General features: G+C 36.8%; 2 pseudogenes; both read left to right on the plus strand.

The window, feature by feature from the left end:
• Nucleotides 1-25,311: 25,311 nt before the first annotated feature.
• On the plus strand, nucleotides 25,312-29,159 carry LOC112310461 (tetratricopeptide repeat protein 17-like; annotated as a pseudogene).
• Nucleotides 29,160-42,734: 13,575 nt separating this feature from the next.
• Nucleotides 42,735-43,190, plus strand: LOC112310957 (small ribosomal subunit protein uS11-like; annotated as a pseudogene).
• Nucleotides 43,191-72,089: the final 28,899 nt, after the last annotated feature.

Consider the following 72,089-nt stretch of genomic DNA (forward strand, 5'->3'; position numbering starts at 1 on the left):
GGACTATTCAAAGTATGTTTCCTACTTGTGTCAGTTTAAAAATAAATGTGTGTCTCTCAATGAAAGTCTGTTCACCAAATGGTGCTTGAACAATTTTATATCCACAATGAAGAAAATTAATGTTGACTCCTACCTCATAACCTACATAAAAATTAATTCAATTATATTCATAAACATAAAAGCTAGAAAATCAAGTTTCTAGGAAAAAACAGAACACATTTTTTTTTTACCTTGGAGTAGGCAAAAAATTTTAGGCAGGACAGAGAAAGTATAAAAGGAAAAAATGATAAATTAAACATCAGGAAAGTTAAAAACTTCCCCTCATCAAAATACACTGTTAAGAAAATGAATATGCAAGCCACTGACTGAAAGGAAATGTGAGAAATACACATATAGGACAAAGGACTGAGACCCAGAAGATAAAGAAATCTTATAAATGACCAATTGAGGAATACTCAAAAAGACTGGTCACCAATGAAGTTATAAAAATGGCCAATAAACATGTGAAAATGGGTCAATATTATATTAACAAGGAAAATAAAAATTAAAACTTCATAGCATTATATTTTCTCTGGAATGGCTAAAATTAACATGGCAGAGGAGACCAGACGTTGGTGAAGGGTATGGAAGAGCTAACACGTTCCAACAGTCCTGGTCCAACTGTAAAACGGTGCGAAAACTTGGAAAACAGTTTGAGAGTTTCTTCTAAGCTTGAATATGAGTCTCCTCTTTATACCAGAAATGGACGTAGGACCTTCCTTCTTAATAGTCACAACATGGAGGCAACCCAAGTGTTCACCAACGGGAGGAGGGATCTGCTAATTGCAGAATTCAGCAATTAAACTGAAAAATCTTCTGATGCATACAATCGTAAAAAAATGAATCTCAAACACATTATGCTAAGTGTAGATTGTGTAGAAGCCATACACGAATGTGTATTTACTGCATAGTTCTATTTATGAGAAGTGTTGGAAGAGGCAAAACTAATATACTGGAGTAAAAATAAAAGGGATTTCCTCCGTAGGGAGACGGTTTGCTCTGAAGGGGCACAAGGGAACTTACTGAGGTGTAGAAGTATTTTTATACATGAACAAATACCAGTTGTTGGCATTTGTCAAAACTTATCAAACCATTCAGCCAAGATTTATGCATTTCACTGTATGAAAATTACATTATAATTTTTTATTTAAAATTATTATTTAATTATACAAATTAATAGTCTTAATGTAAAAGATGATATATTTATTGTACTATGCAAGAAAAGCATTCAACTTTAACAGATTTGGGTGTATATTTAATGTCAAATTACAGAATAAAGAAAATAAATGCTTATAAAATAAATGGTTCATCTCTTGGGAAAAACTGAGTCAGTGAAAAATTGTTATAATTTCAGTGTGCTATCAACCAAAAGCTATTAAAATGCAAATAATAATCCAAAGAAATCACAGCCGCAGATGCATATATTTAAGTCTGTCTCAAGATAGTAAATGTTTCACTTATATTTTAAGTGATTCTTACAATTTTCTATTTAATTTTTTCAGAGAAAGTCTTAATATTGTTAAATAATTTCTGAAAAACCAGAAAATTATCTAAAATCACATTCCAGAGTTTTATTTGCTTTCATGTTGGGGCTTAAGCATTTTAAATATTATACTTATTTTAATTTACATATCATTTCAAATTTGAATATCACATTTAAATTCAAATATATTTTCATAACCAAAACTAATCTTATGTTTGAAATGTGTTGTTAATACAGTTTTTTAAAGCACTTTAGAGGAGATAAAAGTAAAGTTAAAAAAATGTGGCAGAAAGAAAAAAATAATGAAAAAGATCCACAAACACATTTATCTCAAGTTCTTAGTTTTTATGAGTGGAAAGAGAATTTTTTTTTTAGTTTTCCTACTGTACGAGCCAGTTGAGACATGAAGTAGTTCAAAAAATTTAGTCTTTGATTTGAAATTCTTCAAAAATACATGTTAACAGCAATAGCGTATCTACAAGTGACTTTGCATTATTACATAAGCATTGTTGACTTAATTCTTCCTCTCCATCTGTGAGATAGTTACTATTTACCATTTTCACATTATTTTGACATTACCAGTACTAAATTGACTACAAATGTACAGCTAATATAACTTATTTTTTCTGAATTATCATTCCCATCTTAATGGTTTTTTGAAATTATTTTATTTTTATCCTCACCCACGGACATTTTTCCTTCCTTTTTGGGAGGGACAGACAGAAAGAAACATCCATGTGTGAGATAAACATCAATTGGCCACCCTCTCATCCATGCCCTGAACTCACAACCTGGATATGTGCCCTGACCTGGAATTGAACCTGTGATATATTGGTCTATGGTAGGACACTCAACCACATGGTAAGTCTTCATAAATAAATGCACCACATACAGATAACATCTGATGATTGGTAGGACTTAATTGTTTCAATCTGGGCTTTAAGAAGAAAGGTGTTTATTGTAATATATTTCTATGCTTTACATTTCATTATGAAGTAATGTTTGAGTGGTTAAGAAAAATATGCAAATTTATTTTCTCTAATAAGGAATTATTGATGTCCCTTATCTAATTCTTCTCTGAAACAATATAAAGAACATTCAAGTTTATTTTAATTTGATAGTTTATAAACACTTTGTCCCAGGATATATTCAATTTTGCTTTATATCTTAACGTAGCAGCAATTTACTTCTTTGGAGTGAGGAAAGCAGGGATTTTTACTCTCACAAAATAAAGCAAACATCTTTGCTCACATTTTTAATGATAGATTTCTGAGATTTACTTGGTTATAGAAAACCAAATTCAATATCTTGATCTTTAAAGTTAATTAGAAAAATATTTCAAATAAGAAATATATTTGAAATATATATAAATATATTTATTTTTTCTCCAAATATTTTTTGAAATATTCAAAAAATATTTCAAAATATTTATATTTTAAATATAAAAATATTTAAAATATTTCAAATAATTATTTCAAATAATTAATGTTGGTTATGGCATGCATTTATAAATAGCACTCCTTTTTTAGTATCACAATCTTATATTTCAGTGGAATCTTCCATTGTGTAAACCTCTGGGGGAGGCACGGCACCAGTCCTAATTACAGAAGTCCCAGAAGTCTTAGTATTCCCTCTCTCCATTCCCTGGTAGCTAAGGCACAGATGGCAATCAGTGCTTCACTCTTTGGATTCCCACTCAGGGCTCTCCTATGGAATCGACTCATGTGAGTGTAGAGGCAGAGATTGGAATTCATTCATCAAGATTGGAACTCATTTAGAAACTCATTCAAAATTACAAAATAGAACCCCTTCCGTGGCCGCCAAACAGAACTGAGTCTGGTGTTAAGAAGGTCTAATGATGGTGGTGATCCCTACTGGCAACATTCCCTGAGTAGATGATTTCTCAGATGTGGCTTCGGGAAAGACTCCTTTTACCTAGCTTATTCTTGTTGGTTTTCATTCTAAAACCTGTTTCAACTACAGTGGTCTCTCCCTCTTACCCACATGGGTTATGTTTTAAGACCCCCACCCAGTGGAAGCCTGAAACTGCAGATAGTATCGAATGCTACGTGTACTATGTTTTTTTCCCTATACATGCTGGCCTATGATGAAGTTTAATTTATAAATTAGGCACAGTAAGGTATTAGCAACAATAACTAATACTAAAATAGAATAATTGTAATGGTAGATTGTAATAAAAGTTATGTGAATTTGGTCTCTCCAAATATCTTGTATTTTAATCACCCTTCTTCACAGTGCACACGTGAGCCAGTGAAGTGTAGCCTTAGGTCACTATGAAGGGCACTTGTGCACACGCCTGTGACACTGCCACAGTGGATCTGATAACCAGGAGGGCTGCTATGTGACGAAGGGCGAGGAGCATGTACCGTGTGGAGATGTTGGTTAAAGCGATGAGTTATGCCCTCAGGTCCTAGTCCTGGAGGAGTAGATCACATGAGATTTCATCATGCTACTCAGAATGGCATGTAACTTAAAACTTATTGTTTATTTCTGCAATTTTCCATTTAATATTTGGAGCTTGACTAACCATGGGGAATTGGAGCTGCACCAAGCAAAACTGAGGGTAAAGGGAGACTGCTACACTTTTATTTCAGTAAGGTGGGCTTTCTGACATCACTCAAGTCATTTTTTTGCTTAGTGTTTGTTCCTTTCAACAGAAAGAAACTGAGGAGGATAATTTCCTTTGTGACATCTTATACAAGCACCTGTCATATAAATAGACTTAAAAGCTCTTGTTATTACATTAACAAATGTATTTCCACAGTGATTAATTAGTATGAAATTAAGCCTACCATCCTTCCATCTACGAATAATGTAGAGTTTAAAACTGAGCAATAATAAATTTTTTAATTCTTTAAGATTTCTAAAACTAACTTCAATTAGAATTAGTCATGAACTTTAAACATTGTTTGAGATTCTGTAAATTATATTTTAATGTCACATAGCCAAATATCTGACCTAAATTATATTCTTATAAATGTAGGGTGCTCTGCCTACAAGCCTGCTTTTCTTCTATCACCGTTTGTTCAAACTTAAGGCCAGAGTTGTGGTTAGTGTTGTCACAGATGCATCACAACACTAAAGGTCCAAATGTTAAGTGATGTAAATTCACTTTCTACAAAACCAATGAAAATAGAAAGTAATGAGACCGTGGCGTGGAGTCTGCCAGCCTCAGAGACTTGACAGTTAGCTTAGAGGCTCAGTGTGCAGGGATGTGTTTAGGAAGGGTTGCAGTATATGAAAACAGACTTCTCTCCATACGCCTGTGAAAAAATAATATAGGATCTCTTAGGTGTTTTAGGAAAAACTATCGCCTCTACTTTCCAGGGAGAGTCAGGTTCTCTGTAACATAGTTCACATATGCAAGGGTTTAATTATATAAAGAATGATTTTTAAAACAAGCTTATATCTCAATTCTGTGATTAGGTTTTTATTGACATTTTCTGTAGAGAATATGGTCTTTGTGGAGCATCTTTCTTTTCTTTCTTTCTTTCTTTGGAGGAGATTAAGGGAGGAAGAAGGGAGGGAAGGAGAAAGAAAAACACTTTCTTTGTACGGCTATTTCAACTAGAAGAATCATAATTATTTGCCTCTAAAAGTGCAATTTTATAACAGGGTCTTCAAACGTGGCTATGCTCTTTGAAAGAATATTATGGGAACATAATAGGCTATCTTTATTACCTATTTCTTTTTTCCCCCTTCCCTAGTATCTCACACCTGATTAGGAGTTCTAGGGATAGCAGTAAATTGAACCTTTGCCCAGTTCTCAAGATTATTAGATGGTTTTGATTTCTCTCAAAAACTATGGAAATACTACTTAGATATTTTATTGTTGCCAAAAAAATAGTGTATATATTTCACTATTGACTGTTGAAGAAGTATTTTCAAACATATTAAAATATTTTATTGTTTGCATTTAAAATCCACATAAATATTATTTAGATTTTGTATATTTCCAATATGTTGCAATAATAAAAAAGAGGCTTAAATTTTAGTGCCTGAGGTCATATAAGATTAAAATTTTTCACTGTAAAGTAAAGGCATTTATGTTCTTCTGATAATCTCAAAAGGACTATATTGTACCAATGACAATTTTAAGTTCAGTTAAACTACTGAACAAAAACAATTTTAATAAATTATCTTTTACATTATCTTCTATTAATATTTGATAAGTGAAAAGGGATCTGGAGTGTATATCAAGAGAAATTGTTACCGCCCTAGCTGGGTAGCTCAGTTGTTTACTGTGCCGACCTGATACACCAAGGCTGACAGGGTTCTCTCTTGCCATGGCACTTAGAAGAAGCAGCCAATGAATGCATAAATAAATGGAACAACGAGTTGATGTCTCGCTCTCTCTCATCAATAAAAATAATTCTTAAAAAAAGAGAGAATTTGTTACTAATATCTTAATTAAATAATGAGAATGTTGATCATTGAAACCAACCTGAATATTTTCACTAGTGTCAAGAGACACAAAAGTTAGAGAAATGAAATGCAGTCATATCTTGGTACTTCAGAACTTGTCAAACCCTGTACTCATCACATATGACAAGAAAAAAAAATGTTTCAGCACATGGTGCTTGCGTGGGACTCCTCATACTTGCTAGAACTTGCATGAGGCCCCACAAGAGAAAATGTTTCATCATTTGATACTTTGTTTCGGCGCTCATCACAAGTTCTGGAGTGAATTAACCATGAGTATCGAGGTACTACTGTAGGTAGGGATGAACTCATCAGATTTTATTTTTAGTGATTCCCAATAATGCTTGCAATGTCTGGAACTTTTCTCCAGGCCTAGAATAAAAATTTACTCTAATTATCATAATTGGCATGGCATAATTAAGTAACTGGTTTATGTTCACCGAGGAAGCACAAATTAAAAGCCAGCTTTGTATGAGTATAAAAAAAGCCTTCCTGACCATGAGTGATAGAATAAAATGATAATGTACTATGTAGCCTACATTCATGAGAGAAGGTTTTCTTTATTTTTGTCATTGTGGCTGAGAAAGAGTCATTTACCTTTTACCGGTGAGATATACTGGGAGGTGTAGTGGTTATTATTTGGTAACAATGCAGCCTGATGTTTACAGAGAAAGAAAATCCAGTAGATATGCAGAGATATGCAAGTGAAGGAGTATGTGTGTTTGTGTGGGTGTGTGTGTGTGTGAGAGAGAGAGAGAGAGAGAATGCAAGAAATATAGAGAGAGACAGCTCCCTAGTGTTCTATATTCCTAACAGTTATTGCTTCTTTCCCTTCTGTGATTCTTTGGCCAGGCCACCTTCCTGCTCAGGATTCCCATAATACTTGAGCTCACTACACATGCATATTTTCTCATGCACTAGTTAAAAAGGAGTAGTTCAAGTCATAGCAGGAAAAAGAGAGTGATAAGATTCGCTAGTTTTTGTGTAATCCTTACATTGTTAGCATATTTCTTTTTAAAAATTCTACAAAATTAATTTTATTTTTCTAATGACCATATGAGACTGACAAATTAAAAATTATATTCTCTACTTGACAGAAGAGAAATAATACTCTTACAATACTCTTCCAAACCAAGTGGAGTTTAGTCACCAATATTTAAAATAATATTTTACTTTGAAAATAGAGCGAATGCTAATGTTAGTATCATCCCATAAATTGTTGCAGGGGCAATAGAAAAGTATGAATGCAACTAGAAATATTTAACCTTTCAGTGTTTGAGCAACAACTTTAAGTAGCATAAGTCAAAGTAAAAGCACTATCTATACAACGCTACAAATTGAGCCGATCATCAACAAATGGGCACTGATTTTTAAGAAGTACTTAGTATAAGCAGGATGAAAGAAAGACTTTCTGGAACTGAAAAACTAAGAAAAGCACAGGTCTTGACAAACTAAATTTTTCGTAACTGAATCGCTTTAGTTTGGAATATCAAATAAGTAGGCCCTATGATGTCTTTCAGATGCTCTAGTTACAACACTAACACACACTCAAAGGTTACGTACTTCATCCTGTTTACTCTCTCCTGATTGTTCACTACAAATAATGGTTTTACATAAGTGGTAGTACTTATAGTTCATACAAAATTGTAGTTGTCTACTATTAATTTCATTTTGTCTGGCTTACAGTTAAGACAGAAACACTGAAAATAATAAAGTGTAATATTTTGATAATAAATACTATTCAGATGTAATTATTACCAGTAATTTAAGGTTCTGTCTATTGCTTCTGGTGTTTTTTTAGTATATAAAAATATTGCTAGATTTGAAATCAATTTGTATGAATTTATTTTGAATTAGTTATCCCCAGACCTCCAAAGGCCCATGTTAAAAAGGACCAAGGCACATTTTAATGAGATTTTAGTAAATTTGAGAAACTCCTGAAAGCTGTAAACTAGAGAAGCAAACAAAGTAAAACAAGCAGGTTATCAACTGAGAAAATGGCAGCCAGTGACTTCTCAAAAACTACGTTAGATGCTGGAAGATGGAGGAGCAATGCTTTCATTTCTCTACAGAATATTGTTTCATTTTTTTAACTAACACAGAAATTTATCATTTACCAAGCTACCGATTGAGTAAGATGGTATATAGTTTGTTTGCTTATTTGTTTGTTTTTTGAAATACGAGGACTTCCCGCACATTTACTCCTAAGAAATGCTGGTAAATGTGCCCCCAGGAATGATGCAGCACAGAGTGCCCGCAACCCATGGCTGGAGTCAAAGGCGTCTCAGCACGGGCTATTCACAGCAAGAATAGGGAAAATAGTGTTGAATGAATCCAGAAAGTGGGGATTTTTTCAGGAAGAAAGTTTCAAGGATCAGAAATTTAAAAAGTGCTAAATGTGAAATTTAATCATTTCTAAATTATCAAATGAGAAAAGATGATAGATAAATGATGCAAAGAAAACCAAGATGACTATAAAAATGCAGTTAATTTTAGAAATGGAAGAACAAAATGTAATTATTATACATTAACATCCCCAGAGGCATAATCATATAAAGGTAATTTTAACTAAAATATGACCGGAATGATACTGAGAAAATTCAAAAGAGGCCTGATGGATGAGGGAGGGGATCAAAGGAAAACACATTCAATTCTCACAGTAGGAAGTCACTAATAGGGTCTAAAATGAATATTAAATAACACTATTTACATATAAAAAAGACATAACTGCAACAAATAAAAGTAAGAGTATTAAAAAGCAGGCTTGTGGTGAGAATGGCATTAGGAGTGTAGGCAAATAGGTAAGTAATATTTTTCATTGTAAGTTTTTTGGTATTTCTTTTTTTTAAAGAAAGATTTTATTTATTTATTTTTAGAGAGAGGAGAAGGGAAGGAGAAAGAGAGAGAAACATCAATGTGTGGTTGCCTCTCACACACCCCCTCCTGGAGACCCGTCCCACAACCCAGGCATGTGTCCTGACTGGGAATCGAACTGGTGACCTTTTGGTTCTCAGAAGCACATTCAAACCACTGAGCTATGCCAGCCAGGGCACCTTTTGATATTTCTTAAGTTTTTGCTAAATTCATCAATAATTATAATGAAAAATACTTGTTTTTTTAGTTCGTTCTTTGAAAAACATTGAACTATCTGATATGTTGTAGCTGTAGTAGTTTTCCATGGACCTGTGGAAGCCAGGATTTGCTTATTCAATTTATTACCTTTCTTTTGTTCTAGGCAACACAGAACTAGTACAAATTCAGCATTAAAGGGACTTCTTAGTCTAGTAAAATAGAACGATCTCTCTCCACTCATACAGACACACACATGCATGTGTATGAGAGTATATGTCTTTATTATTGTCCAGTGGTTCAAAGTGTCATTAGACATGAGATTCATATTTGTGTTCTTTAGTCTTTTGGCTTTGTAATTCAATTTATGTGGTTTGATTTTTCCTACTTCTGCCTATCATTCATTTTTCACAGTATTTCATTCCCATTCTTTTATTGTCTACATTTCTTTGTCATTTTGAATTTGATGTATCCTTGATAAACTGCCAAGTTTTATTTTGTAACCATTTTAAAACACTGCAATTTTGTGTTTTACAAAGGGGATTTAAATCATTTGCCCTTATGGTGATAAATAATTCATTTGATTTTATTTTATCTATCTTATTTTGTACTTACTATTAATTATTCATTGCTGTAATTTAATTTTACTCTTTCAGCATGTTTTTATGGTGATCTAGTTTCTTATCATTTCCTCTGCCCTATTGATTTCATTTTACCAGTTGCCTGAATCCCTTCCTGACCACTTTGGAATCTTTGCTCTTTGTCCACCGAGACTGGAACCTTGGCTTTCCCCCAGCAATCTTCGGGTCTTTGGCATCACCGTGAGACATACCAAGATTCCCTCCAACTGCACACTTGTTTCGTTTTGAGTCAGAAAACATAGAAGCAGAGAACATTACATTATTTTTTCTTAAGGAAATATTTTTTATTCTGTACGAACATGGATTGCATTCTTAATATTATTGACTTTTCGGGTAGAGTAGGGAGTTCATGTGTAGGGGTGTGTGTATGTGTGTGTATTTCTCTTTAAAACTATCTTCCTAAGGCAGATTGAGATCAGAGGATAGTGATGATAAGAACAACCAGGAGGCATATCTCATCCTGATGATGTACCAGACTGGAAAAGGAACCAGAATGAAAGTTCACAAGTTCAGCTTACTCTGCTTGGCTAATTCCCACATGCAATATTACTGAAGACTTTATCTTGTACTTTGATGAATGTGCTCCAGTGGGTTGAGGAGGTAAGAGGTTTTGAGTGGAGGCTAAGTAGGACAAGGCCAAGATCAGTGTATGTAAATGTATGTATCTAAGTGTGTATATATTTATGTATGTACATATTTGAAAACAAATAATTATAATCACTAGGTGAAATCATGGCAAAGTATATTGTTGAAATCATAAATTCTAAATTTAAATAAGTGTCAATGAGAAATACTTAGAAAATGAAAAATTACTGATACAAATGTTTTGAGAATTCCTACTGAGTTCACCATTACGCTTTGGGTGGTAAGACAATTATGAATGTTAGAAAAGACTTCCCTTACCAGAATCCATAAAATGTAAAGTAAAAACATACTTTACATACTTCTGGTGCAGTCATTAGATTTGGATTTCTAAATTTTATAGTAAAAGTCAACAAAGAACTCTTATAAATTTGAGAGGTTTGTTTGTATATTTATTTCCCAAATAATAACAGTAGAGAAACACGATTAGACACATTTTAGTAAGCAACAATATTTTTTAAAAGAATGTTTGTCATTGACATATTTTTCTTAACTTTGTAAATTGTGTTTTACGTGAGAGGAAGTATTTATCCACCTACACTGTGAGGCAATTTGATGCCCGTGACCATACTTGTGGCTTAATTTATTAGTCAATATATAAACAGTAACCATATAATTGCCATTATATTAGCAATTATGATAATTGCCTGGAAACGTTCTCCTCTCATAAAACTAATGCAACTTCTATACCAAATTTGTTGAGAGTTTTTACCATGAAATGGTGTTTTATTTTGTCAGATGTTTTATGTATATTGAGATGATCATATGATATTTATCCTTCATTCTGTTAATGTAGTATATCACATCAATCAATTCTTCCATATTGAGTCATTCTTTCATTTGAGGAATAAATGCTATTTAATCACAGTGCATGTTTATTTTAATATATTGTTGTATTTTATTGGTAATTTTTGCATCTATTTTATTAGGGGTATTGGCCTTTCTTTTCTTAGAGTGTATTTATCTGGTTCTGGTATAAGTGTAATACTAGGTTTGTAAAATAAGTTTGAAAGTGTTCTCTCTTCAATTTTTTGGAAGAGTTGGAAGAACACATACAATCCAGAAAAAAATAATTTGATTAAAAATGAGGAAAGGATCTGAATATTTTTCCAGAGAAGACATACAGATGTTCAACAAGGACAATAAAAGGAGTTCAATATCACTAATCAAATCAGAAAAATGCAAATCAAAACCACAATGAAATATCACTTCAAACTTGTTAGAATGGCTGTTATTAAAAAGGCAAGAGATAAATGGTGAGAATACAGGGAAAAGGCAACTCATATGCACAGTTGGTGAGAATCAGTACAGCCAGTATGGAAAACAGTATGGAGGTTTCTCAAGAAATTACAAATAGAACTATCATGTGATCCAGCTTCTGGATCCCACTTCTGGCTTTTACCTAAAAGAAGTGAAGTCACTACTTCATAGAGTAACTGCATGCCCATATTTACTGCAGCATTGTTCAAAGTAGCAAAGGCAAGGGATATTAGTACCATGAAAAGGGAATTCAGCCATTTACAACAGTATGGATGAACATGAAGGGCATTATGGTAAGTGAAATAAGTCAGACAGAGAAAGCAAAATATGGTATGGTCTCACTTATCGGTGGAATCTAAAAGAAGCCAAACTCATAGAAACGGCCAGTAGAGTGGTGGGTGTCAAATGTAGGGAGTAGAAGCAATAGGGTCATGTTCCCTAAAGATTACAGACTTCCAGTTAGAAGAGCGCCGAGTTCTGGCGACCTAACGTGCCGCATGGTGACTGTAGTTAATGATACTGTATCGTGTGCTCAAAAGTTGTGACAGTGTAGATTTTAAATGTCCTCACAAGGACAACAACAAAAGTGTTAATTATATGAGTTAAACATATACTAACTAACCTTATTTTAGTATCAATTTTGCAAATTGTATATGTATCAAATCATCGCAAGTACACCTTAAACTTATTCAATGTCGTATTTCAGTTATATATCAGTCTATCTGGAGAAAAAGAAATGTGGCACATACTTACAATGAAATACCATTCAGCCTTTAAAAAGGACACCCTGACATGCCCAACAACATGTACAAACGAAGAGCCCATTATGATAAGTGCAATAAGCTTGCAATAGGAGGACAATTGCTGCATGACTCCACTTGAGGTATTTAACAGCCAGACTCATAGGAACAGAGAGTAAATGGTTTGGGGGAGGAGCAAATGAGAATTGGTTTTTAACAGACATAAAGTTTCAGTTTACAAAATGAGCAAGTTCTACAGATCTGCTTTATAACACGTGACTATAGTCAACAGTTCAGCATTGTACACTTAAACGTTCATTAGGAAGATAGGTCTAATTTACATATTTTTACCACTTACTGGTGAAAAAAGCAGAGCAGAGGAACTTAGAGATCTGTTGAATATGTTCATTACCTTAGTTGTGGCGATGGTGTCTACACATAGGCATGTCTTCAAGCTCATCACATTGTACACATTAAATACGATGTTTTTGGATATAAATTATTCCTCAGTAAAGCTGTTTAATAATTCATTTAATAAAATTAAAATTTTAAAATGAAGAGGCTATTTCCTATTATATTTTCCTATATTTTGTTGTTGTTGTTTTGAGACTCTATGCAAACATGTTATCATCTTGGCAGGAGATAATGGTGAAGACATCATTTTAAATAAAAACTCAAAAGCTGTGATGTTAAAAAAACCTAGCTAAATATTCATATAGCAAAATATTGGTTTACTCTCTTTCACTTTGCTAAATGTTTCATTTATCTGAATACTCTTTGACTTAACATGGGATTATGTGCCAATAAACCAATCATAAGCTAAAAATATCATAGGTCAAAAATGAATTTAATACAGCTAACCTAGCACACATCATATTTTAGCCTAGCCTAACTTAAACATATTCAGAAAAACTTACATTAACCTGTAGTTGGGCAATTATCTTGAGTTTCATCTCAACAGTAGTTACCTTTCTCTTCTCACCAGAAAAAGGAGAAACAGGTAGGTGTTTTGTAGACATGCTGAGATGGAGAAACAAAAACATAATACTTAGAAATGCTGGCAACATAGTACGCTCTAGAGCACTGGTTATTTAACCTTGCGATCACATGGCTGATTGGGTGCCTCAGCATATAACTTTCACAGCAGCATAAAGCTGGCCCATTATAAGTTGGAGACCATCTGTATTACCTCATTTAACTTGGATGACAGCCATTTATGTGAGAGTGTGCATTTCTTTTTCACACTTATACACATAAGAAAATAAGATTTGGGGTGGTTGAATAACTTGTCTAAAGTTACATAGTTAGTGTAGTCTTTCACATTCCTGGGTATCATCCTCTAAGTGCTTTGCAGTGCCAGCTTTTTCTTTATAATTCATCAAAGATAACTTGGCCTGTGCAGAGATGCCAAACAGTCTTAGCATACAGGGCGCCCTCATTTATCTTGTGCAGTACAAGTAGGGTTGTTCTCCTCTCACCTGACTCCTCTGATAAATCACTGCCCAAAGGTTCTTGGCAGTCTTTTTCCAAAGAGAAAAGATTTCACTTGCTGGCTTTAAGTTGTTAACAGAAATGAAGCATCACATGTAACTCTAAAGGGCCAAATCAACCCTTCTGAGCCCACACCTTGTCCTTCCTTAGATATACACAGGTTACTGTCTGCTAAATGGGGAGCTGCATGTGGGCTTCATACCACTTCCAGGCTCCTGAAAGGTGCTTGATTATAATTTTCCCCACCATTTTTACTTAACGATGGTAATTCTTTTACTTCACATCAAATTACTAGTCAAAGCCAGTAAGATAAATTAGAAAGAAAAGTAAGTTTATATTTCTAGTCAAAATTTACATGTGCTTCTTTCAATCACCTGAAATTTCTTAAGCAAAAATGAATTGTCTAAATTCAGTACTGAAATGATCTGTCTACCCTGCATAAAAATTCTGACTGTAAATTACACTTTTCCTGATCTTTCAATATATTCTTTCAGTGACTTGAAAGGTTCTCAAGAGGATCCTGACATAACTCTGTTATTTCGTACTGTTTATTAGGATATTAGTTCTGCTTATTGTAGGGGAGGAAATACTTTTCCTTGACCCTCTTAGGGGCCCTGACTGGGTCTGAAAATTAAACTGACAAAGACAGATTAATAGGAAAAAGAATATACAGATTTATTTGAATGAAAGTTTATATGACATGGGAGACTTCATAAGGAAATGAAGACCTGAAGCAACAATAGATCTGAGAAGTATTATTACACTGTTTGATGATGGACTCATAAGACTGCCAGGTGGACAGTAATGGAGAATTATATGTTTAAGAGTATAAGGTAAGTGTAGTAACTTGGTAATAACTTCCTGATGTTTCTTTTCCTTCTGAGATAAGAAAGTTTATTTCCTTCAGTTATAAGGAGGGCACTTCTACCAGGAAACTTTGTGGAATAGTCCAGGGGAGACAATCAAGGGTAAGGTCAGAGTGAAGTTTTTGATTCTGTTTTTCTAGAACTCTTTCAGTTGAAAATGTTCAACATGCTAAGGTGCCATAGTTTGGATTAGCATGCCCTGAGTCCCATCACCGTAGATGTTTAAACTTACCTCCTGTAGAAGACAAAATTATTTCTAGAAAGCCTCCTTAATCTTTAACAGTCTCCATTTATGGCTCAATGAATACAAACTCATTCTCTAAAATTGTAAGAATAATCTTCAGGGATTATCTCACTATTATCTACTTTAAAAGAAAAAAGAAATCATCAATTTTCTCTATTATATATTCAACACAATCCACCCACTTGAAATCTTTGTTGGGTAAGTTTGCTCTCTGTTTATTATTTGCATCCGATAAATATTTCTGAATCCCACAATAAGTGCTACGCTAGATACTATTAAGTGTTCTATCTTTATAAATAGAAAAAAAAAACACATTAAAGCTAAAAATTACAGATACTTTCCCTCATCCCTAGTAGAATATTTAACATTTTATTTCAAAAAAAACCCCTTTATTGATCTCTTTTCTTTAGCACTTTCTCCATTTTCTTTTTGTTCCACCAGTATATCAAATTGATTCACAAATGGTGATAAATATATCTCAGGAATGATTTTGAATCTAGTTTATATGTTCCATCCTTATTCAATGCCTATATTTACCTAGTTGAAATGTTTCAATGGTTTCCTTATTGGTCTCCTTTCTACTGTTTCCATCTACCTCAAATGGACCTCCACACTTACTTCATATTTAATTTTTGAAAAAGTGGAGGAATTTTCTGCTTTATTAAAATTAATCTGAACTCTCATTGCATACAAATCAATATTGAATACCCAGGTCTTAGCTTCACAAACAATGTATTATAATAACTCCTTAGTGAAAATTAAATGATGCCCCTATCTTTTTATATTATCAGATTGTCAATATAGAAATTCTTATATTTTTCTGAAAAATATAACACATATTACATAGATGCACACACAAGGTTTCTCCAGATAAAGTCTAGCCATTGTTAATATGATGAGAATGGTTTGAGCGATATTAACATAACCTGGCTGCCATGGAGAGTGCACAGCCATGCTCCTGTGTGAACAAGGACGACTTCACTGTGCTAGTCAGTGGGGGACAGGTAGACAGCCTGGAATGAGCATGTGCACTGTGTGGCTATCACATTCAAAATGACTGAGTGAGTAGATCAATGAATCTGCATCCAATTTGGTGTGAAGCTTGAACATTCCTCTGTGGAAACTATTCAGATGATTCAGAAGGCCATAGCTATGAGCAACTGGTGATGGGCAGCTTCATCACAACTACATGCCTACTCACACATCACATCTCCTATAGCGTTTTTTTGGCAAAACTCTAAATCACCCAGGTGACTCAGCCCCACTACAGCCCACATTTGGCATCCTGCAACTTCTGGCTTTCCCCCAAACTAGAATCACCTTTGAAAGGGAAGAGATTTCAGATCCTTAATGAGATTCAGGAAAATATGATGGGGTGGCTGATGGCAACTGTGTGAACTGTGTGAGGTCCCAAGGTGCCTACTTTGAGGGGGATTGAAGCATCATTGTACCTAGCATGATATTTCTCGTATCTTGTATCTTCTTCAATAAATGTCTCTATTTTTCATATTATATGGCTGGATACCTTCTGGACAGACCTCGTATATTTTCTTCTTACAACAAAGCTTGTTTTCTTTTAAAGCAATTTACCTCCATTGCAACTCTCTCAAATCTCATTTACATTCTAAAAACTACCAATCTTTAAGTCTTCCTAAAAAAAGGTATTAGTCATACCATTCTCCTACTTGGTGAGGGAAGAGAGGAAAGCAGGTATTAGAGGAGGAGGTGGGGAAACAAGTTGAGGAGTGTGGGAGGGGCTTCCTATTCCAAAAATAAAATATCCATATTCCTTTGTTTAAAATCCTTTATAGCTACATTCTCTCTTTCTGTTTTTTGCATTTAAAAAAAGTTACATCTTCTGAAACAATGAAGATACCTCTCACTGTCTTGCTGTCATAGACTTTTTTTCTGACTTTTTCCTTTTTTCCTCCTTAGATCTAATCCTTCCTCTTCTGTTAAACTTTTCCCTAGTACTCTAAGCCACTTTACTTTCTTTGTGAGAATCACTGTAGTTCATTATGGGCTTTTTAAATATGATGATCCCAAATGTAATTTATTTTTTTTAATTATTATTGTATTTCCCATTACTATTTAACCCTCTTATACCCGCCCCTTCCTGCTGCAATCACCACAGTGTGACAACTCGTGTCCATGAGTCCTTTTTCCTTTTTGCTCCATCCCTTTCCCCCCTAACTCCCCCACAATAGCTGTCATCCTGCTTGCTATCTATGAGTCCATCTTTATGTTGCTTGTTAGTTCAGTTTGTTCATTAGACTCCACATATAAGTGAGATCTTAAGGTATTTGTCTTTATTTGACAGGTTTATTTCACTTAGCATAATGTTCTTCAGGTCCATCCTGGAGTGCTGTTGCAAAAGGTAAAATATTCTTCCTTTAATTGGCCAAGTAGTATCCATTGCACAATTGTCCCATAGTTGTTTCATCTGCTCATCTATTGATGGGACACTGGGGCTACTTCCATATCTCAGTGATTCTAAACAACACTGCAGTGAACATAGGGGTGCTTAGGTCCTTTTGAATTAGTGTGTTGGGTCCTTTCAGGTATATTCCCAGAAGTGGGATGGCTGGGTCAAAAGGCAGATCCGTTTAAATTGTTTGATGTATATCCATATTGCTTTCCACAGTGGCTGCTATATCCTTAACAAAATATTAGCAAACCAAATACAGCAATGCATCAAAAATATCATACACCATGGTCAAGTGGTATTTATTCCAGGAATGCAAGGTTGGTACAACATTCACAAGTCAATAAATGTGATTCACCACATAAAAATAAATGAAGGATAAAAACACCTGATTAGATCGATAGATGCAGAAAAAGCATTTGATAAAATCCAGCATCCATTTATGATAAAAACTCTCAGCAAAGTGGGAACAGAGGGAACATAATAGAGGCCATATATGACAGACCCACTGCTAGCATCATACTCAATGAGCAAAAACTACAAGTGTTCCCCTTAAGATAGGGTACAAGACAGGGATGGCTGCTTTCCCCTCTCTTTCTCAATGTAGTCCAGGAAGTCCTAGCCAGAGCAATCAGACAAAAAGAAGAAATAAAAGGCATCCAAATTGGAAAGGAAGAAGTAAACTGTCTTTATTTGCAGAGGACATGATACTGTACATAGAGAAGCCAAAGACTCAAGAAGCTACTAGCACTGATCCATGAATTCAGCAAAGTAGCAGGAGACAAAATTAATATCCAGGAATCAGTAGCATTTTTATATACCAATAATGAACTGACAGAAAGGGGAATTAAGGAAACAACCCCATTCACAATTGTTTCAAAAATAATAAAACAACTGGAAATAAATCATTTTGGATTTAGTCCCATTCCTGTTCACCTCTGAATTGAAACACTTCAGGCTATTTGGAACTGAAAGTATTCTTAGTGCCTATTGGCCTTCCCATCTCACCTTGTTCTTGGATAGTCTGTAGGAAACAGAAGTGGAATGAAATTAGTCAAACAAAAGACCTCACTTCTACTTTGAGAAAGATCTAAAAACACATTTCTCTTTGTCCTTTTTCACTTTAAAATTATTTTTAAAAAATTATTTGAAGTTATCAATAGATACAAATACTACAAGATAAATGGCACCAGCATACAGCTGAAATATAAATGCCTGATAGTTCATTTATTGCTTGTTTTTTACCAAATTTAATGAAAATGTTCTTGAAGATAGGGATATTGTCTTTTCCATTAAGATGTAGAGACTAGAAAAAAGTCTTGAATTAAATCATACTCTTTCTAGACTTAAGATTTAAATAACTATTTATCCACTCTTTCCTTCATGGACTATGTATATGCATTTTTCTATTATCAGTCATACAACATTTCAAGGTTTAAACTCTATAATATCATTTTGTATGCTTTTAAAATTACTCATTTTGGAACAATGTATTTGTGCTGTTTTTACCACTGCTCAATAAAACTGATACACCATTAATGGAAAAATTACAACCATTTACCTCTAGTACCATAATTGAACTGAAATATGCATCACAAAGCCTTCCATTTACTTAACCAGATTTTTTTATGTAAAAGAAAGATCAGTTTTTCTCATGCACTTAGTATTGAAATTGCATCTTTAGGTAATGAAACTTAGAGCTAGGTAACAATGGTTTATGCAATACTAGGGTTACAAAACAGAAAAAATATATACAATTTAAAAAATAATAATAACTAATAAAATGAAAGATGTAGTTCCAACAATTTAGATCTTTCTTTGTAAGACTTTACGGAGAAAACGGTGTTAGGCACTTAGCTGTGTTTTCTAAGAAATCATTTAACTTAATTTAAATTCAATCATTTTTACTTTAATGACAGTGCCAGTGGCTATTTTATAAACAGTTGTTTAGATTTAAATTACAGTGTAACTTTCTAATTAAAAAGTTTAATTTCTTTTTAACTATAATAAAAAATAATTACATTGTGTGAGCTGTTTTTAAAAATCTTTGCCTCTCTCTGTACATTGCATTCACTGTTTTGTTGAATTCTAATTTTGAGAAAACTTTGATGAAATTGATGCCAAGGGTACCTACATAGATTTATACATTGAATGAAGATTATTATTTTTTGTAAAGTCAAAGAGTATTATTCTTGGAATTTCACATTATTTTCCAACATGAAACAGCGTGGAGGGAAAGGTGTACATTCACTTACTCATATTTGGTGACACCATGAGCTGTTCTTTTCAAAAAGCATTAAAGTGCTTTGAAAATGTTCGCTTTGAAGTCATGCTATTGATGAGCCTAAAAAGTTCCCAGTAGAAAATCGGTCCCTCCTGGAGGATCACATTAGTACCACTAATAGGAAATCATCTGTCCTACTTCCAATGACACAAATGAAATGTCACTCTGGACTATCCACATGCCTCGACATCCTTTCTCATACCATATTTTGTGCTATTAATGAGCATGCCTTTATTATCTGTCCTGACGTGCTCTCAAATCTAGCAATCGAAATAAAGTATGCTTTAATTATCTACAGACAAGATTTTTCTATTGTTATGTGGCAATTATAGTTGATCATGCCCCAGAATTTTAAATGTGTTGGAGCAGATCAGGCTGGGCCAGGATCAGGAACTGAAGTTAATGGTTGGCGGGGGTGGTCCTGGTGTGAGAAAGCTGGGTATAGACACTAAGGAAAAGTTTATGTTGAGAGTCAGGGCATCCTGTTCATGATATGAAAACAGAGCTAACCGGCAGTCTGGATATAAAGTGAGCACAGATACTATGCAAACCAATGCAAAGCAGTTTTCTTAGAATGCCATACCACAGCACAATGAGCCGGGAACTGATGACGCTAGAATTAATCAGACAGGCAGTTTCTCTGGCGTGAATTCATTAGCAATTAGTAGCAGACATAAACAGTGTTAATCTGAAATTGGCTGCCCAGTGTCCTTCAAGTGAGAAGAAATTGATGACACTTCTGAAGCAGGGATTCAAGCATTAAAAACAAAAAAACAGTTCCTAAGTATACAAAGTTATAGCTAACCAAGTACCATTTATGGTATATAATTAGTCCTATCATGCTGAACAAAATATCTTTTAGAAATCGATTGCACTGGAGGTTTATTGGTATAGAAGAACAATTTTCTGCACATGTGCTGCAAGGATTTTTAAAACATGCAATATCTGACTCTTTAGTTGGGGACAATGGCCTCTTTTTCCTTAGATTATTAAGTTAAAAAATGACAACAGCCATCAAGTGTCAATTAATCAAAATGTTACCTATTTTTTGTCAGATGGACAAAACAATATATTTTTATGTGTGCTGCAGACTTTTATTAATTAGTTTACCTGTGCTCTTAGATGGAAAAGATTAAAATCTATTGGTATAGAGAGATTGATTCAGGGGCTGGAACTCAGACAAAGCCTGATCATTTTAATTTGTAAGGCTGGTTCCCTGGAATGACCCCTTCAATAAATTTGGAAAAGCTTAAGTAATATGGATTTTTGATGTCCATACCAAATCTACTAAACCAAATTTTCTGATATATTTTTAAAGTAAAAATATCTCTAATGATTCCTGTGCAAACAGTTTTAAACTTGTCCAAGGACTAACATTTAGGAATCATTGAATAGTTGTTATTCAATTAGTTTTGAAAAAGATACAGTTTGTATAAACTTTAATGTTTTTAATTTCAAATGAAATTTAGTAATATATACATGTATATTTTATAAATTCCTTTCAGCTATTTTGTAGTTTCAAAACTACATGCTGTCTATAGAAAATTTGGGAGGAAACAGAAAGTTTACCAACATATAGTCAGCAGAGTTACATATTGATACATTATGTTGATATTTGTATAATAAATATACGAGGTCTGTCCAGAATGTATCCAGACATGTAAATATGAAAAATAGAGACATTTATTGAAGAAGATACAAGATACGAGAAACATCATACATGGGACAATGACACTTCAATCCCCTTCAAAATAGGCACCTTGGGACCTCACACAGTTCACACAATTGCCATCAGCCACCCCATTGTATTTTCCTGAATCTCACTGAGGATCTGAAATCTCTTCCCTTTCAAAGGTGATTCTAGTTTTGGGAAAAGCCAGAAGTTGCAGGATGCCAAATGTGGGCTGTAGTGGGGCTGAGTCACCTGGGTGATTTAGAGTTTTGCCAAAAAACGCTATAGGAGATGTGATGTGTGAGTAGGCATGTAGTTGTGATGAAGATGCCAGTCACCAGGTGCCCTTAGCTGTGGCCTTCTGAATCATCTGAATAGTTTCCACAGAGGAATGTTCAAGCTTCACACCAAATTGGATGCAGATTCATTGCTCTACTCACTCAGTCATTTTGAATGTGGTGGCCACACAGTGTACATGCTCACTACACAATGTCTACTGCCCCTCCTGTCTAGTACAGTGAAGTCATTGTTCACACATGTGCATTCCAGTCCACTCTCCTTGGCTAGTTACATTGATGTTGTACAAACTGTTCTCGATGTACTAACAAGGGCTAGGCTTTTTCTGGACAGACCTTGTATAATAAATATATCAGGATAAATAGACTAAGAGTGAAGGGAAGGGACATGGAAAACTAGATATTTCAGTAAAAATTTTACCGTGAGCTATCGGGTGAATAACACACTGCCACTGGCTTTGAACAGCAAACTTAGAATATGTGCCATGTCCACATTGAGTCTGGACACTGGCCACATTCCCAGCTTCTGGTACTCGTATGATGTCCACTTGTACAAATGAGACTTTGCTGTTACAGCTACTTTCCAAACGGAGCTATGTACTCATTATGTTATTAGCTTCTTCTTTATTATTGATTGAGTATATCATAATGATCAAGTCTAATACACACCTTCTTCTATCTAAACTTTCAGGTGGACAGAAGTAAGCTTTCAAATGCATTGCTCCTTTGACTGGAATGCTGACTTAATGACCTCACAGTAAGTACTCATACAGTGGGGAATCATCTCACCATAGGATGTGTATTTAAATATGGGGCATGTTTGATATTTTAAAATATCAAAATATTAACCTTAGATATTAAGCATCCCCTGTCTTGAGTTGTAAATTATTTCTCTGTATTCTATTATTTATCTTTGCTTTTGTTTGTGGTATAAATTAGTGCATTCCCTGAAAGGCCTAATTCAAAAAACTAAAATAATTTGTGCATAAAGAAGTAGAATCTGTTGTTTTTAAGATATTTCCAATTTTTAAATGAGCTGCTGGATTCCATTTACCCTCATGGATATTTCTGAATTTATGGTACCAATTTATAACCCAATATTACAAAAATGCATTACAACTTTATTTTTTAATTTCTTTTTTATTAAGTATAATTTATTGATTATGCTTTTACAGTTGTCTTCTTTTTTCCCTTTGCCTCACTATGTACAGTGCCCAAGTTCCCTCCAGCAATTCACCTGCTTTAGTTCATGTCCATGGGTAATACATATAAGTTCTTTGGTTCCTCCATTTCCCATACTATTAACATCCCTCTGTCTATTTTGTACTTATCAATTATTTTTCGTATTCCCGTACCTTTTCCCCCATTCTCTTCCTTCTCCCTCCCCAGTAATAACCCTCCATGTGAATTCCATTCCTATAATTCTCTTCCTTTGTAGATGTTTGCTTAGTTTATTTACTTATTTATTTATTTAGGTTCAGTTGTTGATAGTTGTGAGTTTGTTCTCGTTTTACTGCTCATAGTTTTGATCTTCTTTTTCTTAGATAAGTCCCCTTAACATTTCATATTGTAAGGGCTTGGTGACAATGAATTCCTTTAACTTGACTTTTTCTGGGAAGCACTTTAACTGCCCTTCCATTCTAAGTGATAGCTTTGTTGGAGAGAGTAATCTTGGATGTATGTCCTAGCTTTTCGTAACTTCAAATGCTTCTTTCCATCCCCTTCTTTCCTGCAAGTTTCCTTTTGAGAAATCAGTGCATAGTCTGATGGGAACTCCTTTATAGGTAACTGTCTGCTTTTCTCTTGCTATTTTTAAGGTTCTCTCCTTATATTTAATCTTGGGTAATGTATTTATAATATGCCTTCATGTGTGCTTCCTTGGCTTCAACTTCTTTGGGATTCTATGAGCTTCCTGGACTTCCTGGAAGTCTATTTCCTTTGCCAGATTGGGGAAGTTCTCCTTCATTATTTGTTCAAATAAGTTTTCAATTTCTTGCTCCTCTTCTTCTCCTTCTGGCACCCTTATGATTTGGATGTTGGAACATTTAAAGTTGACCTGGAGGTTCCTGAGCTGCTCCTCATTTTTCTGAATTCTTGTTTCTTCATTCTGTTCTTGTTGAAAGTTTATTTCTTCCTTCTGCTCCAAACTGTTGGTTTGTATCCTGGTTTCCTTCGCTTCACTGTTGGTTCCCTGTGTATTTTTCTTTGTTTCACTTTGCATAGCCTTCACCTTTTCCTCTATTTTGTGACCATACTCATCCGTTTCTGTGACATTCCTGATTACCGGTATTTTAAACTCTGCATCTGGTAGGTTGGCTATCTCTTCATTGCTTAGTTCTATATTTGAAGTTTTGATCTGTTCTTTCATTTGGGACATATTTCTTTGTCTTGTTGCAACTGTTATGTTGTAAGGGGATGGGCTTTATGTATTTGCCAGGACAGGACAACCCACATTGGTCATTGTGGCAGTGTATGTGGGGAAGGGCTCAGTGAGGGGACATTGCCACTTGCTGGGCTCTTGTCCCACTTTCCATTACTTCACCCACTGCCCATAAGCAAATTGGGCTCTTCTGTTGCTGATTCCTGGGGCAGGGGGGAGGTTTGTGTGTGTACTAGGACCCTATGGGTCTCTGCAATGAACTCTCCTATGAGGCTGGGAGTTTCTCCCACTGCCAAAATCCCTGCAGGTTTTTACAACCAGAGGTTTAGAGGCTTTATTTTCCTGTGCTGGGCCCTTGGGTTGTGTGGTATATCTTGCTCCCAAGTTGTTCTTCCTAGTTTATCTTCATGCAAATGTGGGACAGCCTGGTCTACCAGCAACTGCCTCGCCCACCTGGTCCTCCACCAGCCACCTTGCCATAAGTCCTCTCCACCCTAGCTTCCCGTCTCTGCCCCTCCTACTCATCTGGATGAATGTTTCTTCTTTAACTACTTGGTCATCAGACTTCCATGCAGTTTGATTTTCTGGCCATTCTTGTTGTTTTTTGTTTTTAAATTTGTCGTTGTCCTTTTTCTGGTTGTGCAAGGAGGCAAAGTGTATCTACCTACGCCACCATCTTGGCTGGAATTCACAGTACAACTTTAAAATGAACCTGGGAAGTACTTGAGAAGTGTGGAAATTTCTTTTCAGTGTATTGTTTTTAATTATTGTTTTAAGTATTAAAATGCAAAAGATGATTGTTTTGACATAATCTGATGCAAATTATTTATTATTTGGTCTAAAAATAAAATGAAGAAACTTTGAGAGACATTTCAGTGGATTATTTAGTGAGCTTAAGAGAATGCTTAGCACACAAAATAGAGTCAAACTAATTTTTCCCTGGCCATTGTCACATTGAATCATTTTTTCTGTTATTTATATAGGGCAGCACAGTGTTTTAAATTTGCCACTAAAAGGTAAAATCCATATCTTTCCCCACACTATTATGGATCACCCTACATACCTGCTTTTAGCAGATGCCTACTTTTCAAAAAGTGCGTATTTGCACATTTGAAGCAATGTGTCACATTTCTGCTCCACTGACTAGCATTGCTTTAAATCTCTTGGATCCCATCATCTTGTGTTTTGTCAAGTCACATTGGCTTTTCTATGTGACAAAATATACAGTGATGGAAGGTGACAGAAGAAGTGTAATGCAATATGACACATCAGAAATTTAAAGGGTAAAGGGATTAGCTCTTTGGTGTCAAATTAGATAGTGTATGTCAAATCCAAAATGAATCTGGCAGTCACTAATGGAGTGAAAGGTACAGTATTCATTGCACCTGTGAAACAGTAAGTGCTGAACTTCATCAGTACATCGTTAGCTAACTGAGAGATATGGTGTGGAACATAAGAAGGCACCCTGGAAGACCATGGACCTACAGTGCACTTCAAGGTCACTTCATGATGACACTGTTGATAAAGGTGATTTAATTGATATGACTCTTCCACAGAGAAACCAAGAATTATTAACAGTTGCTGATTTGGAATATATATATATATATATATATAGGCTGTAATTAAGAAATTATTGTTTTTAAAGAGAAAAAGTTATACAATGGCATTATTTATGTTATGTTTGATGCTATTACATCATACACACAAAGAATAAAGCAGTTTAAACTATAAGGAATGAGGTAAGAAGAATCTTCTTAATAATAAAAAATATAGATTTCTAAAGATTGAGTTTGTACCTCTTCTCATATAGATTAAGTTTTAAAATCCTTGATATTATCCCGGGATTTATTCCATGTCTTCTCAAGGAGATAACAGTAAGTGAGGATCAAATAAATAATAGTTAAGGGAGCGTGGGCAAGATGGTGGCGGCATTAGAGGTCCACAGCTGGGCTAATGAGAGCCACCACCGTGCTCCAGTTCCAGCTGGCTCCTCAGCCTTTCTGCTTTGCGGAGTCTGGTACTCGAGGGCTCTTGGCTACCACACACTGGGTTGTTATGGAGGACAGAAGATCCAGCAGTGGATCCACCAATGAACTTGAAGCATCCTCATGAATTAGTTGCATTAATGAGACAAGAAACAACAGTTAACCACTCAAAGAACTGGAGAAACAGTTAGTTGCTCAAAAAAATCACATAGAAGAGAATGAGGACAGAGACACAGGACTGAAGCAGTGACATAATAAAAGGGTCTAGACTACATCAAACCCCCTAAGTGCTCTTAGGGGACCTGGATCTGTATGAGGGCATATACATAACTTTGGAAAGCAAAGCTATCAGCCCTGAGGATTATATAGATATGGAATCTTTTGTCCCTCCAAACCCTGAGCAACCTGATTGCACTAAAATTCCAGAATTTCCATATAGCATACATGCTTTCCAGCACCTATGAAGTGGACAAGAAGGAGTTAATCTCTCTGCACCTCTACTACCTAAAGAAGATCCAGCCTCCACATATTTATCTAAATGAGTAGTAAGGAATATAGATGACACAGGTCACCTCTTTCATGAAGGCCTATAGGAGAACTCTTCCTTGTGGGTACTGTAGAACATGGCTTCATTTTACTGGAGAGTAAAGAACGACCCATGTCAGGTAGTGGAATGTGCCATGTGAGTACTTCACTTCTCTTCCAAGCATAATAAACACATTGCTCTGGTCAACTTGGCAAATGTTCTACACAGAGCACATCCTTGCTGCTGCTGCTGCTGCTGCTGCTGCTGCTGTGCATGCAGCTCTGAATGACTGACTGCTTCACCAGCTATTACACTTTGGGAAATATATATGCAATGCTTAGGGAATATAACCCCTCACTGCTCTGTTACGACCATGCTTTGCAGGCCAAACCTGGGTTTGAGCAAGCTATAAAGAAGAGGCATGCTGTCCTGTGTCAGCAAAAACTTGAGCAAAAATTGGGAGCTCAACATAGATCCTTCCAGCAAACACTGAATGAGTTGCAAGAATATCAAGTCAACATGACCACTACCTGAGACAGCAGAAGATCCTGGAAAAACATAAGCTGATTCAAGAGGAACAAATCTTAAGGAATATCATCCATGACACACAGATGGCAAAAGAGGCACAATCAGGAAATCTTCAGATATGCTGTCTGGTCAACCAGCAGCATAGTTTACATTGCCAACAGGACAAACCTCTGTGCTACATTTGTGGCAATATCTTTGAAAATGTGGATTATGTTCAGTTTGGTGAAGATTCATCAACCTCTTGTATGATGTCTGTGAACTTTGAAGTTCCAGCAAATCAGAGTGATGTCAGTGGTTTGGTCAAGTCTTCTCCTGTAGCCCATTCTATTCTCCAGATTTGGGGCAGGGACTCTGATGCATATAGGGACAAACAGGATATGCTTTGGCCTAAGAGAGCAGACTGTGCTGAAAGCTACTCTAGAGTCCCTGTTCATGGAGAATTGCCAATGTATTTTCTGCCTCAGGAAAACAAAGGACTCAAGATCTATGAAATCAACTGTGGTGATTATTCTTCAGAAGAAAAGGCTCGAACTCCTGACTGTTCCATAACTGACTTTAGAAAAAGTCAGACTTTGTCCTACTTAGTCAAAGAATTAGAGGTCTTCATGGATCTGAAAACCAAACTGCCAGATGACCATGCATGAAAATTTTGTTTTCCTGTATTCATAACTATACCATCTGAGAAGAAGAAATTGTGTCTTCCTTATTTCATGCTATTAATAAGCCAAGTGCCCCTGTCTGGCTGACTCTCAGTGAAGCTGGACTGTACTGGAGGGCAGTAAGAAATTGCACCTTTGCTTTTCTCGTCCTCAGGGAGCTCTGAATTTGGTTCCACTTCAATACCAGGACATTCCTCTTGTGAACTTCGCCAACGTTTTAATTCACTATGGCCTTCATCTTGATGCTGCTAAGCTTCTTCTTCAAGCTTTGGCCATTAATAGCTCTAAGCCCCTGACATTTTTGAGCCTGGGAAATGCTCACCTTGCTCTTAAGAATATCAGTGGGGCACTTGAGGCCTTTAGGCAGGCTTTGAAATTAACTATCAAATGCCCAGAGTGTGAAAGCAGCCTGAAGTTGATTCGCTGTATGAAGTTTTATCCTTTTCTGTACAACATCACCTCTTCTGTTTGCAGTGGTAATTGTCATGAGAAAACCCTGGAGAATAGACATGACAAACAGAAATATTTTGAGAACTCACAGTTACTAGATGCTTCTGAAGAAGAGTTCTCTGAGATAAGAACAGAGGAGGACCCTGAACTATCTGTTGAGAATTTGGGGTTGGGGTGCTCAACTGTCTTTAGACTTGAAATTACAGTGGTTGAAGAAAGCAATGAATCTGATAATATAAAGAAGTCAGATGAAACAAAAATATCAGAAGAGATCTTGGCTTTGGTGGATGAATTCCAACAGGTATAGCCTCTGGAAGGCTTTGGGGAGGGCACTAGAAGTGAAAGGGCAGCATCTGGACTTACAGGAGATACGGGTACCAAAGAAAGGTCTTAGGGCAGAGGGAGCAAAAGCTTTTGCTACAGAAACTACAGAAGAGAAGATGACAGAGCAATAGAATGGATTACCTTCCAGGTCAAATGGGTAAAGAACCCCAGAGGAGATCATAAAAAAAAACTCCCGGGGAAAAGATAGAATCAAAGCAAGCAGAAAATGTACATCACTACCAAGCAAACCTGGAGATCACTGATCCAAAGTGGCATTTCCTGGGCCACAAGGAAAACAGTGTGACTACCAGAGTCTTGGATGGCCCAGCCCATATGAGTGTGTCAAACTCTGCTGGGTAGAGCTCAGTGCTATTGTGAGTACCTGGCTTACAGCTTTTTCAAAAAACATCGACATCACAGAACACATAGACTTTGCCACTCCAATCCAGCAGCTAGCAGTGGAGCCTGTTTGCAAAGGCAGTCTCCCCACCAGCACGCTCACCCTGGACCATTTGCACAGGGTTTCCAACCTGGCCAGCCTACAGCACACAGGTGAAAGTCAGCCAACAGAAGTATTAAAAATCTTGACAAAAAGCAATATCCACAATAGTCAGTTGAACAGACTGGCACCTGAATTGCCAGTTTTGAAATAGAAATGATGGTACCCAGAAGCCAATGTAACAAAATCTTTAAAGCTAGAAGAAGAAAATGACAAGCCTAGGATTCTATACTAGCAAAAACATTCACCAAATATTAAAGTGCAATAAAGACGTGTTCAAACAGAAATTCAGAGAATTTGGCACCAGTAGACTTTCACTGAAATTAGAATTGAAGGGAGTTCTTTGGGAAAATGGTCCCAGATAGAAATATGAATGTGCAAGCGGGAATAAAAAACTTGGAAATGAAAATGTGAATGTACAGTAACTATACAAATATTAACTGTAGTCCCCTAAGGAGCTTCAGTTTTACAGATGCTGAAACTCATGGTAACAGTAACAGATGATGGCAGGGAAGTAAATGGAGTTTTAAAGTCATAAGGTTCAATTGGTATTGGCCAAGTAGTTAAAATAATAATTTGCATGTTTTAAGGTATAGTCTAACTAACTAAAAATAGTTTTAAAATTAAACTAAAACTTAATTGAAGGAAAATGCAACCATGTAAAAAATTTTGATTATTTGAAAGAAATGCAAAGGCACATAAAAATAGAACAAAAATGGTAAATACAGAACCCAGTATATCAGCAGTTAAGTGCAAAAGATTATATAATTTAAGCATTAGAGACTTCCATCAAGATGGTGGCATAGGCAGACATGGCTCGCCTCTTTGCAAAACCACAACAATTTACAACTAAAATATAGAACAACCATCATTCAGAACCATCAGATATCGAGTTGAATGGAAGACTGACAACTATGGAATTAAAGACACAACATCCATCCAGACTGGTAGGAGAGATAAAGAGGCAGAACAGGCTGGTCCGTCGCCCACGTGTGGTAGATGAAAATTTGAGAGGTATATGTCAGGAGCCAGGAGTCCCAGCCCTACACCAGGCTCCCCTGCCCAGGTTTCCAGAACCAGGAAGATAAGTCCCCACAATTTCTGGCTGCAAAAACTAGCAGGTATTGAGCCAGTGGAAGAACTTCCAGAGCCCTAGGATGTTGCTTTTAAAGAATCCACATATTGACTCACCTACTCAGACTCACTCCCTCTGAGTTCCAGCACTGGGTAGCAGCTCGAAAGGCACCAATGGCATACTGAAAGAAACTGGGGTGTCTGGCACCAGGCAAGTGGAGGCCATTGTTTCTTTTCTGAGCCCTCACCCCACAGAGCCACAGAGCTTGCAAGCTAGTGCCATACTGAGACTCCATCAATCTTGTTAACACAGTTTGACCCACCTTGGAGATCCCCAGAGACTCTGAAACATCCAAAGTATGGCCCTACCCAAGCTGCTTTTCCATATGAATGGCTGGTCATGGTTTATGCTTCACAACTTCTTAAATCCTCTCAAATAAGCAACAGTTGGCATCAGGCCCCACCCTATCAGCAGTAAGCCTAGATTCACAGTTTGGCTTCACCTGGAAATCTCCAAGCCAAGCACAAGTAGCAGCCATCTCAGATTGCTTTATAGCTCAGGCAGGGTGGCTCCCAGGGAAAAACACAGGTAGGGGCTGACCTTGGCCTGCACCACCTGGGAAACCCCAGGGCCAGCACACTCAGTGGAGAGCTATAGACCATATCAGAGCACCACCTCCCTGCCCCTGCAAAGTTGACCCTCCACAGAGAGCAGTGGTTGGTGGTCAGTGGCCACAGTAAATCCTTGCAGCCGATTGGCCTGAGTAAATCCCTCTCATTGATCTGTCAAGAGCAACCAAGGCTCAACTCTAAGAGGAGGGTGTACTCAGCCCACACGAAGGGCACACGTCAAGTACCTAGCTTGGGGGATAAGGGAGGGTGTGCCACTGGACTCTATAGACACTTACTATATTAGGCCACACTACCAAGACATGGAGTCAGCACAGCTCCACCTAATACATAGAAACAAACACAGTGAGGCTGCCAAAATGAGATGACAAACATGGCCCAAATGAAAGAATGGATCAAATCTCCAGAAAAAGAGCTCAACAAAATGGAGATAAGCAATCTTTCAGAAGCAGAGTTCAAAACACTGTTTGTAATGCTCTAGGAACTTAGTGAGGATCTCAACAGCATAAAAAGATCCAGTTAAAAACAAAGACACACTATCTGAAATAAAGACCAATTTACAGGGAAACAACAGTAGAGTGGATGAAGCTGAGAATCAAATCAGCAACTTGGAACATAAGGAAGCAAAAAACAACCAATCAGAACAAGAAGAAAAAAGACTCCCAAAAAATGAAGATAATTGAAGCAGCCTCTGTGACAACTTGAAGTGGTCCAACATTTGTGTCATAAGGGTGCCAGAAGGAGAGAAAGAGTAAGAAATTGGAAATCTTTAGAAAAATCAATGAAAGAATACTTCCCTAATTTAGTGAAGGAAAGAGATGGGCAAGTCCAGGAAGCACAGACAGTCCCAAAGAAGATGGATGCAAAGAGGTCCACTCCATGACAGATCATAATTAAAATGCCAAAGGTTAATGATAAAGAGAGAATTCTAAAAACAGCATAGAAAAGAAGTTAGTTACCTACAGGGCAGTACCCATAAGACTGTCAGCTGATTTTTCAAAAGAAACTTTGCAGGCCAGAAGGGATTGGCAAGAAATATTCACAGTCATGTAAAGCAGAGACCTACAGGCAATATTGCTCTACCCAGCAAAGCTGTCATTTATAAAGGAAGGACATATAAAGAGCTTCCCAGATAAGAAAAAACTAAAGGAGTTTATCATCCCGAAACCATTGTTATATGACATGTTAAAGGGACTTATTTAAGAAAAAGAACATCAAAACTATGAACAATAAAATGGCAAGAATGCACATCTATGAACGACTGAACATAACAAACTAAGCAAACAAGAAGAACTGAGACAGAATCATGGGTACAGAGAGCCTTTTGATGGTTGCCAGGTGGGAGGGGAGTGTGGGGGAATGGGTGAGGAGGTGAGGGGATTAAGAAGTACCAATAGGTAGTTACAGAATAGCCATGCAACTATAGGGATGTAAAATACAGTATAGGATATGGAGTAGCTAAAGAACTTACAAGCCTGACCCCTAGACATGAACAGTGGTGTGGGGATTGCCTGAGGGAGAGGGTGGATAGTGGCAAAGGGGGAAAAGTTGGGACAACTGTAATCAATAAAATATAATTTACAAAACAAAAAAAATTGTCTGATTTTAAAAATGCTAACCAGAATCACTATTTCCCTAGTCTCCTGGTTGATATTGTTTAGTGACAATTAAAGGCTGCTATTTGCCAGGTTTTGCCTGGAATGGATACAATAATTTTCCTTATCAAGGTTGAAAAAGGTTTTTTATTTATTTACCATGTTACAATTTACTATTTACAATTGCTAACACTTTCGATTATGGCATTTTGAAATAAAGATTATAGGGAGAAAAAAACTCCCTTCTGTATAATCAGTATCCACTTTTCAAAGATTATTTTAAAAAATAATGAAATGTTTATTAAATTTAGGAAAAGAGCACTCCATCTCATTCATCTTTCACTGTACTTTCCCCCTCCTCTCTTCCTCCTTGATCCTTTCAGGACTGTTGATTCAAAACAAATGATCTCTGTGGAGACATTTAACCCTTTTTAAAGACTTGAAAACACTGAAGCTCTTAGTCTCAAACTGCAGCGAAGGCTTTTCTCTTCTCCATTGTTTAAAGGTGTTTAGTTCTCTAGTGTGAAAGGTTAAAGAACAATCTAATACAGACACCAGATTGATCACTTGCAAATGAGCTACTTCTGCCTTTTTCTATCTTTTGTTATCTGAGGTTTGTTTGTTTGATTTTTGTAATCAGGGGATTTCTGAAAGGAAAGCTATTTATTATAAAGAGAGCTAAAGAATAATTAACTGAAATCTCTGTCACTCTGGATGAATAATTGTTTTTAAGGCTGATAATGGGAAGAAAAGTAAAATGGAATTAATATTGCTAAGGAAGTCACTCAGAGTGACAGTCGAAAGGCTTTTGAGGAGGAAGTGGGGCTCATGCAGCTTTGTTCATGAGTGCCTGGGTTCACGGCTGAACCATAAATGTTCTGGAACAACTGCTGCATGGACCCACGTGGAATTTACTTTCTTTTTTTTTTCATTTTTTAAAAATTTATTTATTTATTTTTATTCAGTTACAATTGTCTGCATTTTCTCCCCATCCCTCCACCCCACTCCAGCCAGTCCCACCTCCCTCCCACACCTCTACCCTCCCCCTTGATCTTGTCCTTGTGTCCTTTATAGAAATTTACTTTCTCCTTGTAGTTTTCACCCCCTCTCATTTGCATACTGGAACTAGTCCGTCCCTCTTAACATAGCCAGTTCTTCACTTGCATACAAAATTACATTTTGTGGTTTTTGCCTTTACAAACCCTACCTCTCTTTTTCTTCAGAGTATACTTTGAGTTGCAACCTGAATCTGTGACTCTCTCTCAGACTTCAATGCTTTTGCTCAGATAAATGCTAACAGTCTATTTTTTATAGTCTATTGGTTAACGGTCTATTAAATTAGACTGTTAATCAAAGATTAATGAAGAGTATTGAGAGAATTACAGTTTAGTATATTAAACTTCTATTTCTTTCACTCTTCATCTCAGAATAAAAATATCATAATAAAAAGACTCAATATACTAATAAAAATAACTCTTTCCATATCCATTTCTGGTTGTGTTTTATAAAGTATCAATGAAGAAACATTGAAACCTGTAATAATTTTTATAAGTTCATTTGAGCCAAACTGATGACAACTGCCAGGAAGCAAAACCTCAATGAATTGAGAAAATGGCCATTTGCACCTTACTTTATGCATTACAATCAAAAGAGAAGACTTAAGTAGGTTACATGAAATCCATTGGTGACAGATTAGGGAGGCTGGGAGAAGCAAAGCTGGGGAAACTTCTGGGATTAGATGAAAAATAAAATGATAGACACATATTTCTTTTACATAGGTGGATACAGGAAAGTTAACAGTCAAAAATTAACACCATAACAAAAACAGTGAGGGTATTTGTAGTCTTCCCGTGGTGTGGAGCCTATGCTTTGAAGGGTCTAGAAAAAGGAAATTTGATATCATAGATGCAAAAAGAAAATAAGCTCAATTAAGGTAAAGATTGACTTTTGTCAGGGAAGATTGTTAAAAAGAGAAACAACAGGAGCAAAATGGAGTCACCTGTGCTAGACAACACCCCCCACCTCCCCTAACCCCGCCTCACCTCCATCAGCAAAACCGAGACTTAGTAACTAACTAAATTAATTGCAGTTTCAGCCTTTCCCAGGAATGTAACCTTTAATCAGTCTGCAGTTACCTGGTCAGCACAAGTGAGGGTAATCCACCTAAGAGACCTCTTCCATTTCCAAAGGAAGGTGACCTTGACACAAATAATCCATTCTTTGATAGAAATGTCCTTTTCCCATTCACTTCTACTTAATAAAAAACTTTCCATTTTGTACAGATCTTTAAGAGTTCCCTTCTACCTGACAGAAGGGATGCATGCTGCTTGATCCATTAGTTATGAATTAAAACCAACTACATCTTTCAATCTACTCAGTTAAAATTTGTGTTTTCTTTTTTAAACTGATTTGGTGGCAATATAGATTTCTAACGACTTTGGGTTTGAGAAACACAGGCATGGTACCTGTGAACACTTTAGCGCTGTGGGTGAAAAGGGGCCACACAATAAATCTGACAAACTCAGGGGAGGCCTGAGTGACAGCCTTACAAATTCAGAGACCTAACGGGACCGGGTGGGATGGACTGAATAGAAATAGACTCACAGACAGAGAGCAGGTTGACAGCTGTTGGGGAGGCTGCGGTAGGGATAAAGGGATTGAGAAAAACAGATAAAAAGAAAAGAAAAAGAACTGATGGACATGAACAAAAGTATCATGACTGCTGGTGGAGGGGAGTGGGTGGAGGTGGAAGGGGGTATGGGGAAGATAAATGGTAATGGGAAAATATAATTAAAACGATGGGAAAAATAAATAAATAAAACTTTCTAACTAAAAGCAGGTCATGGCAGGCAGTCATGTTCTAGGCTAGAATCTTCCCGGTCAAACATTAATCTTTACCGTAATTGAGCCTGTCTATTCTCTTTTGGCAAGTGGTTCTTAGCAAGTGGTTCAGGGGCTGGGGGCTCCCTGAGGCTAGCTGTTGCTTGTGTGAGAGGACTTAAGAACTTGCGAAGCATGAACTGTGACCAGACATTCACATGGAAAAGCCATTGTTAACAGCATGGGTAGGCCCATAAGTTGGGTAGGACAGAGTCTTAGGGGCTCTCCAGAGAGGGACAAACAGTTTTAGCCAGGTTGATGGAGTACCAGATATGGCACCTACCTGCCGGCTCTGTGGCTCTGTGGAAGGAGGGTTCAGAAAAGGGACAATGGTTTCTGCCCACCTTTCTGTCTGACAGAAAGCTGTCCCCGAGCTCTTGCCTTGCAGCCAGACCCTTCAGTTCCTCCCTGTATGCCACTGGTGCCTTTCAAGCTGCTACCCCATAGCTGGAGATCTGAGAGAGTGAGTCTGAGTAGGTCCATGAATGAGTTCTTTAAGAAAAACTGCTTGGGACTCCAGAGGTTTCTTCCACTGACTCAATCCTCTCTGGTTTTTGCAGGCAGAAGTTACAGGGACTTGTTTTCCTGGCACTGGATCCCTGGGCTAGGGGACCTGGTATTGGGTTTGGACTCCTCCTTCCGGAGATATCCCTTCCAAATTTTTATTCACCACACATGGATGTAAGACCAGCCCATTTTGTGTCTTTCCCCATCCTACCAGTCTCGATGGATGTGGTTTCTTTAATTCCATAGTTGTCGGACTTTTATTCAACTTGATTTCTGATGGTTCTGAGCGATGGTTGTTCCGTAGCTTACTTGTAATTTTGATGTGGCTGTGCGAGGGGTGAGACGTGTTTACTTTGTTTACCTATGCCTCCATTGGACCAGAAGTCTCCTTCAGTCTTTTTTTTTTTATTATTGTAATGAATAAGATAAGGTGAAAATTTGCCATTTTCTGAAGCACTTTATCAATTTGTTGAGGTTTTGTTTCTGGCAGTTGTCATCAGTTTGGCTCAAATAAACTCATAAAAATTCTTACAAGTGTGGACTTTTTTTGGCATTGACATAGCTATTTTCTTTACCTTTTTCAAGGGCCATGATTAAGTTTCTCTTGGTTGTGAGCTCTGCTGTCATTCCATCAAGCTCCAGATCTGATTGGCTTTCCACAGTTCCCAATTTTGAATGAAAAACCCCAACATTGGCACTAAAATAATACCTTCCCCACCCACATTGCCCCTAGTGGTCTATTATCAAAACTCTGGTATAGTGATTTGTGTCTCAGCTGTAGTCAACTGAGACTGCAAAAGAGATTGGTCTCAAAGGCCTTTTGCAAATTCTTCAACATCAACTTGAATGCTCCCATATCTGCTCCAAAGGAGGGCCTCTATTTTGGTCCTTTAGAGTTGACAGGGCTCCAAGAGACCCTCTGCTAAACTGCTACCAGTAATTTCTTAAACATCCAAGCTAAAACTAAAACTAAAATTAATTATAAAACCCTTGCCAAATTCTGGTTGATCCTGGAACTATGCTGCCTACATTAAACTCTACTCTTATAAGACAACAAACTCCTCAGAGTGGGGTGGGGTTGGGGAAACTTCCATATTGAAGATATCTAGTAAAGTTCAAAGAGCATTTCTATCTCAGAGAGTACAAATGACTCTAGGACCTTGCAGTGAAAAGCATTCCTTCATGCTGTGTGATACATCCCCGGTCAATCTATTAGGTAGGGATCTCCATTCCAAATTAAAAACACTAGCACACTTTGCCTCCAACGGAGAGACCACACCTTAGAATTTCCTCACAAACCTCAACCAGACTTCCTGTGTTTCTTAAAATCTGTCCTTGATATAGAATAGGAAGAATTCCAACAGAAGTCCCCAAATTTAATTGAACTTCCCAGAAATCTGTGGACTCTTTCTATAGTGACATTCAGAGAATAAAAAGTGCTGAACCTATAAAAATTTAGACATAACTAAACTTCTTCCTAAATTGCCTTAATATCCATTAAACCCTGAGGCCATTCAGGGTCTCACCATCATAATAGAAAACCCATTCATTCAAGGGATGATCAATCTCTGTACCAGCCCCTATACTGTGCCAATATTTCCAGTTCAGAAAACTAATAAATAGGTAAGGGTGGCCATCTGTTCAGGATGTGAGACCTTAACAAGGTAGTTATACCTTGTCTTCCAGTTGTTCTAAACCAAAACTTCCTTTTGTCATTAGTTCCAACAAACTCAAGATGGTTGTCTATTGATTTTAGTTCAGCCTTTTTCAGCATCCCTATAGGTCCCAACAAACAATACCTATTTGCCTTTACTTGGAACAATCAACACTATACCTGACAGTCATACCTCAAATATATGACAGCCCTTCTTATGTCTCCCAAATACATCACCAAGTTTTAAGCACCCTCCAATCCCCTGGGAAACTGACCATATTGTAATATGTAGACAATCTCTTGCTGTGCTCAGTTACAAAAGAAGTATGTGTAAAAGATTCCATTTATTTTCTGCAACAGTTAGCTGAAAATACATATAAAGTCTCAGAAAACAGTTACAATGATCTCTAAACACTGTTCATTACCTAGGTCATAATTTAGGTATCAGAGAATTCAGCTACCTCCACAAAGAACTGAGCTAATCCAAGAATTCCTTAGACCCATATCTGAGTGAGAGGTTCATGGATCCCTAGATCTGGCTGGCTTTCGTAGACTATGGGTTCCTTTTTTGTTTTTGTTTTCTGTTGGTTTCCACACTTCATGAATTTACTAAAATTTTAGTCCTGGCACTGCTTCCTCAGGAAAATAAACATGAGGAGCTTTTATAAGACTCAAATGAGAGCTGCAAGAACCACCTGCCTTAGGGCTACCTAACTATTCATAAACTTTCACCTTATTTGTACATGAAGGAGATAACCAAGCCTGGGAATGCTTATGCAAAAACATAGGCCTATTACCTTTTATAGCAGACAGCTTGACTCGGTTGCTGCTGCCTATTCCTACAGCCTTAAGGCTATAGCTGCAGCTGCAGTTAGCAGAAGTCTCAGCAGAGCTAACCCTAGCAAATGGCATTTATTTACAAACTCCACATGCTGTCCAAAGTCTTTTTAATTCTGATTTGACTCAACATTTCTCTGCAAGCAAGTTAACCTCCCATGAGATCCTTCTGCTTTTAATCCCGTTTTGTTACTACCCCTGCATGAAGAAGGCCAGTGACGTGACTGCAAGGTAACAATGTCCATTTGGGGGGTACCACATCCTGATTTACAAGACACTCCTTCAACGAATCCTGATTTAGTTTTGTTTCTAGGTCATATTGTAAAAATGAAAAATGGAATTGCCATGCTGATTATGCTGTAACTAACCAATACAATCTACTTGAAAGAGAAAACCTCTCATAAGTTCATTCATCCCAAGAGCAGAGACCATGCCCTCAACAGACCGTGCTAGTTATAAAAAGGACAAGTTGTTAATATTTATTCTGATAGCCAATATGCCTCTAGGATTATCTATGATTTGGGGATGTTGTGAAAAAAAAGGGTTCTCTTAGGTCCACAGGGACCCTAATCAAAAATGAACAAGTAAATTACCTTCTTTCTTACTGCTTTCTCTTACCTTCTGAAATGGCTATCGTCAAAACTGAGACTCCCACGAAAAGCACTGAACGTGAATAGATCAGGGAAGTGCCCTAGCTGACTTCCATGCAAAAGCAACAGTAGCGGAATATACAAAGGTTGTGGCACATGCGGATAAAATCTGTTTTGCTTCTACAAAAATGATTCCTTGATGCCAGACTTTTGCAACCCTAATGTCCCTGGAACGTGGAAATAGTCTATTCCTCAGTCAGAGAAGTCATGGTGGGCAAACAACAGTTGCAAATTAAATAAACAATCGGGGCTGTGGGAAACCCACAGCAGCCACTGGATTCTTCAAGGCCCCTAGCAAACCCCATTTTTCTTTTTATATTTCTTTACCCACCATGGTTTAATTAAAATGACTCAAAATAAATAAACATTGGTGATGAGACTTCCATAAAATTGCAAAAGTAGTTTACTACCAATCTTTAGTCTTTAAGGCCCATAATCCTAGAAAAACCATTTTTGTTCCCAGAGGCCTCCTTCCTCTGGACAGGTTGGACACCTGCAACTGGACTCCATTCCACTGCCACATAGTATGGGTTATCAAACTGTCCTTGTCATCGTATGTATTTTTCCAGATTGGGTGAAGCCTTTCTCTGCCACAAAGCTGATGCCCTCGAGGGGCAAAGAAACTGTTGGAAAACATGTCTCCTACTTGGGGCATAGCAAGCAGGGTGATTGAGGCACCTGCTTCACCAGGCAAGTCTTAACAAAAACATTGTAAGCTTCTTGGAATTATCACTGTCCCTATTGCCCTCAGCTATCAGGCATGATTGAAAGAGCGGAATGGTCTCCTCAAACACAAACTCTCTAAACTTGCTGAAGCTACTGGACTCCTTTGGCCTAAGGTATTATCTCTGGTCTTGCTGACTGTTTGTAGTACCCCCTTTTGGAAACATAAACTCACTCCACATGAAATAGTCACTGGTAGCTCAGTGTCTGTTGGTATATGACCCTCTGCTGCTCCTTTGTTATCTCACGATAATATGACCACCTACTGTAAGTCTTTGATGTCTTATGCTAAAGCATATCATCAACAAATTAAAGAAGCCTTCCCAGATCCCAATTCAAAGGAAATTGTTGTTCATAGTCTGGAGCCTGGTGACTGATCATATTACATGTTGTCTAATGAAGACAGCCCTCGATCCCCATTATAAGATACCTTACTAAGTAAAGTGCACCTGACCACTGGCATTGCCACAAAACTAGAAATCATTGAGCTAAATAAGGCTCCACCTGACATCTGGTCCAACACCGATGCTGGAGACCTACCTCCAAATCACACTGATGAGAAAGAGGAGTAGCTGACATCAAAGTAGACTGCTTCCACCCCAAACACTGGATCAAGACTTCATACTTTAGGAAAACAAATTCCTTCCTTTTTCTCTTTCTTTCCTTCGCCCTGGCATTGGCATGGAAAGAGCCATCATTCATATCTTCAGGCCAACCTTTTGGACTGCTGGATTTGTCATCAACGATTCTGATCAGCCCATGATGTCGGAGATCTCCTGGCCCTCCCTGTGACTGATTTCTCTGCTCTCCCCAATATCACTGGAAACTATGACAGCTTCCATTAGAACTCTCTCACCAAGTTTAACTTTTATGGCCAGATCATCCAGCACCTTATTTTCACATTTCTCAAATTATAACTAAACTTGCCCAGTTAGATGTAAATACCTAATAAATATCAGTACATTTGCACCTCCACTTTTTAGTGATTATCTAAATCAGATCTTCCCCAATCACAAAACTGCCTCACCAATAGTCCCGGTCTTTGCAAGGTATTCATATTTAGAACAGCTCTTTATTTCAGGCTAGATTTACATCCAGAATGCAATGAAAACCCAACTGACCCTGGCTTGAACAGGTAAATGCAACCATCCCTGCACAAAGTCAATTAATAGTACCACCTTGATGTGAAGAGAAAGGTCTGTGCCCTGACAGGGTTTGACTTTGTCTGAGGTGGTTATTATTTCCCTCGGGCCTATGAATATCTATATGGCTGGTGTATAACCAGTCAATGCCTCTTAAGAATCTAGCCTTCCCCCTAATGGTTCACAAACAGACTGAAACACCTCAGCTGTTAATTCCCCTGACTTTACACTGTTGAGTTAAGAATGTCCTACCAGGGAGCACTCATGATTCAGGAATTGATTCCTTTGGCAGAGCCCTGCTTCCCTGGTGAGGAGTAAATGTAAATGATGCTATGATCAGAAACCTCTCCTTAACTCTTGAATATATTGCAGAATCCACTGTCAAGCCAATAACTGCTACAAAAATCCTTAGACTCTCTGACATAAGGTGTTTTTGATAATAAAAAAGCCTTTGATTATTTTCCAGCTGAGCAATGAGGTGTCTGCAGACACCTCAATGAGGAAGAATACAGGTGGCCCACACAACTTGTACTTGGATGGACACTTCTGGGCAGGGTGAGACTCAGCTACATAGATCACTGGACAAGCCACTGGATTAAGAAAGTGATTACTTCAATGTGGTCTTTTTGGACTTAATTGGTTTGGGTCTTGAGGACCATGTTTTGAAATTCATCCCAAATGTTGGGGAATATCCTGCTTATAATAATCATAGTAGTCTCCCTGGTATATTGTGTTTTCTCAAAAGCCTTAAATGCATGTTTGCATCTGCTAACCACCAAAAAAAAAAAAAAAAGATATTTTTATGACTGGAACACCAAAGAAGGAATGAAAAAAAAAATATCCTGCTAAAAAAATGTGAGTCTGAAGTCATGACCTCTGAATACTACACAGAAGATCGATAAAAGCTGCAACTATAGGGAGGTAGCTGGAAGAAGCACTAGTGCCTTAAATTTTGATTACATCTTAATCTGATCACAGTTAATCTGAGAGTCTGATTGAAAGGGGAAAGGAGAGAGAGAAAGAGAGGGAGAGAGAGAAAGGGAGAGAGAGACAGACAGAGAGACAGAGAGAGTGAGAGAGAGAGGGAGGCCCCTATCAGCAAACCAAGACTTGATACTTAACCTCATGGCAGCTACTGGCAGATTCTTAGCCTCTGCCTGGAATATGACCTTTAACTAGCCAATCTGGAATTACCTGGTTTGATCTAGTGTAAAATCCACCCCACAGACCTCCCCTGTCCCCCAGGGAAGGTGACCTTGACTGAAACAAGCCATTCTTTGCTAAAATGTCATTTTTCCACCCCCTTCCACCTATAGAAAACTTTTATTTTGTACAGGTCTACCTGTGAGATGGGATGCTGCCTAACTCATTGATCACTGAATAAAGTCAATTCAATCTTTAAATGTATTTAGTTGAATTTTGTGTTTTTTAACAGAATATATAATAATAACTTAATCTGTTAGGAAACACATGGAAGCTATACACCATTATTTAATAATTTGTTATCCAGTGAAATATTTATATGACATTCAATCTTTTGACCAAATTATTTTATGTATTTAAACATGTGCATAGAATAAAAAAAATAACAAAAAAAAACCTTTTCTTAGTAAAGTTCAATTCTATGCCATTAGGCACCTAAAGAAGTCCCCAGTAAAACACATTCTTCCAAGATGTAAAAAATATTTTTATCTCTACAGATTACAGAAGGTTATTTGGAGAAACCTCGGATTACTCAGAAGACCCGTGTACAGTGGGAGCACATGGGTACAGTGGAACATTAACTCCTACATAATATTCTGAAAGTATTTGTCTGCTGGGCTGGAATGAGTCCTGTGCCTTGTTCATGCACCGAAGGTGGACCTGGGCAATGTCTCCAGTTAGCAGGTGCCTCATGCTTGTCGGATATTGTGGCTTCATCAACCTGTAAGGACCATCTTATCATCTGTGCCTACCAATCAAAAAGAAAAGACTTAGGGAATGAACGACTACTTTTTATACCAGGAATCTTTTTTTAAAAAGAAAGAAGAAGTCAGAGAAATTAAAAGTACTTTTTCTCTCTCGCCGGTGGCAGACTCTGGACTGGACAAGCAGAAATGGCACCTCACAGGGGGAAGGAGAAGAAGGAAGAACAGGTCATCAACCTTGGATCTCAGGAGGCTGAAGGAGAAAATGTATTTGGTGTCTGCCACATCTTTGCATCCTTAAGTGACACTTTTGTCCATGTCACTGATCTTTCTGGCAAGGAAACCACGTGCCATGTGACTGGTCGGATGAAAGTAAAGGCTGATAGAGATGAGTCCTCTCCGTAAGCTGCCAGGTTGGCTGCCCAGGATGTGGCCCAGAGGTGCAAGGAGCTGGGTATCACTGGTCTCTACATTAAACACCGGGCCGCAGGAGTAAATAGGACCAAGACCCCTGGACCAGGGGCCCAGTCAGCTCTCAGAACACTTGCCCACTCGGGAATGAAGATTGGGCAGATAGAGAACGTCACCCCCATCCCCTCCGACAGCACCCTCAGGAAGGGAGGTCACCGTGGTCGTCATCTGTGAATAGGAGTCCTCAAATCATTGTTTGCTGTTACTACATTGCCTTTGTGTCCAAAAAAAAGTACTTTTTGAACTTTTTCTTTGGCACAGATATAGTACATGTAATTCCTCTCATATTCCACTGGTGAAGATAATTCAGACGTTCATACCCAAATGAAAGGAGGGAATAGATAGAAAGTACCTGTTTGGGCACCTGTATCTCACACACGGTGTGCTGTGGAAGCCAGTCATGACTCTGGTGGCTGGTGCCAGCTCTCTGCCAGACAGTCAAACACCCACTAAAGATTCAGTTCTAGCTTCACCTTTGTTATTTAACAAATGCTTAGGTATCAATTTTTATAATTATATTTGAGGCACTTAAATACCTCGGGTCTATTTATGCCTGACATATCAGAAGCTAACTAACCACTAGCAGAGTATAGTAATAGTTTAAGTAATTCACACCAAACTAACTGAGCCTGGGATGTAGATTTAAAAAACAAACATACTATTTTGTACTATGTATACTATGTAAAATACTATGTGCGATGTGTTTTAATGTAAATTTCATCATGCCACTTGACTAACATAATATTTACATTTGATGTGCTTTTCATCTAACCGATTTTAAATATCCTGAATTTTGCAGTAATATCATTTCCTGATCTTTCTTTAAATGTTCGAGTAAAAATAGAAAAGACAATTATTAGCACAAAAGAATCAAAGGAAATTTTTATTATTTGTGTAGAAAGAGAGCTTTGGTTTATTGATAACTCAAAGTAGCATCTGTATTTTCAGACAGTACAAAAGGAAGGATTTTTTCAGCTTGAGCCCTGTTTATAATACTTATAGAACCTTTTTAAATTCTATCATAACGGTACAACTATACAGTGAACTAAAATATTTAAACTCATGCAACACATGAAATTTAGAGTTATGCACAAATATCTCAACTGAAATAGAGGATTCTTGCAAGTGTATCATTACAAATTATACTTAATCCAAATTATATTCTAGTTTAAAAAAATGGCTTCCAAATATTTTTAAAAGAATTATTGCTTTGCTTTTTCAACAGATAGTGCAGACTATGTAATTCTGTTAAAATAACTGCAGCCGAACTTAAGGCAAATGTTTTTATATTTTTAAACTGACATAGAACTATGTCGACAACTTCATAGCTTTGAAATAAATTAAAAATGAAGAAACTGATTGTAAACTCTATTTTAATGGATTAAAAGACGTGAAAAGTCATAAAGCATGTGACTGACCAAACTCAAAACAAACACAAAACTGAGACAAAGGCCAAATTCACATTGTCCAATGGGAATAATTAGTCCATCCCTGAATAAAACTGTGAAGATAAATTCTCTCTGTAACTCATGCAATCAATGTTCTATCTATTAATTGAAAAAGCACTCAAAATAAATATATAAACTATAAAGTTTTATTTTCAAAAAATAAGGAAGGATGAAATTGAAGGCAGAATTGCAGGTATATTTTTAGTGCACTCTATATTCTACTTTACGTATGAAAATGTACTTAAACAATTATTGCATCTTCTTATATGATTACAATAAAAATAGATAAATATAGTTTGTAGATAATTAAGGAAACCCTCTCCAATAATTGTGGTAAGGTTTTGTAGTTCTGATCCATCTGAAGTAATGAGAAATTAAGTTAAAAATAAATGTATCGGTACAAATTTGGCTGAAGTTTGCTTTCAGAAAAATCTGAGTATTTTGTATGTTCTAAAACTTACAACTATGGCATCTGCTATTTATTCATTATCAGACTATTTCAACTTGCTTTGAAAGTTTTCTTGAACAGCCTTTTATGCCATCTGCCAGAGAGCTGGGAATGTTTGCCTACAAAATTATCATTTTATGCACTCATTACAAAGTGGATAGTATGTTACCCTTATCACTTGCATGAGGACATAAGGGGCTGTTAAACTACACTATGTTGCAAATATATGTAATTTACATAATGTGATAAAGTGTAATATTTAAGATACACAGGACTGAAATGGATTTTAAATCATTTTAATTTTCCATTACTTTGGCCAGTGTGGTAGTCCTAAAGGCCTTGGAGCCCTTGAAATTGATTTTGATTATAATCATTATGGTTTTACAATGAAAAGTGACTTTGTATGAGAGCACACTATCCATTGTAACTTTAAATGCAATTCCAACGGACTAGGACATAGCAACACTAATTCAATCAAATAGATATTAAAAAGTATACAGCACTCAGAGCTGCCAACTAAATATATACTAATGGGTTTTCTATTTCATCATCCAAATGACATTTATAAGGCTATTGTGAAGATGCAAAAATGATAATTCCTGATAAATCATTTATTTTAGGAAATGAGTAAATCAGTTAGGCTACCTAATACTTTATCATCTGATGAAAAATGTGTAAACTTGTTGGATTGTCATAAAACTAAAAAAAGTATCGTTGAAGATGCTAAAACTCTTCTCAAATTGCTAATATTATTGATAATTTCCTGTTCAGACAGTGAAAGGACATTTTGCCTTTCCTGCCAGTAAGGGTCATCAAGAAGTTAGTAAATGCTGTTTTATGTTTACTGATTATATTTTGTTCTTTTTAATAGAAAGTAATGTGAATATTAACACCATGACTCTCAGCAAGGGGAATTATATTTTGTTTCAAAATTTCAGCTCTCATATTAATACTTATAGTTTATTTGAAAATATATTAGTTAGCCAAAGATAAAATGCATAAACATATTTTTTTTTCCTGAACCATTTTTAAAAGATACATTAACAAAATTGCTTCTGGCAGTTTCATCTTCAGATCAGCAATTTAGAAGCTTTTTTTATTACCAAACAGAAGAATCTGGGGGAAACAATGAAATAAGGAGAGGGAGAAATGAGAAAATGGTTAGGGTTCAACATTGGGATTCAATTTCTAAAGACCTAGAAAAAACAAGTTTTTGTTGATAACATTTGCACCTGGACTTAATCATTTCACAATAACTTTTTTTTTACGTGTGTCAGATTTATACTTCCTGAAGACTCAGATCCAGGTGGGATTGGCTAGTTATGTTGTTATATTCAGTTACATGTTTATTTATAGAAAGGGGTGGCAAGAATCCTGTTGTTAAAATCTCTAATCATCTGTTTTTGAACACCCTTTTGTGAGACATCAAGGGCTTAGAAAATGCATTTGTATTCTGAGTTTTTGTCTCTAAAGTAAATTTTAAACTATTTTTTAAACATGGGTTGGTTTATTATTTTAGTAATTGTTTATAGAGCTGATGATATTAATGATTGTAATTTATTTAATAACAATACAGGTCAAAGGATATTTTTCTGATTATTTAAAAATGTGTTTATTATTAATACATGTCAAATAAAAACATCTTGCTACATTATGTTCACTTTTTCTATTTAAAGTTGTATTAAAATATGACATTTTAAATATAGTCATATTTACTCATACCATACTTGTGATAATACGAGGTCTTCCTCAGAGAGGGCAGCTCAGGTGGTGTTGTATAGAAGCGTGGCAATGAGGACTGGTAACATATCAAAAACCTCTCAGGACTGTAATAAAAATATATACAGCCCAGCTTTCTGCTAACACTGCATCAAAGCTCTCATATTGTTTTCTGAGTTGAAATATCCCTACCACAATTTTCTCAGTTTATATATGTTACTATATATGTTCATAAGAAAGTGAAAAACTTCAAGAAGCTATGTATACCAGAACTGTTCTGAAAAAGTCCAGTCATTGTTAATATAATGAAAATGGTTTGTGTGATATCAGTGTAACCTGGCAGCCAAGGAGAGTGGACTGGGATGCACATGTGTGAAATGATGACTTCATAGTACTGGTCAGCGGGAGTGGTAGATGCCATGGAGTGAGCATGTGTACTGTGTGGTCGTCACATTCCAAGCGACTGAGCGAGTAGAACAACAAATCTGCATCAAATTTTGCATTAAGCTTGAACATTCCTCCACAGAAACTGCTCGGATGATTGAGAAGGCTTTCAGGGACGATGTAATGAGTGCAGCACAAATAAAGGTGTGGCACAAATGCTTCAAAGATGGTTGAGAATCTGTTGAAAGTGATCCACATTCTAGAAGGTCTGCACCAAGCAGAATAGCTGAAAATCTTGAACATGTATGAGCTGCAATCAACAAAGATCACAACCCAGGTGACTTAGCCCCCTTAGATCCAAGAGTTGGTACCTTGTGACGTCTGACTTTTCCCAAAACTAAAAGCACCTTTGAAAGGGAAGAGATTTCAGACCATCATTGAGATTCAGGAAAATTCCAACAAAAGATTTTGCAGAGTGTTTTGAACAGTAGATGAGACTCTGATAGAACTGTGTGAGGTCCCAAGGTGCCTACTTTGAGGGGGACTGAGGCCTCATTGTCCTGGGTACAATGTTTCTTGTATCTTCTCCCATAAATGTCTCTATTTTTCATAGTACACGGCTGGATACTTTCTGGACAGAACTCGTATTTCTGCCTTTTTTTATTCATGGAAATGTTTCCTTTCGTTTCGGTAACAAATGCATTTTTAATTTCTAGATATGTGAATCATAAACTGTAAACTATTGCATTTTTGCAATCTGGTTTGCTCCGCCAAGTCCTTGAATTACACTGCCCTCCTATTTCATTCATTTATCTGTGTATCTCATAACTTACTCATTTCCGCTCAGAACTCTGTGATAGCATGGGTGCAGTGATAGTAAGCATATCCTGTGTTTCTCAGGAGAGAGCTTAGCCACGCATTTTTGTTTTTAACATCAGTGTCCTGAGCTGCGTTTTCATAATATTGACAGGTCTTGCTGCCTCTGCACCACACACGCCGAGTGTGCTGACCCTGCTGGGAAAGACCTTCTGTTATCAAATTGATGCTAAATCCAAGCGCTTGGCAGCGGCTTTTTATGTAAGTGTGGTAGATTGAACAAACAGTTTCAGTGCCCTGGAGTCCTGGAAAGGTCAGAACCAGCTCTGACCATTAAATGATATCTATTCATTTTGCTCTGGAGAAGAACAAGCTGCCCAGTTAGGCAGTGATAGAGGTAATTGCTTTGACTGTTAAGCCACTAAACAAGTTTTAAGGAATTTCATCAGCAGAAAGCATGATAATGCCTACTTAATGCTGTAAGATAAATATTAAAGTTCAAGCAAGAGCCAAGAACAGCTCATATATATAATTTTTCTATGAGACAAAATCTTACAGGACATTAGAGCCCCACCATTAAAAATACTCAGATTTATTTCCTTTTAGAAAGCTATGTTGTTGTTTCCTTTTTTCTAAAATTAGCTAAATGTAATGACTATGCCACATGGCATTTATGCCATGTGTCACAGTTATTTATGTTTCTTTTTTTCACATACATAACATATGTACATATATCATGTTTTTGTTAGGAAGTATTGGACTGTTTTTAAATATGTTGACAATTATGGTGCAAAACTTGGTGATGAGACTAATCTGTTTTCTCTGCTATTCTGAGAATATATGGAGTTTGTGAAATGGTTTCAGAAGTTACAAATGAAAATAAAATGTAATATGAGAGAAGTACAAGGACTCATAAAGGGAATCAAAGACTATAAACTATGAAATAGATATTCTTAGAATCTACAAATTGTAAGCAAATGTAGAGGAAAAAAAATAATTTTCCCTCTAGGTTCTTAGTTGACACCCTCATAATACAAAGATTGACGAGGGATAAACTTAATTACACATTACTTACATATGTACCTATGGGAGCCCCACAAAGATATGAGATTCAAGGAAGTGACCAAAGGAGGAAGCTTTTATACATTTGAGAGCAAGAAACAACACATCTTTGTTTCTTTTTAAGACAAAGGGCTTTGAGTTAGGAGAGTAATGTGGTAAAGGAGTAACAAGTTCTGTTTACACTGCCCTCTTGGCCCTAAGTTTCCTGTCTTTGGTGACAAGGTGCCTCTACCCTCCAGGTACAGGACGGGTATCTTTCACAGGGGAGATTTATCTCCTGCTTTCAGGGGCACAGAGGAGGTTCAGAGAGTCCCTCTTACATCAGCCATTTTTCAAGTACCTACAATTCAAAATTATCAACATGCCAAAGTGGCGTATGTGGGAGTGACATGTTCTGAAACCCATACAAAAGTTTATTAAATTCAAAAATGTTCAGTGAGAATACTTATTATCTCCTTTATAAAACTAAAAAGCTCTGAATATCACAATAGAGCTGTTAAAGGATTTTAAAAAAGCAAATAATGAGTCTTGGCTCACAGATGATGAGAAAAATATAGGGAAATATGCACCTTGGAGTTACTATTTTAGGAGGCATTTAGAAACCCACTTTACTGAAAAGGAGGGATTCAAGGCAGTATCGCCCAAATCTGTAAGATGACAGAGAGAGCTAGCTGATATATGAGTTACCCATAAATGTGTGGTTTCTTTTCTTCGTGTGGAACCAAAAGTTTCTGAAACCGAAACTGAGAATTCATACCCTAGAGATTAAGATGTGCTCTCAGTATATTAAATGATAAATCAAACGTAGGCTGCCACATTGTCTAATATTTTGTAAGAAGTTAATGTGTAACAGAGGAGCAAAATATAATGGACCTGCTACTCCAACTTGATTCATCACTGGTAGATGAGGAAGCGTCCGGTAAACGAGGGCAGGAGATCCTAGAGTACAAGACAGGCGCGTTAGAAACTTTAAATACCTGCTGCCAAAATTCTGTCCATCCTGTTTCCCTACCAGTGTGCGGCGGAGCTGCCTGGGACAGGCACTGCACTGTGTGGACTATAGTGATTCGAAACAAACCTGTGTCAGTAAGTCATTCAACCATCGACAAAAACCTACCATGCATTTGGCATAAAGACATGTGAAACGTTCCTGACCTGATCAAGACAATGCGGATTGAACATCAGCGTGTCTCGATTTAATAATGCTTACCCACCCTGGAGTCACGGTCTCATTTTTATTTACTTATTTTATGTTTCAACTTCACTTTACACTAAATATTATCTTGTGTGGTTCAGGAGTACAACCGGGTGGTTAGACAATCCTACACGTTACTGAGTGTTGCCCCCACCCGCTATTTCCAGGAGCCACCTGGCACCACCCATGGTGATCACAGCACCACCGACTGTATCCCCATGTAGTACTGACTGCCTGTGACTGTTCTGTGACCGCCAACTTTTACTCCTTAATCCCTCACCTTCTTCGCCACAATACTGTTTCCCACTTTCTAAACGAGAAGATGAAGCATGAGGAATTTAAACAAATGTCTCACTTGTCTTTTAGTCATAACCTGGTGGAACTTGGATATGAATCAGGCCAGTCTGCTTTTAAACTCGATAAACACTACATTACTCTGTGTATGGCTGGGGCGGGTGTCATTTCTCTACCAACGGCTGTTCTGCCACCCTTTTTACTCATTTTCCTTGTCCTCACCACTTTTCCTATCTTTGTCCCTCCAACTCCACTTTATTTTTATCCCTTTTTGTTTTCTTTTCGTTTTTATATTTTCCCTTTATTTTTTTCACTTTTGTTTTCAAATTTCCTTTGAAATATTTCAAATTTGTGATGGTTAGCAAAAGCCATAGAGTAGTCCATGCACCACAGAAACTCCCACCTCTCAGAAACCCTTAGAAATTTATTTTCTTTTTCTTATTTTATTTTTCCTTTAATTAAAAACTTTCCATTCACAGTTAACAATCATATTTTACTAGTTGTAGGTGTACAGCATAGTGGTTAGACAATTATATTACTTACAAAGGGATCCCCTAGTAAGTCCAGCACCCACCTGACACCACACGTCATCACAATACTACTGACTGTATTCCCTGTGCTGTGATTTACATCATCCCCAGGACTACTTTGTAACTGCCAAACAGTACTTCTTTAATCCCTTTACAACTTCTTTACCCAGCCTCTTAATTTCCTTCCCATCTGGCCACCATAAGTTTGTTCTCTGTATCTATGAGTTTCTTTTTGTTTCATTTATTTATTTTTGTTTTTTAGATTCCACATATAAGTGAAATCGTATGACATTTGTCTTTGTATGACTTATTTCCCTTAACATAATACACTCGAGGTTTATCCATGTTGTCACAAATGTTACTTCATTCTTGTTTATGGATGAGTAATATTCTTAGGTTGCTGCCATATATTAGCTATTGTACAAAATTCTGTGATGAACATAGGAATGTATACTGTTTGGATTTTTTTGGATAAATACCCAGAAGTGGGATTGCTGGGTCATATGGCTTTCTATTTTTTAATTAATGAGGAATCTCTCTGCTATTTTCCATAGTGACTGCACCAAGCTGCAATCCCAGCAAAAGTGCATGAGGGCTCCCTTTTTCTCCACATCCTCGCCAGTGCTTGTTGTTTGTGGATTTATTGGCAATGGCCATTCTGACAGGTATGAAATGACATCTGATCTGGTTTTAATTTGCATTTTTCTGATGTTTAGTGACATTGAGCATTTTTACAAGTCTATTGGCTATCGGTATGTCCTCTTTCAATAATTATCTGTTCAGGTCCTCTGCCCATTAAAATCAGGTTGTCTTTTAGGTGTTGAGTTGTATGAGTGCCTCATATATTTTGGGTATTTACCCCTTTTCAAATGTGTCATTGGTGAATAGCTTCTCCCATTTAATAACTTGTCTTTTCATTTTGTGAATGATTTCTGTTGCTGTGCAAAACAAAATTTATTTATAATGATACCCTTCAGCTTTGGGGGGAAAACAACAGAGAGAGGTCTTAAAACTGCTGAATATGCTTCAGAGCATAGGAATGAAGCCTCTTAAGCCAGGAACAGGATAAATCTGCAGCATCCTACAAGAGGGCTACTTTACTCAGCTATGAAAGTACATTGTAGACAGTGAAGAGACAATGTGTGTCTTTCTGATGAAGATAGCTTCCTGAGAATGGGGGGGGGGTGCTTTTCAGTATTCCTTCTGGCAATGTGGCAGTGGTTTCTGTGTATGAGAGTACGAGAATTGTAAAATAATAAGAAGAGTCTTATATTAGAAAAGTTAGGTTTTCGTTTACTCTGTTTTTGTTTGTTTACAAATCCGTAAAGACTGAGGAGGAATGGCTCTCAATGATGTGCCAAACTATGTGACCATACATATCAGCACAAGATGATTGGGTGGGAGGTAAACCAGTTGGAAGTTCCATGAGCTGCTTCCTAATAACATTCAGTGAAATCTCAGGGATGTGATACGGAAAAAGGGTCTTTTATGGCTTGGATGATTAGCTTTAATTAATGTTAATTCATGTTAAAGGTGTTTTTACTGCATTACTTGAAGACCTTTATCAAGGAAAATGTAGAATGGGAAGCAAGAGCTGTATTTCATAAAAATGCTTCTAATCAGAGATGTAGAGCCAATAAACGTGTCAGATAAGGTAACAATGCAGCAGCTCATGTTTGCCAAGTGGTAACCTCTAGAAAAATCAAAATGTGTAAAGTACTGTCTGATAAAGTTAAATTTCTTTTTTTGTTAATATGTGATTGACTTTATTTCTCAGTACAAATGCAATTATTATATTTATCTTAATATTTATAATTTGTGCTTACTAGCTATATATACATAAATATATATATATATTAAATTGAGTTGTGACTCAATTATATTTCCTATTGACATGTTTTACTATTGGTTGTGAGGTATCTTGCTAGCAGTTAATTGTTATATGAAACAATAAAACCTTTTTGGACTATACTGAGGAAACCATAGAAAGCTAATACAGAAAATCAGTTTTTACTCTTCTAAGTGAATTCTAGTGCTTCTCAGGGGTATAGATCTTAATGTTTTATATTGGCCTATGGCACAATTATCTCTACAGTGTCATACCAAATTCCCAAGAAAACAAATGAGGTTGTTAAGTTCAGCAGGAATGAGAAAGGAGCAGGGCAAGGCTCAGAGCACCGGCTTCTGTCTTCTTCCATGACTTTGGGCTGCAGAGCAATAAACGAGTTATCAAGGTTCTTCTAATTTCAGTTTTTAGAATAATGAAATGCTGAAAGAAACACTTATTAACTCATTTTAATAAAATTTTTGTATCTTCTTGGATAGCTTTCTGTAGTTGCTTTATTCAATAGTTTAGGTATAAATGTTTTTTTCTTAGACATAATCATTAAAAATCCTAACTTAATGAACTCAATTTCATGAAGCTTCAGCATGATGAAATGCATTTTTTCAGTACCAGGTTATTGTGCAAAAGTGTGTTTAGACTTCTCACCCTGACAGCTGTTCTCTTTGCACTGTGTTGTAAGTAATACACTGGAGGCAGGGTGACATCAGTGAAACCATATTTGAACAGAAAAGAGAGTTCCCTGTGTTAGAATTTTCAGATGCATCATTTAACCTCAGATGATGCAGAAAGTGCAGTTATTTTTTCCTGAAGTCTTGAATGTAAAGTACATGGAATAGTTTCCTTAATATAAAAGTAATCAGAGTCACGCTGGTATAATTCAGTCTTCGGAATGGTAGCTCAGGCACACAATAATTAAACTAATAGACAATGAAAGCTGTGATACATTAAGAAGTCTCTATACTGATCAGCTTATTTTAAAAAGAGTAGAAATCTCACTCTCTCTGACTCTGGACTCTCTCTCTTTTCCCCTTTGTCTCCATTCTGTGAACTACGTTACTGATCAAGGAAAGTCCGTTTATCTGAGGCACAATAAGAGACATTGGTCAAATAGTATACAAGCAGACTAAAACTCATGTCCGAACTGTCTTTTATGGGAATAATCAGAATTGTTATATAGGAATGCTACAACTAGTTAGATAATCATTTAATAATATGGACAAAGATTTTTTTTCATTTATCATGTACCAGCAAGTTTTCTACTGATATAGTCTTGTCAAAATATAGATCAGACCAGAAACAACCTGTTGTCCACCAATATTGGAATATTTCAATAAATAATGAAACACTCATACTATTCAGCAATGAAATATAATGAAGCAGGCATTTATATACTGACATCAAATTGGATTTTAAAAATAAAAGTAGCCTTGGCTGGTATGGCTCAGTTGGTTGGAGCATTGTTCCATACACCAAAAGATTGGGGCTCTGCTTCTCATCAGGGAACACACCTCAGCTGTAGGTTCAATTCCCAGATGCTTACAGGAGACCGTCGGTCCATGTTTCTCTCTCACATTGATGCTTCTCTCTCTCTCCCTTCCTTTCTTTCTAAAATCAATCAACCTATTAAAATACATCCATCCATACATGCATAAATAAATAAAAATGGTAAGAAAAGAGACAAGTATTAGAACACATGGTGCACAGAATAAAAGAAAACTTAATATTTAAGCTTGTGAATGTTTATGTTAAATTGTGAAACATATAATCTTGTCATTAAAAAGAGAGTGACATTCTGACATTTGTCTTTGCTGTTTTACTGTGTTCATGAGTATAAATGAAAATATCAAGAAACATTAATATCAGAACTATATTTGCTTGACAGTTCCAACTATTAATTGCTACAGATACCAAAGTTCAAAAAAATCAGCAAAAATCCTCTAGTAAAAGTATTAGCCTTATGGAATTTACAAAAAAGTTTTATATACAAATTATTTATATCAGTAAAATTTATAATTTGTAGAGGTAAATTTAATGCAACTCATATACATTCTTATAAAAGAGAAAATTCAGAATTCACACAACCAAAGGTATGCTCTAATGCCCAAAAGCTGTTTATTTTCCTCAGTAATTTTAATTGTAATTGTGTTGAGTACTTCTAGTTTACTCTATTCATTGACTCATCACAAAACAGACTCATTCTAAAGGGATATTTTGTAATATCTAATTCATCTTCAAAGTGCTATAGTTGAAAATGACCTCAGAGATGTTCTCTTTTGTTTTCTAAGATTCACCAAAACAACCATATTCTATATCTCTGTCCAAATTAAATTCAAACCCAGGGGAAATCCAGTCTCAGAACCTTGAAGCACATTTTCTATAAAGTGCTTAAGTACTTGTTCCAATCCAACTTGGTGGTTCTTCTTTTTCCCCACTGTGAATAGAAACCTATTTAATTGCTTCCTGCATATTATCAATAAGCCTTATCAAAAAGAGATTCTTACTTCTTGTTAATATTTAGCAAATAATAACAACATCACAAATTGACAGCTGAATCCTGGCTAATTTCTAGTCTATAAAATCGACTCCATGTTTAATATTAGGTGGTTGAATTCAGACACTTGGAGCATGTTTGAGCCAAGTATTCCTCCTGGAGCTCTGCTATAAACTTTCTGTTAACCTAACTCATATATCAGTTACAACTCCTTATAGAGAGTTAATACACTTGCCTGTGTCTCATTCTTTCTGAGTACATTGCTAGACCACAATCACAGTCATCTGCATTCAATTGGAGCCACGTGCCTCTCACCAAGGGAATGCGAGTGAATGTGTTGTCTCATCAGTGCGTGGAGTGATAAGAGGAAGGACATACAACTAATCTTTGAGGAACTCCGGTCAGATATAACCGAACTTAAGAAGATGACTAGAAGTTAGTGGCTAGTGAGGGAAAAACCAGGAGAGATGTGCACGATAGAACTCTGAACAGGAAATGTTTCAAGAAGGGAGCTAGCTGTCCACAGTGCTAATACTGCTTAGAGATCAAGAAGTCTGAAAAATTACTATTAAAAATGACAAAGGATTTAGGTTTGATTGGGAAAATTTAGGTTTATATAAACCTGATTGCCAAGACTGATTGTTAGTTATTTCCTTTCTATTTCTAAGAGAGCCGGATTGGATGGTGCCTCATGGAATCAGTGTAGTGATTATTGACTTCAGTGAGAACTGCTGGGCTTGTGTAACAGGACGGAAAGCCTGACTTGCATAGTTTGCCAAGTGACTGGGAATTGGGTAAAAGGAGAAGGAGGATTCATAAGAATGAAACTGACAGTGAACACTGCTGTAAAAAGGGTGGGGGATGAGTGCATTCTACTAGGGGGGTATCATCAGTAATCCTTTATTTTGCTAGAATAAAGGATTTTTAAGTTTCCAGGATATCACTCTCTTGCTAAATATTTCTTCTGATCTTTGACTTTCTCCCATTCCTCAGGAGTAGAACCAATTTTCTTTTTTCTCATTAAGGAAGGGAAGCTGTATGTAACTTTTGCCTCATCTTTTGATACTTTCTGACCTTCATACTTAGATTTAACTTTTTCAAATTCTATTGAGAATTTTAAAAACAAAGTTAATTTCTTTAGCTGTTAAATGATACATTTTTTCCCCACATTATATTCCATACCCTATTTCTTGCCTCACCTCTATTGGAAACTTCAAAGGGTAAAAGGTATTTTTCCTACGTAACTTAGAAGTTTATTCATAATAAACCAACTGTCTTTACATATCTTTATATCTGTATATAAATATTACTGTGTTTCCAGAATTGTTAGTTCTTCTTAAACAGATTTAAAAAGTTCAGATAAAGTGAGTAGTAGAACACAGTATTGGTATTCCAAATGAGACTACTCTTTCCATGCAGGTGAACTGTATTTGGTGGGTTTTCATGTCCAAAAACTAACTCATGCCACAGCTCCTCGCCATCTGTGACAATCCCTCATTCCATTTCAAATTGCATTTGGAAAGTCTAACTTTAAATGTCATCATATTAAAAAACAAAAATTAATTCAATGATTGTTGATAAAGAGGTAAGTCATATCAACAGAACATACTCCCTCTATAAGGATGACTATTGTGTTTACATATCATAGTATAAATGTGCTTTTTTATATTTTCATAATGCAAAGCCAATAATAACTATCAAGAAATGAAACAGAGAATAAACTTACATTGGCCACTGTGAGAAGGGAGATATATACACATCAGCAGTGTGTTCCCACTGCCTGTATGATTATGGTCCTAATCTCTAGCAATATCTACAGCCTTCTTACTACCTTTAAGTCCAAATGAAGCAGGGTGCAGCCAAGAGGAGGGCCCCAGAAAGGGATTTGTAATGGGGTCCAGAGCTCGGGGTGTCCAGGAAATATTAGAAAAATGTATCTAGGATGTCCTCACCCCCACAAGCCTGAGCCAGGGGGGATGGGACACATGGAACAGGGCCATTCAGAGCTGTTTTGGGTAGCAAGAGCTTTGCAGCTAACCCCTAGCACAGTCATTTAACATATCTATAACCTTTAACTGGTTTCATGGATGTGTTAAGTAGCTGTGGCCATGCTTTGAGCCAGGGGGATGGGACCAAATTCTACCCAGGATGGGACTGGGAAGTAACTCCCCCTGGTTACAGGGCCTGCGTGAGAGCGTGGAGATGATTGGCTCCATGCCATGGGGCCACACCTGCCCAGACTTACTATGGCAGCCCAGTAAAGCTGGAAGAATACGGGGATGCTGGCAGGTGTAACTGGCTGTAGGAGGAGTCAGAAATAGAGCTGCAAAGGAAGATGGGCACTGGGATTTAAACCTAGGCCCGGCAGCCATAGAAAAGGAAGAGACCACGCGGCTCCAAAGTAAATGGGGAGTAGACCATGCGGCTCTGAAGGAAGGAGTAGACCACGCGGCTCTGAAGTAAATGGGAGAACCACGAGGCTCTGAAGCAACTAGATAGATAGAGGTCCATGTGGTTCTGAAGTGGGGAAAAGGACCACGTGGTTCTGAAGGAGAGTAGAGAGGACCACGAGGTTTTGGAGTGCTTCTTCTTGCCACGCGGCTTAGGCAGCAGGAGAGACTTTGCAGCCATAGAGAAAGGGGAGAGAGGACTCTTGCTGGTGGGCCCTGAGAAGGTGCCACATGGCTTTGGATTAACTGGAGATCGCAGCAGCCACACAGCTGATGGTGCCGGGAGCCTGAATCACGGACTTCTACTTCCTTTCCTGAGACACGGTACCCCGGACTGGGCAGAGGGAGAGGGAAGGACTGTGCATCTGTGGGTATTCTAGAGGACTTTAGTATCTTATTGAAGACATTAGGTCATTATTCTAAGTTTGTGTAACTTTTAAATAAACAATTCCTTTCCTTTTCACCAGTCTCTGGCATTGAGAGACGTCTTTCCTCTGGCGGCGGGCATTGCGAACCTAGCAGGTGGGCATGGGGAAGGAACCTCCAGAGACAGAAAGGGGGAATCCTTTCTGTAATAATTTATCGTGAACCACCCCCTGCCCCTTGCTCTGTAACACAAACTTGTGAAATGCTAATTTTGCTCTGTTTACTCTTCACACCCAAATGCAGAGCTCATAAGTTGCAATAATTTGAAGTGTAAATTTATGATTGCCATTCTCTTTCCGGTCTCTGTGGTGAGCTTTGTTAATACAAATATTCCATTTCATTACATGTGTATGAAAATTAAGTATGTTCAGTTCAATTCAACTGAATATGCAAAATTCAAAAGTCTGATTTTAAAATATAACCTTCTTCCCCAGTATTGCTTTCTGATTAACTGAGAAATTACCCTTTATATATTTTGTACTAAAATATCCTTACAAAAATCCCACTCCAAATTAAGGACTACTCATCACCACTAATTTTATGAGGTGAAAAAAATAATAATAAAACATAGCAGTTCCTACTTACACTTTTGAAATAGAATAAGAAGCATGGGGTTTGGGTTTGGAAACCACTAATAATTGTTACAGAACAGAAAAGTTCACATAGCCCTAACGGAGCCAAACACTACACACCAAAAATTGCAGTAGGGAAAAAATTATTATGAATAGTGCCACCCACTGGAAGGGGAAGCTAACGATCAAAAGCCTGAACTCTCCCATGTGGGTTTGGGGGCGGGTTTTTCAGAGTATGGGGGAACAGGTACGTGGAAGTGCCGGCCAACATGTTTGAATTTAAGGACTTGGAACTTGGACATTTATGGAAAGGGGCATCAACACAAGATCTTCCTGGACAAAGACCCTCTGCTTCTGAAAGTGTTCCAGGGTTCAAGTTCCCATTATGTCCTGGTCCTTGGGTTGGAAGGAGTGAGGGCGAGACTTTGTGTTTCCAGGCACAGCAGGAGATCAAAGTTCTTTCTCCTGCACAGGCTTGGGCTGCACGGCTTGTGGTTTTGGTATGTTGTCTCTGAAAAGTGGTTCAGTATCTTGTTCAACCATTTTGAGCTGGTTTGCGGTTACTTAATTACACTTCTGTCGCACAATTGTGTGACGCAGAGGAAAGACTTAATCGTTACTTAGCCTCAGTGTCTTTATGTGCAGAATGTATGGCTTACTACAGCTCAGGCTAGAAGACTTACTGAAACAATGTTAGAGGGACATATTCTAATATTGTTATTATTGATCTATGTATTTCCTGTTATGTAAAGCATTGCTATACTATGATTTATTGAAGTGCAAAGTGACCACATTATAAAATTTTTATTTTTAAAAATGCGAAAAATGGGGAATGAGCATGCAGGGGAATAAATAAATGAATAAGACGAATTGTGAAAGGCTGCAAAAAAAAGAAATAATAGGGTCCAGCATTCCCATTACCCTTTTTCCTTCAATGAACACTTCATTCAAAGCATAGTCACTCATTTTTATGTGTCCCAGCAAAGCATGGACTATTTTATGTGGATATTTTCCATAAATGATATTGTGCTATACAGTTTATTTTTACATTCCCTTTTTCACCAAGCACTATGTTATCATCCAGTCTGTTACTCCTAACGGCTGCATAGTAATCCATGCTGTGCATTCGCAACTTCCACTGTGATTGTTACCACTGGCAGTGAGCTACAAAAGGGGAGCAAAGGGAACTAGGCACAGAAGCGGAGCATAAGCCTGCTTGTTAGCTAGAAAGCTACACCTCCCTGCCCCAGGGGATTACAGCATTGCTCCACAGAAAGGATTAACGCTACTTCCTTTCCCCCTCCAGTATCAGATTGTTGGGGGTCACAGTGGGAGGTGCTGGACCATACAGGCCTGTCATTTCAACTGGGTATGGACTCATCAAAGCCTGTGAAAGTTTGGGACTTGGCTTTTTCCCAAACTGGCTTTTTTTTTTTTCCTTTTAATTGACTTCTTTGAAAAGGCACCTGGTTCATCCCAAGCCTAAACTAATATAATTCCAGGGGAACAAAGAAGCTCTCTCTCTTGTTTGTGACCCACATCTGCATGGTGCATGCACCTGTTCTTTCCAAGACCATGTGGTCTTAGCCACGTGGCCCATGGCCGCCATGGCTGAATACCAAAGCACAACACTGGACTGCAGCTGAAAACATACTTTAAGCAGTAGTCTCATCCTGGCCCCACTAAAGACAAGATTGGACACTTTTCATGGTGAGACAGATGGAAATGAGACATTGTGAAGTCAGGAGGGGAACCCCCTTAATTGTACACCATCAATAAACCTTACCACTGAGCCACGTCCTCCTATGCCGGTCTCAGGAAATTATTTTCCTCTGGACACTTCAAGAACCCCACTTTCACTGATAACATGATGAACAGATAAAGTTCCCCTAAATTCTCATAAAACATTTTGAAGGTCTTCATATACAATCTTATAAACCTGTATGATGTATTCTTTAGGATATACCCACAATCAGAATTACTGAGGTCATACGTATACACCTAGATGTAACCAAAATCTGACTAAGCGATGCCACATCGCTCTCCAGAACAGCTGTACCAGCTACCCTTCTGCAAGCAAGCAGCCCACTAGCATTTCTAACTTCCACATCATACCGGGTATTACACGGCTTTCTAGCTGATGGGAGAAATGATACATTATTGTTATTTTAATTTGCCTCTCTCTGATACTTGTAAGTTTGAACATCTTTTCATATACTCAATAGACTTTTAGGTAAATGGCTGGTTCAAATCCTCTGTTCATTTTTCACTGGGTTACTGCTTTTTTCTGGTTGATTTATAGATTGTCTTATATATTTTGGATATTAACCTTTTGTTGCTTCAGATACTGATAGCATTTTATTTCTGTCATTTGCTTGTTTCCCTCATGAAACTGAAACCCTAAATTTTTATGTAATTAAATTCATCAGTTTTTGCTTCTCTCTTAAAATAAATAAATGCAAATACAATAAATGTGTCTAGACTTAAGAAACATTCTAAGCAGGAGATTATAATACTTGTAATGTTTAAACTGCGGATGCCATGAAAGGTATTACTTTGCATGACTCACATATAATCACTCACTTAACGTTCACAACTGCTGTTGGTGTTTTTATCATCCTTGCTATACAAGTGAAGAAACCAAGGCAAGGGATGTCTGAGTAATGTGCTCCATCTTAAAGGACTGGCCACCATGAGCCCAAATTCTGTGCTCCAGGGTGACATTCCACTCTCTACATTTAGGGCCACCACCTCTTTTCTGCCCAGTTGAGAGAGACAGAACAATTTGGGGGTTTTTTGCCTGAGTATTTTATTTCACATACCCATCTCCATTTTTAAAAGCTTCATAAAAATATAATTGTTAAACGATAAAATATTTTAGGTGTTGGTTTTTTTTGATCTAGTAACTGTAAACATCATCTTTTAGCTCTGCACCTCAGTACACTGTCAATGAATATATATCCTATTGGAAATACAATTTGCTATGGTAATTAAACATTAATTCCAAATTTCCAAATAATTCATAATACAATTTGCCTACAAATAGGATCTTTAAGACTATTCTGCAAGTTACTTTGCTTTTAATAAAATAAATAATTTATGAGAACATATCATGCATTACCTACTTTTTCTGACACACTTGTATTTACAACTATTGTTTATAATAAAGAAAAGAGATTTGCAAGAGGAGAGAACTGGCAATAAATTCTCTTCCATAGAAAGGATGCACTAATGTGCCATTTAATATCGCATTAACATTTTATGAATTGGGAATAAGCCAATTACTATCTAACAGCCATAACAAAGAAAAAAGGCCAGTACTGTTTCCCGCTTTTGAGTTTTGTTTTGATATTCCCATTGCATTCTGAAGGTGAGAGAACATCCTTTTAAGAAATGTGTTGGCACATTAGGAAGCACAGACTGTTATTGTAAATCAGAGTCAGAAACCCTTAAATATAAATAAAGTCCTTTGAGCCACAGTTGTATTACAGCCTTAGGAAACTGGCTTTGCTTTGTAGTGTGTGTACTTTGTTTTCAATGAAAATACGAAACGATATTGTAATTTTAAGACATGACAATATTCTGTTTCCAATACCTTAGCATGGTTTGAGTAGGGTTTTTTTCTACATTTAATCTTTATTGTATTTTTTTCCATTACCATTTAGTCCTTTTATCCCCCCCCCCCGCCCCCAGCGATCATTTAAACAGCAGTGAGTCTGAGTGCAGATGACTCTGACCGTAGCTAGTTTATTGAAGTGTCATGCTATTTAAGAAATTCACACTTCAGTACCTTGTGTTACAGAAATACTGTTTTCAAGTCATAAATGAGAAATTTAGTGTAAAATTAACCTGCATAAAACAATTTTCTTTAAAATTTTTCAATTGAATTTCACATTCAATATTATTTTGTATTAGTTTCAGGTGTACAGCATATTGGTTAGACAATCATATACTTTACAAAGTGGTCCCTTCAGTATTTCAATTACCCACCTGGCACCATCCACAGTTATTACAACATTATTGACTATATTTCCTCTGCTGTGCTTTATGTCCCCATGACTACTGTGTAACAACCAATTTGAACATCTTAATCCCTACACCTTTTCACCCATTTCTCCAATGCACCCCCTCTCTAGGGCAACCATCAGTCTGCTCTCTACCTATGTGTCTGTTTCCATTTTGTTCATTCTTTGGATCTGTTCTTCAGATTCCACATTAAAGTAAAATCACATGTTATTTGCCTTTCTCTGTTATGGAAATTTTTTATCATCCATTGCTAACATGCAGGTGATTTCTCTCCAAATATTATTTCTTACATTTTCCAAATTTTGAGTGTTAACATATCTATGATTGAAATCTTATTACTGAACTATGGTGAAGACAACTCCTTAAAGACATGTGTCAAGAGCCTAAAAAAACTAAGCACTATTGTAAAACAAGCACAATTTCCACATTTGTGATCTTATAACAGAGATGTGCACTGAGTGCTTTGGAAGCACCCGTGGTGAACATTCCTTGTGCATTTGTTCAGTGATATCATGTGTGCCAACATGTCAGTGGACTGATTGAGACTTTCAATGCATTATGCAAGTATAAAAGTAGTTTATTATTCCCTGCGGTAGGTATAATTCTAATGACCCACATATATCCTTGCATATACAACTCACTTCCCTTTAGTGTAGGCAGAACTTGTTACTTTTTATTTAACCAATAAGAGTTGACAAAACTAAAGGGCATGACTCCTGTGATGGTATTACATTACACTGTAACAGTAAAGAGATTTCTCAGATGGAATTAACATCTGTAATCAATTGAGTCTAAGTAAATCAAAAGGCAAGTTTTCCTGGTTGGATTTTATTCTAACCTATCAGCCCTATAGAAGAGGGCTGGAGAAGTTACAGACTTTATTCTGCTGTCCCTGAAGAAGCATGCCATGATGAGTTCCACAGATGTAGAGAAATACATTTTGCCAGCATCTATGTAATCTCAGAAGAGGACCTCGGATGGGATCGCATTCCTCTTGGACACTTTGTAGAATTGTTAGGCCCTGAGCAGAAGAACCAGTTAAGCTCTTTCTGGAGTCTTGATCATGAAATAAAAATGTAAATGTTTTGATCTCCTAATTTTCTTGGTAATTTTATTAGGGAACAATAGAAAACTAATATACTCCCTAAATATTTTTTAGCTTATATAGTAGACAAGATTATGCACCAAGAATTATGAAGGAAACAAAGTAAATGACAGTTCCTGACAAGAATTCACTTTATATTCTAATTGGGAAAATAAGATATTACTTATATGTAATATAAATTAAGTTAATAAAAGAATAAAAATTAATCAATTAAACATAATATGGAAAATTCTATAAAAATAATGTAAATGATTTGATGAATCACTGGAAGGAGGGATAATTTAGGAGTCTCGGAAAATCAAATGAGGTTTGCTGTCACTAAGCACTGGGAGAGAAGTGGTATAAGGGAAATCTGTGCTGGGGAAAGGAAAGCATTGCACAAGGTCACAGTAAGTCGAAGGGAGGCTTATAGATGGGAAATCTTTTCTAAAGTTCAAGTGAAGTCTAATAGAATTGGATTAGATGAATATGTAAGTAAGTAATAGCGGTTAATGTGGGAAAGGATAAGGGGCTAGGTCACTCAGATGGATAATGGGGCAAGGTAGAGTTACTAGTCTCCAACAAAAATATATTATTTCAGCAAAGCATTCCTTTCTTTTTTGAGAGTGAGGGGCAGGGAGGGAAAAAAAGGAAGAGAGAAACATCGATGTGAGAAACATCAATCAGTTACCTCTTGTATGTGCCTTGACCTGATTGAACCTGCAACCCAGGCATTTGTCCTGACCAGGAATCAAATAGGTGACCTTCCACCTTGCTGGATGACACCCAACCAACTGAGCCACACTGGTCAAGGCTAAAGTACCCCATTCATTATTCTGAAACTTCATTTATACTTACCTTAAGAGCTATGTTCCTATATTTTCCCTCTGATTGTTGATATTCACCTCATTTTTTAGGGTCATGTTTCAAATATGATGATTAAGTGATCCTATGTTAATTCTTCCTCCTCTAAATTAAGTTTTCCATTAATTTGACCAATAATTATATGTTCAACAAAATATTCCTGTTTTTCTAGCATGGAACAACTTTACCATACACACCCATACACCCACAACCTAAACTCTAGCATCTCATGATAATTGTTTTATCACACATCTATCAATCTGTCTTACTCTATGTCTCTCCATCCAGCCACCCACCAGACTTCCCTGACACATTTCAAGTAAATTGCAACCTTTAATCCTGCCATACCCTCAATGCTTTGTCATGCATGCATTCAGCTAGGGTCAGTAGTTATTCACACACTTTTTAATGTAAAATTTACAAAGAAATTCACTGTGATAGTTAATTTTATGTATCAATCTGCTTAGGCCACAGTGCCCAAGTATTTGATCAAACACTGGTCTGGATGTTGTTATCAACATATGTTTTAGATGAAGTTTACATATAAATCAGTAGACCTTGGTGAAGCAAAATACCTCCATAATATGCTGGGTCTAATCCAATCAGTTGGAGGCCTTACAAGAAAAAATAAATAAAAAAAGACTAACCTCCTCTCAGGAAGAGAGAATCCAGCCAGCCACCTGCCATCTGATATGAGCTACAACATCACTTCTTTCATGGCCCTCCAGCCTGCCAACCTTCAGATTTTGGACTTGCCAGCTTTTATAATTTTTTGAGAGGTTCCTTAACATTTCTCTCCCTGTCTGTCTCTGTCTGTCTGTCTGTCTCTCTCTCCTATTGGCTCTATTTCTCTGGAAAATTCTTACTAATATATGCACAAATCTCAAGTAAGTATTTCTGTGACAATTAATGATGGTAAAACTCTTTATGCACTTATTGGTCATGTGTTTTCTATAAAGTGTCTATTCAAATCTTTGACTACTTTGTGTGTTTACTTATACTTTTTATTATTGAGTTAGAGGAGTCCTTTTTGGCATACGTGTTTTGCAAAGAGATTTTCCTGGTCTCTGTTTTACCCATCTTAATGGTGTGTTTGATGTGCAAAAGTTTGTAACTTTGAGGAATTCTAATGTATCATTGTTTTCTTTTTTCTTTTGTTTGGGTTATTGCTTTCTGTGAACTCGTAGAAACATTTGGCTAGCCCCAAGCTACAAATATATTCTATTATGTTTCTTTTTAAAAAGCTTTATGCTTTTAGTTTTTATATTAAGTCTATGATCTATCTTAAACTACATTTTATGTATAATGTGAAGTTGGAAGTTGAAGTTTATAATATTACCAGTAATTCACTTGCTTGGGATGAGATCCAACAAACACATTAATTTAAATTAAAAAAAAAAACCTCTCCTTAGGCCACTGCAAGACTGAGTTCTCATATACCTATTATAAATATGACAGAAAGTTATTAGCTCTTCAAAAGAAAGACCTGAAGGCAAAATCCCTGGGTTCCCATGTCATCCAACCATATGGTGGCTTCAATGGAATCTTCTAGCTTCTATTTCCCATGCTCATTTAATTTTGGTTTTGGGGGGAAAATAGAGTTTGACTATCATGCTAAAATAAGAGACCTAAAAGGGAGTCTTTATGTTTCTAGTTTCTTTGCCCAACTGTTGTGAGGCCCTGAAACCTTCAACGGGTCCATTTAATTCAGTAACTGCTGACAGCCTGTCCTTGTCACCAGACTTGTTGTGGAGATACAACTGAAAACAAAATCGCCTGCCAACCCAGAAAACCTCTTCACAAAGAATTAGAGAGAAAAAAATGCTGTGGTATTAAATAAGCACTAAACCAGAATATACTATACATCACAGGCAATTTACTAAGAGGTTGAAAACACAGAAATCTCACTTTTTTATATAGCCAAGGCTCCTGTTACAGGACAGGGACCAGCCCAGAGCAGGTCTACCTCAGCCCGCCTGTGTACAGGGTCTTGACTTCAAGTAGGAAAGATTCACTACACAGGCCCAGGTGATTTTGAGAGTCCTTTTATTGAAACTAAGGTTGGTGAAACCAAGAAAGACCTAGAGTAGAAGGAGCAACAGGAAAAAGCTTAGGCAGTGCTCTGCTTTCATTCCCTAGAAACCCTATAGGAAAGAAATGAGTCAAGGCAGGCCTGGTTTTAGCTCACTCTTGGAGACAGGGTCAGTGGGGAAGCCTGGGATGAGCTGCCACTGTCTACCGCTTCCCTGGTTGTAACTCTCATGGGGACCTCTAGAGTTTAGGAGGAAGTAAAAACTTCATGCCCAGGGAGGGGCATGGGTGTGCTCTAGAGTGAGCCTGCACCTGGTCTTTGTCTTGAGGGTTACTATCTATTTTCTGTGGGTAAGAAAGTTTTCTACGGGTATAAGTTTGGGGAAGGTTTCAGCAAAATATTCATTAGCTTTCCAGGTACATTTTTCAACATGCTGATACATCAAGATAACTGTATTGGTGGAGGGAATTGGGGATTAATTTTTTGGTCTGCCTTACTGTTTTACTTTTACTTTGGGTTTGTTTTACTTTATGTTGGGTCTGTCTGGCTCTAATGGAGTTTTTGTTATTTGTTCCTTTGACTTCATCTGTCCTTGGGTTTGGCTGGCACAAATGGTATTAATTGGGCTGTTGTTCTCTATTTTCGAGATCAGGGTGATTTAAGCTATGTATTCTCCGGCTAGGAAGGAGAGGTATAAACCATTTGCTCTAAAGAGTGTCCTTGGATGTAGGAGATAAGGTCTTGCAATTCACTAGCTGGCTGTACGTTATTCAAATTGTTTGGCCTTGTTTAATTTTCTTGTCTCAGCTTCCCTATTCTACTTGCTCAGGAATTTTCCTAGCTTTTTACTGTCCTGTCACAATACCACCCATTGCATATATGTTTTCAAAGTAGGCAATAACTAGTCTTCAAGTAAGTGCACTTGACAACACCATTTGTCACACAGAGCTTCGTCTTAAATTCATTTAGTAGTTGGGTTGCCTATCAGTGTTAGTCAATTGCTTTATCCTCCCAAAGTATATGAACTTCTCGTTTTATAGCAAGAGATAGTTTCGCAATTTGGAATAGGGATCCCACCACTTGAGTTAGCCTCCTACTCCCCCACAGACACTGAGAGATAAGGATGCTATTTTCTTCAATGTTTACATTTCAAAGAGATGGCTCTCAGATCCTTGAGAAAGGGGCTCCCTAGTTATAAAGTTAGTACAAAGATTATTGGATTTTTTAAAAGATTTATATATCTTTCAAAGAAATTTACAGGTTTGTTAATGTAAATGTTCTAAGAAAAGGGAAAAAGGGAAAGTCTTTTTGCTTATTTTCAACAGGAAGATTGAGATTCATTTTAATTTGCATTTGTTATTACAGTATAGAGTATGTGCTTTAGCATTCTTTTTTGCTAGTTCCAAGTTTGAGTCATCACAGAGTTTGTATCATTTCTTTCAGATTTCCACTTCCTTTTAGAATATGCTTGTTTTTTATTCACTTTCAGTGAATTCGGGTTTTTTGTTTGTTTTGAGGCTTCTCAGAGGTCCTAATTATAGATATGATTGGTTTTATAGGAGCCTATCAGTAACAGAAGCAACCAGGATTCCCTCTTATTATTTCAATGTGAGTAATTTTTCTGTTTCCTATTTTCTCTAGTAGATTACAAATAAGCATAACTTAACATATAAATTTGGGCAGCACTAGAACATTGTGCACAGTTATTCCTGAATATTTGCAGAAAAGAATTAAATAAATATGAGAAATGTAGAAGTGGTTTAATTTCCTATAATGAGTAGGAATTCCAAAAGTCATGAAATACTCAGATTCCTTATCTCATTCATTTATCCATTTATTCATTCAACAAACATACACTGATAACCTGATTAGTCTACTGTATGAGGTTCTGAAAACTCAACTGGAGAGAACATTATTAATAAGATTAACTCAAATATAAAAATTTCAAAAACAAAAATTTTAATTTAATTATTATTTTCTGAGTAGCTTTTTCTCTATATTTCTCCTGAGTCACCTTAAACATATGGATGCAATTTACAAAGCTGACACCATTACTTTTTTATACCAAATGTTCTGAGGATCATTTAAAAACTACTTTATATATAATTTATTATTAAATAGTTTAAATGTGGAAAAATGCATAAAAATAATAAATATCTATGTACTCAATCTCCTAGAAATTCTTAATGTTTCACAAACTATACTGCTTATTATTTTTTTTTTTGCTGTTGTTGTTGTTAGAAAATACATTCCCTGATATAGGCTGGTTTGAGAAAAGAGTAAAAATGGAAATCTCTGCCCCTTGGTCTTTACTTTTTTGCTTTCTCACATAGCTCATTCTATAAGCATGAGGATTACTGTGGACATATATGTGGATGGCTGAGCACTCAGGTGCAATATCTGTCCAAAATGCCTCCAATTACCACTAGTTAGTCAGTCACTCTTTGAGCCCAAGTGTACACCAGCCAGCAGCATAAATTTTCTTTGGGATTGGCATGGGGAAGTGATCCACACAAAGAACAGCTGGTGAGGAAATTTTGGAGCTGCAGAATATGGTCTATGAAAAAGGCCATGGAAAAATTCTGATAGGAGATGTGGGATGAGGATGGAGAATATGCATTTCTAACAAATTCCCAGATCTGGAGCCTGGGGAGCACAGTTTGAGAAACATTGCTCTAGAGCATAATCCTCTGTTTATGCAGGAAGGTGCATGAGCCAGAATTTACAATGTTGATGTACTTAGAAACATCTTTTGATTTCATCAGCCCCCTGTTCTGTATTTGACTGTGTGAGGATGGCCCCTTTTATTTTGGGAGAGCCCGCTAATGAATGAGGCATCAATAAGAAAAGCTCAAGTACCATAAGAGAACCCACATAAATTGGGTAAAGGGAATCCCTAGAGTATCTGAATCAAGAGATCAAAGATACTGCACAACTGAGTCCCACAGACTCCTACACAGAAGGCCAACACACAGAGACAGGAAGTCAATGCAGAAAAAGCTGAGATGCAGAAACAAACAAAAAGAGTCACCTAAAATAGTGAGACAAAGAAACAACTTCCTCAGAAAAAGAGCTAAATGAAATACAGGCAAGCAATCTATCAGACATAGAATTCAAAATAATGGTTACAATATACTCAAGGAGCTCAGTGAGAACTAGAAAGAATTTTATGGGAGCTACAAGGAACTTAGTGAGAACTACATCCTCATGGAAGAGGACATTAGAAACTATAAATATGAAGCAAGAGGAAGGGAAGAATACAATATCTGAAATGAAGAATATACTGGAAGGAATCAAAGGGAGGCTAGATGAAGCAGAAGACCAAATTAGCAAGCTGGAAGAAAGGTAGAAAAAAACAAACAGTATGAGCAACAAAATGAAAAAAAAAAAAAGACTCAAGAAGGATGAGGATAATTTAAGGGAGCTTCAGGACAACATGAAACATAACAACGTTCTCATCATAGGAATACTAGGAGGAGAAAAGGAACAAGAGGTAGAAAACCTGTTTGAAAAAATAATGACAGAAATCTTCCCTACCTTGGTGAGGGAAAAAGTCACACAACTTCAGGAAGCACAGAGGGTCCCAATCAAAATGAATCCAAAGAAGCCCACTCCAAGACACATCATAATTAAAATGGCAAAATTTAAAGCAAGGAAGTAATCTTAAAGGCAACACGGGTGCAATAGCTAGTAACATACAAGGGAGCTTCAATAGGGCTACTAGCTGATTTCTTAGCAGAAACACTACAAGCCAGAGGGATTGACAAGAAATATTCCAAATAATGAGAAGCAAGGATATGCAACCAAGTCTACTGTATTCAGCAAGACTTTCATTTAAAATGGAAGGCAAAATAAAGAACTTCCTAGACAAAGGAAGAGTAAAAAAGAATACCCCCACCAAGCCAGCACTGCAAGAAATGCTAAAGGGACTGTTTTAAGAAGAAGAAGAAATAGAGAGAGCAAGTACTTATCAATGATAACCTTAAGTGTAAATAAATGTTCCAATTAAAAGGCATAGCATAGCTGAATAGATAAGAAAACACAATTTGCATATATGCTGTCTACAAGAGACCCACCTCAGAACAAAAATTCTACACAGACTGAAAGTGAAGGGATGGAAAAGTATGCCAAGCAAAAGGACATGAGAAAAAAAACTGAGGTAGCAATACTCATATCAGAAAAAGTTGACTTCAAAGCAAAGGCCATAACAAGAGACAAAGAAGGTCACTACATAATAGTTAAGGAAGTTGTCCAATAAGAGGTTATAACCCTTAAAAACATATGTGAACCCAACATAGGAGCACCTAAGTACATAAGGAAAATCTTACAGGACTTTAAGAAGGAGACCAACAGCATTAGAATCATCATAGGAAATTTTAACACCCCACTGCCAAAGATAGATCTTCCAACCAAAGAGTCCACAATGATATTGTGGCATTGAACAACACTCTGGATCTAATGGACTTATGGTATTTACAGAACATTTGACCCCAAAGAAGCAAAGTATATATTCTTTTCACATGCACATAGGTCATTTTCGAAGATAGACTACATGGTACAACACAAAACAAACCTTAGAAAATTAAAAAAAATTGAAATCATATCAAGCATCTTCTCAGATCACAATGGCTTGAAACTAGAAACCAACTTCAAGCGAAAAACTCAAAAATATTCAAATATATGGAAAGTGAATATCATGTTGTTATATAATGACTGGATTAACAATGAGATCAAGAAAGAAATCAAAAAGTATCTGGAAACAAATGAAAATGAACACACAACAACCTCGAAACTGTGGGATGTAGTGAAGGCAGTTCTGACAGGGAAAGTCATAGCAATACAGGTCTACCTAAAGAAGATAGAAAAATCTCAAATAAACAACGTAACCCTACATCTACAAGAACAAGAGGAACAACAACAACAAAACTCAGAGTGAGTAGAAGGGAGGAAATAATCAAGATCAGAACATAACTAAATGACACAGATACAATCCAAGGTAACAATCCAGGAAACAATCCTAAAAAACAATCCAGGGAATCAATGAATCTAAGACCTTGTTATTTGAAAAGATAAACAAAATTGACAAACTTTTAATCAAACTCATCAAGAAAACAATAGAGAAGACTTAAATAAATAAAATCAGAAATGAAAGAGGAGAAGTAACAACCGATACCACAAAAATACAAAAGATTGTAAGAAATTACTATGAACACTATCCAAGAAACTGGACAAACTAGAAGAAATGGAAAAATATCTGGAAACATGCAATCTCCCAACACTGAATCAAGAAGAGGCATAAAATCTACACAGACCAATGACAACTAGCGAAATTGAAGCAGTAATCAAAAATCTGCCAGCACACAGTAGCTCTGGACCAGTTGGCTTC

This window comes from Desmodus rotundus, chromosome 13 (assembly GCF_022682495.2).
Source record: "Desmodus rotundus isolate HL8 chromosome 13, HLdesRot8A.1, whole genome shotgun sequence".
Lineage (NCBI taxonomy): Eukaryota > Metazoa > Chordata > Mammalia > Chiroptera > Phyllostomidae > Desmodus > Desmodus rotundus.